The following is a 72,089-nucleotide window of genomic DNA, read 5'->3' as shown; positions in this document are numbered from 1 at the left end:
TCCATAAAATTAGTACTTTTACTTATTATTTATGGTTTTAATAGTCTGGGCAGCACTTTGGAAACAGTGTTTATAAAATGTGAGATATAAATAAAGTGGATTGGATTGGATAAACACAATTGGTGACAAGGGTTAGCCCTGGCGGAGTCCAACCGTCAGTGGAAACGAGTCCAAATTATTGCCGGTGATGCGGACCAAGCTCTGACACTGGTCATACAGAGAGAGGTTCAATAACGATTTGGCATAGTCTAGTCGCTTACAAAAACGTAAGTCAAGTTCATGGAAGACGACAGTACATTGTCTAACAAACAGTCCGGGATGTACTCTGCCTCTTGAGCTGGGGTAATTTCCATCGAGCCTGCATGGGATAAGCAGTACAGAAATGACAACATGTTTTCTGTCCATATGAGGACTGCAGGTCCTGCAGGCTGCTTCAGACACGTCCTTTAAGAGGAACCATCAAACCGGATTTCATCTCGTAGAGATTTGGGCTTGAGCTTTGTGCAGGACTGAGTGTTCCCATGGGAGAAATTGAGTCCCTTCACAAGTTTAGCCCAGGTGTTGTCATTCGCCTTCCTTGTCTCGCTGCCAAACGTTTGTCACATTAAAACCTCGGGAGCTGTGACAGTTGCGCTGCGGCGAGAAGTGGGCTAATTAAAATGTATCAATCACGCGTCGGGAGAACACGACTTCTCCTCACCGCTTGATCCGTCCGAGGCGGACGGACGAGGGTGACAAAACGGAACAATGAAAAGCGTCAAAGAAATAATCCACTTGAAGGTGCGCCACCGCAGGGGCGTTAGAAGTGAAAAATGGCGGTGGGTGTCCAAGGTCTAAATGTATTCCATGGCCAGAGAATGAACCTGCCGCCCATGTGACACATGATTTACACAGGGAAGATGCCTGTGACGCTCTACCATGATAGATCTGCGCCCAAGTCCGCCTGGGCTCACGCTATGACACATCATCCTTCTCTTTTAGCTGGCAAGATAGAGATGGATAACAAAATGCTGTATTGATTTCCCTGTCCACCGTGCGGCTGCCTTTTTAAGACTGCACATGTCGGAATCCCGACCGCGCTGACAAGTGTCTGGGCCGTCACCGTTGCTTACATTTGCATCATTAGATCCATTTGCTCTTTTTGACGCTGGGTGCGAGCCCTGCATTCTAATACGCTCCAACAGGAAAAACAGTACTTTGAGAAATGATAACAAGAGTGCAAGATAGCCACGTCATAGCCACTTGTAGCTCGCCCGTGGGACAAAAAGTAGGTAGCTAACTGTCGCCAGAGAGTCAGTGAGAGCCAGGCAAAATGTGTAAACAAAAAGTGGAATTAGATTGAAACGTGAGCGATCACCCACGTGTGACAAGCTGTCATCAATTGGCTCCACATTTTATGGACTATGTCAACACAAGAAGGGTCGCATTCTATCTGGTCACACATGCGCAAGCGCCAACAGAGCAGACAGGCGATTCCGATGCATGTTTACCCAAATAAAACGCAGTGGAATATTTTTATGATATTTTAATTTGTTTTCAAAGTAGCTGTGGTCAATATGTGCGTGAATAATAAGTTATATATGTATCTTTATAGCATATATATATATCCATTCATACAAAATATTAACATTGCGCTGCCGCTTGTCCATTGCTGAATCCTATTGAGATGCTGTGGCTCCAATGTGGCTGAATTGCAACAATTCTGCAAAGATGAGTGGGCCATAATTCCTCCACAGTGCTGTAAGAGACTCATTGCAAGTTATCACTAACGCTTGATTGCAGTTGTTGCTGCTAAGGGTGGCCCAACCAGTTATTAGGTTTAGTGGGCAATCACTTTTTCACACAGGGCCATGTAGGCTTGGATTTTTTTTCCTCCCTTTAATAAGAGGTTTCATTTAAAAACTTCATTTCGTGTTCAATTATGTTGTCACTGACTAGTGTTTCAAATTACTTTGACAATCATTTAAGTGTGACAAACATACAAAAAAATAAGAAATCAGGAAGGAGGCAAACACTTTTTCACACCACCGTATTCCCCTATGATCGCAAATGGGTTCTCGCCATTGCTGTCTTCACAGATTGGCTGGGAGAAATCGGGAGGATTAGCTCCGCTTCCTGTTTGTTGCTCAAATATGGAATTAGTACCCAAATTTGTACACAAAGGCAAATTAAGACGTGAAAAATGATTAAATGATTAATATTAAAGCAGTGGTTAAAGTTAGTGTTCGAGATCATTACGTCACGTTGATGAAAAAGTCACATTTGCCACCTGTCATGTCACATTACAGTACAACGCAGCTGCATGGCAAATAACAAGCTTTAACAACCTGCTGCACCTCTGTGGGGTCATGTAAATAGTTTTTAGGGTGTGCAGGGAAACATGGTCCTATGTGTCTGCTGGAGGCCCCTGCTGAGGACCCTCTGTGTGTGTTTACATGGTTTAAATGCGCTGGCGTCCACGCTGATTCATGTCACGTTGACTGACAGCTGACCTGAGAGCCGACAGGCAGACACTCAGAAGGATTACAACACGGCCGCTAAATGCACACAACCTCTGGCCTGCTGCGAGGCAGCATGATGACAGCAGCACGGTGGGGGGCAGGTGGTTTGGGGAGGGGGGGTCAAGAGGTGGAGACCCGACCCCCCGCCCCCTTCCGTTTAAGAAACTGTACATTTACCACACCACAACAGTCACAGAAGACAAATTCAATGTGAAAACAGACCTAATGTTATGAAAATAAAGCCATAGAATATGACAAAAAATATATTTTAGAATATAAAATATAATAGTTACAATAGTAATATTGTGGGGTAAAAGGACATTTTTTTTTGCAATAGTTGTATATTATGGCATAAAGGGTTGTTCTTCAGATGAAAGGTGTAATATAGGATAAAAATAATATTTTATTGAGAAAAAGACTGTAATAATATGAGAAAAAAGGTTATAAAATGGGGATAAAGTCATATTTTCTGATAAGAAAAATGTAATATTATGGGATAGAAGTCACATATTTATGGGAATTAACTCATTTGAATGTGGAAAGACAATATACTTAAAAAAAAGAAAACAGTTGTAGTTAATGGGATAGAAGTTAAAAGGATAAAAAGAAGTTATAATATAATAGAATTAAAGTCATTTTTTTTAAAGAAAAAAATTTATATTATTGGATAAAAGTCCAATTTCTTTTTGGGGGAAAAAAATGCAAATTTAAAATAAAAAAAAAATCATATTCCAGTATATCATCAAGTTTGGAATAGTACTTGTAATACTGTATAATGAAGAAAGTCATTTTTAGTTGAAAAAAATAGAGATGAAAGTAATACTTTTTGGAGAAAATATTTGTAGTATTAATGGATAAAAGTCATTTTTAAAATAAAAGTTAAAATATAATGGGAAAAAGTTTTAAAGTAAAACAAGGTGTAATATTCAGTAGATAAAGTCAAATGTTATTGGCAAAAGGGTTGGACTATTGTGGGAATAAAGTCATGATATTTTAAGAAAACAAAATATTTCATATTATTGGCCAAAGGTCTAAATTATTTTTGAAAAAAAATCAAATTTAAAATGTTTAAAAATCATATTACATTATATCATCATATTTATAATATAATTAGTCGTAATAAAATAAATAATGCATAGTCTTTTTTAGTAGAAAAAAATATCATTCTGAGATGAAAGTCAAACTTTTTGGAGAAAAGAGTTGTAGTATTACTGGATATAAGCTTTTAAAAAAAATAAAAGTTCAAATATAAGGGAAATAAATCCTTTTGTCAGAAAAAGCTGTCATCTCGGCATAATATTTGGTGAATAAAGTAATATTTTATTTGGAAAAGGATTGTACTATTGTGCTAATAAAGTCATAGTATTTTAAGAAAAAAAATGGTCATATTATTGGATACAAGTCTAATTTCGTTCTGAAAAGTACATATGTTCTCCAATAAAAAAATTTTTAAAAAAGTAATTTTTTTAGGAAAACACATTTTGGGGGAAATAAATGTGATCATATGGAATAATTAAATATTTTATAGTATGGAATAAAAAACATATTTTATTTAGAAAAAAGTTTTAATGGGATCAGTCATATTTTTATAATGATATATGGTAAAAGCCTTTTTTGGGGGAAAAATATATATATTATGGGAATTATGAAATAAAAGTTGTAATATATTTAAATAAGGTATTTTTTTTTCAATAAAAGAGACATATTTTTCTTGAAAAAAAACTTCACAATGTTATGAGAAAACATAGCATAATGGATAAAATGTAAATATTACTAGAATGAAGCTGTAATGTTCTGAGATGTGGTGTAATCTAACAATAAAATCACAATATTATTTCATAATTAAAAATAAACATTTCATATTATAAATATTTCAAAAAATAAATAAAAACTATGAAGTTGGCCAAATTTGAGCTTCATTTCATTGCTGCTGTTTGGATTTTTGTTCAACTATTGGGACATATTAGAGGTTGACCTCTGAGTTGTTTGACGGCGGAACCATTCCAAGGTGTCAGCGCAGTGAAAAGTGAGCATCGTCTTAGCGTAGGCAGGATGTTGGACACATCTCTGGTGCTTCTTTTGTCCTTGTCGCGTGCGAGCCAGCCAACAAAGCGAGAATCCTCCTGACGTGAGGTCCAAATCCAATCGCCTCGCCCAATTCCACTCGTCAGTTCACAGAAAGGACGACCTTGCTGCTCCACTCTGGCAGGCAAAAAAACAACTTTCATAATTGTTACAACTCCCTCTCTAAAATGTTTGCAGCGTCCAAGACGTGGAAGAAAAATGTCCCCCATCTTGGCCGTTTCACACAAAACCTCTCACTTTATTTTGAAATCTAATTTCCCCGCGGAGCAATAAGTGGAATTTGGAACGACGGCGGAATGAGTCCTTTTGGATGTTGTAACGCTTGTGTGAGGACATTTATCACCGTTTTGTCTCCAAGAAAAGACCACAATGTGAAGATGCTCTCCTCCTCTTCTCATTTCTAGCTTCGACGTGACTTTCTATTCACGATTGTTACGCTCTCTTCAAACTGACCAGTTCATTTATTTCATAACCAGTTTATTTATTTAACTACTGGTACAGATTCTTGATTTATTTTCCAGTGTATTTATTTATTTCATTGCGGCTTGCTTATGTATTTATTTCATGGCTTTATTTAATTGCCAGTTTATTTATTTATTGCAAGACCTGTTAATTCTTTTCATGAGCAGTTTATTTATTGCATAAGTAGTTCATTTGTTGAATTACCAGTTTACTGATTTATTGCACCACCACTTTTTTATGAGTTTATTTATATAATTACCAATTTATTTATGTCAAAGCCAGTTTATTTCGTAAGACCCGTTTATTTCATAACAATAAGTTTATTTATTTCATGACAGTTTATATATGTAATTGCCAATTTATTTCTTTATTTTAAAACCATTTTTATTTATTTCATGGCCTGTTTATTTATTTTATAAACAGTTTATTTATTTATTTATTGCATTACCAGTTTATTTGTTTCACAACAATTATTTATTTTATGACAGTTTATTGATTTGACTGCCAATTTATTTATTTACTTCATTTCCAGTTGATTGATTTATTTTATAATCATTTTATTTCTTTACTTCATGATCAGCTTATTTATTTGACAGCTGTATGACCTTGTGCCCCATCTCGCTATGTTATATTCAGGATTATTAAAAATAATTATAGCCAAAAAAGTTTGATTATCCAAAAAAGGAGGGTCTCCAACCTGCGGCCGTCCAGTGTCGAGCCAACATCACAAACTAGATGCAGTGTGTGTGTATGTGTGAGTGTTGACAAAAGCAGCCAGAACGTTAGCGTTGTTATTTTTATCTGATGAGTGCAATTGTGCTGATAGCATGATGTGTAAAAATTTAGGTCTAAAAGATATTTATATATATAAATATATACAGTAGATGCCAGCTTCATCAGTCAAGCATCCTTCATGTTTGTCCCTCAAGGCAGCACGCTAGCTAGCTAGCTCAAATTGGAGCTGACATCTCCCAAATATGAAAGAAGCAACAAATCACACTTTCTTCATCCCGCCCCCTCCTCTTCCTCCTCTTTGCAGACGTCAGCACAATCACAAACGCAACCCTCATTCCCCCCCCCCCAACTGGATGCCACGTGAACGCGCCTGTTAGCGAGCTGTAACGACACGGCACGGCGCGCGACACGGTGGAACAACGCTTGACACCGTGGCTCACTTTTTATATCATTCGTGTGTGCCTCCTTTCATCTCCTTGGCACTGGCAAAGGACCAAAAGCACAACAAAACCAATAGAATGCTCACATTTTCATTCTATTTTGTCAATATTATATTATTATTGTGTAAAAATCTGGCAACGCGAGTGAGCAGCAAGTGAATTGTGTCTTTCTTAGAGTCAAACATCATTTTCCAACATGTACTCTGACATTCTAAAGATTGGCTCTCTTCATGGTGGTAGTGTCACGGTTTGGGGCTGCACGAGTGCTGCTGGTACTGGGAATTTGCAGTTCATTGAGGAGAAACATGTACTGTAACATTCTGAAGATCCGCTTCCTTGGCGGTGGTAGTGTCACAGTCTGGGGCTGCATGAGTGTTGCCAGCAGTGGAAAGCTGTGGTTCACTGAGGAGAAACATGTACTGTGACATTCTGAAAATCTGCTCCCTTGGTGGTGTTAGGGTCATGGTCTTGGGTTGCATGAGTTCTGCCAGAACTGGGAGAGCTGTGGTTCATTGAAAAGAAACATGAATTCTGAATATAATGTAACATTATAAAGATTTGCTCCCTTGATGGCTGCACAAGTGCTGCCAGAAATGGGGGAGCTGTGGTTCATTCAAGAGAAATATGAATTCCGACATCTACTGTGACATTCTAAAGATCTGCTCCCTTGGCGGTCTGGAGCTGCTCAAGAGCTGTTGGACCTGAAGAGCTGTGGCTAATTAAGGGAAACCTAATTTTCCAACATGCACTGTGAAATTGAATTGAATCTTCCTTGGCAGTGGTAGCATCATGATCTGGGGCTGCATGAGTGCTGCTAGATCTGGGAGAGCTGTAGTTGATTAAGGGAAAGCTAATTTTCCAACATGTATTGTGATATTGTTATGATCTGCTCCCTTGGTGGTGGTAGCGTCACGATCTGGGGATCCATGAGTGCTGCAGGGGCCGGGGAGCTCTAGTTAATTAAGAGGTGGTGGTACCGTCACTGTCTCATGGTGCACGAGTGCTACCAGCACTGGGGAGCTGCGGTTAATTTAGGGGGAAAAATTAATTTCGACATGTACTGTGACAGTCTGAAGATCTGCTCCCTCGGCAGTGGTAGCGTCATGCTCTGGGGATGCACGAGTGTTGCCAGAACTGGAGGAGCTGTGCTTACTTCAGGGAAACCTAACTTTCCAACATGCACTTTGGCATTGTGACAATATGCTTCCTTGGTGGTGGTAGCGTCACTGTCTCAGGCTGCATGAGTGCTGCCAGAGGCACTGGGGAGCTACGGTTCATTAAGGGGGAAAGATGAATTCCAACGTGTCCTGCGACATTCCACAGATCTGCTCCTCTGGGGCTGCATGAGTGCTGGCAGAACTGGGGGAGCTGTGGTTCATTGAGGAGAAACATGTACTGTGACACTGCAAAGCAGGAACTCGGCTGCACGGCACAATAATGGCTGTGTGTCGACTCGTTTTCATGCGTCTAGTGCATCTATATTTCTATGTATGCCAAGACCACATCCTAAAAACAGCAAACACCTGAAAATAATTCACAATTTTTCTCTTGGAGACGTCCCAGAATGTAATGCGATGTCCACCATGGAGCGTGTAAACAAGAGCTAATAGTGATGAATATTGTAGATGAAGTAGGTTTGCCGGGAGGACATTATCAGGACACGATGGAGCTGCAGGAAGCGCCTTTATTCAATTGCGCGGACGAGAAGACATCTTAAAGCTGCAGCCGCGTGCGATAAGGGAGGACACTTCCTCTTAATGGCGCTGGGATATTTCCTGCCTTTATTGCTCTCCTGCAAGATGCTATCATAACAATTCAACATATTTCCTCCAGCTCTATTATTTCTCCAGCTATTAAAAAATAATTGCCTCCTAAATTCATAAACATTTTATGCAATCCATCTCTTCTTTTCTTTCTCCTCTCTCGGCAAGCGAGCCCTCAATTAGCGGGAGCCATCAAATGAGTCTTTTACACCAGGCCACGCTGACATTTGATGGCAAACGGCGGCGGCGGCTAGAAGCGAGCGTGACACCGCCGCGGCCTCCATTGTTGGAAATCACCTCGTTCATCAGATGAGTCCTAATGCACTTAAAGTATTCCGCTATCATTTCTGCACGCATTTATAATTACTGTCAAAGAGCCCACACCTCAGCGAGCAGATTAAAACCATCAATTATTTAAAGGCCTTTTTTTTCCTGGCTCGTCTGCGAGGCCATTATGTTGGAGAGCAAACGCCACTCCTTGGATGCACTCTGCAGGAAAACTACCAAAATATCTTGGGTGACAGAGTTCAGTATCATTTTCTCAGGTTGTAATCTGGAAGTCACATTTCTTTATTGTACGGCTTGGTTTTGATATCATTTGATATAATAAACATATGAATACAATGGCGCAAAAACAGATATACACAGTGTAAAAAAATGATTACATTAATTTCATTACATTAAATTTGTCAATTATGCAATTACCATTACCTTCCATGCGCAATAAAGAAGTAGATTACATTTTTAAAAATATATCTATTTTAATGTGTTTAAACGGACATTATTTACATTATTATACATTTTTTTTAAATGTTAATACAACAATTAAAAATAATTACATCTAATGAACTACATTAGTTAAATTAATTTACCTATTTATATCACCTTAAGTGCACAAAAAACATTTTATTTTTAAAATAAAATATCTACCTATATATAGATCTATCTATATATAAAAATAAATATATAAATACATACTGTATATATATAGAGAGAGAGAGAGAGATAGTAGGGATGTAAATTTGTGATAGACGATTCGATTCGAATCTTGATACACAGATACACAGGTAACGATACGATTAAAAAACGATATTCTTAAAAACAGAACGATTTGACACAATTCGATGAAGTTTATAAACGAAACGACTCGATTTAATTCTATGGTTAATGTAAAAATAAAGTCACCAGAATGACATGTGAAATGTATATATTGACACAGAAAGGCTCGTTGAATGAATGCATGGGATCAATATTTTACATTTTATATTTTATATCCATATTTTTATACCTGTTAAATTTGGATTTGGAACATTTAAGTTTGAACATGTTTTAATGTTGCTAGAAATGGAAGTGGAGCCACCAAAGTAAGTTTTGTTATATACTGTGTGCAATGACAATAAACTAACTAATATCTATCTAAATTATAGCAATGAAAAAACACACGTCTTAACCTTCAGTTCAATTAATAATACACAATAAATAAAATGATGCTACATACATACATACATAATGACACAACTCTTCCTAGCACAGACAAGGAAATAGAAGTATTTTTCACATGGGTGCAATGAAAATGCTGTTTTGGCTTAGAAAAGTAAACAATCCCATCCTCAAAATGTCATAACAACGGTAATAATCCAACATTTCAGACTGAGCATAGTGTGTTCAACACTACAGAGGCAACATTTCAAAGTAACCAACTTACAAAGCAGAAAAGTTACCATACTCGCCTCTGTTGATCTGGTTGGTCTAGTATGCATCTTTCTTGAAATTTATCCAAAAACAGTCCCAAAAGTCGGCGATATTAAACCGTCGTGAGACAGGTTAGTTTAGCTAGCTAGCCGGCCAGCGCGCTCATAGCTACCCCGCGCGCGCTCGCAGCTCGTCGGGGTTCGCTGTGCACTGCACCTGGTAGCTAGCTAGGTAGCCGACGGTTAGCATTCTCGTCTTAAGCCACGGCAAGCAATGGAGCATACACGACAATCCTCTCGCGCTGTTTAAAAGACACTAACAACCGATTGCTTCTCTCGCGATACCAGGTGCACGTCTCCACAATCGATTAATGTAAAGATTTATAGCTGATTTTTATCGACACAGGCGGTTTCCCCCGGGAATGGAAATCGTTCCCTGCTCAAACCGGATATTCGGTCGCATCAGTTTATCCCTAAGATACATTGATATATATATAAATATTTTGCAATTTTTAAATATTTAGCAAATATACTGCATAAATGGTATTTTCATTTAAAATAGATTTATTAAAAATAAATAATACATTATTTATTAAATTAATTACATTTCATCAGTCATGAATTCATTACAATAACATAAATTAATTCGGTAATCAATACTACGTTAAATGCACAGAAAATATTGTATATTTTTCAATAGCTTTAAAAATATATATATATACATATTTTTGCAAATGTATATACAAATTACATACGTTATATTTTTTGGTTCATTATTCATAATTCATAAAATAAATTACATTAAATCACATAAATTAATTCAGCAATCAACATTACCTTGAATGCGCAATAAATGAATATAACAAAATAATATATATTCTATTTTTTTATTTTATTTAAAAATTAAAAAATGTTGCAAATGAAATCATATATATATATATATATATATATATATATATATATATATATATATACTATGTACATATATATTTATATTATTATAATTGTTTCATTTTTGTCAAATAATGAATTAAAATAATTCAATTACATTAAATAAGCAATTAACATTACCTTTAACGGAAAAAAAAGTATTTTATTAAAAAAAACAATTATTTTTGTCTACATATTTATGCAGACCTGACATTACTGTATTATTAAAATTTTACATTCACATATTTTAGCGAGCAGGCTACTTCCTGGTTCCTGGGGAACAACGTAAGTCGTTAAATGAGATGAAATAAATAAATTCCGCTCTGTGCTTGCAATACGTCTCGACGCAGTTTCAGCGCAACCCTGCCAACTGACGAAGAAAACGATACATATGATCGTCTTAGGCACTGATATCGTTACCACTTTTCCCCTTCGCCTCGATGTGGTGATTTGTAGAGCGTCGTAGGAGACGAAGAAGGATGCCGGCTCATCTGCATACATACATCATATTTCCCAAATAGCCCAAAGTGGCGCTCTCTTAATGGTGTTGCCTGAAATATGCTAATTAAGCAGAAAATGTGTGATGAATGGAATACATTTGATCAATCAAGTATAGGCCAACGCTGCTGCTGCTGCTGCATATTCATTGGACATCATGAATATGAAAGCCCAGTCATTTATCAAGTATCCCTCGCTCATTTGTATCTTATTAATCATACGCGCCCAAACTACGGTCTGCTCCAAAAAAGCTTGACGGAGCGTCGGGAAAAAGGATTAAAAATCCACGCTTCACGCTCGCATCGTGTTGAATTCTCGCCGCATTTCTTTGATTAAGGTGGCATTTAAAGCACATTTGATGTTTTAGTGCAAAACAAGCCAATATATAGCCACTGTTTGTACAAATTTTGTGATAAAAACAGAAAAAATGGGCACACAGCAGCAATAAATGTAAACAAAAACACATTTTCACTAATTACTATTATATATGTAATATCATTATAAAGATTTAGCAGCCGTCATACAGACAGACCAGAGAGGTGACAGAGTTATTTTTAAAGTAAATAAAAAAAGTAATAATTCCAAAATAGAATGTTTTTCCTGCCTGCTGTCATGCGGTAGCACTTTATATTTTTATCTTTTGATACACGTGTAAAAAAAGATGTTAGGCTATTAGCGTGCTGTCATTCTCTGCTGTGATACCTCTGCCGCTATCAAAGCCAGGAAGTAAGACAACATGCGCTTGTTAAGTCTGTCATTTAAATGTGTAAAAAAAATAATAAAGGTAGCACATTATAGTATTTTTATACATTTGAAATGAGTGTCAGAGGTGACCGGTAGCGTATTGGAAGTGTGTTAGCCATGATGCTGGAATTGTGTGTGTGTTTGTAGCTTTAAGGCTAGCATTTCATGACTTTCATTTTATTTACGTGTGCACTTGATCCACTTTTGACATATACGCTGGAACTCTAGCGTGCGACTCAAGCGGGTGGTGAAACAGGCTTAGATATTGTATATATATTATATATATAGTAGTGATGAGTCAAGCATTACATATAATAAGTCCAGATTTCGGTATATCCCAAATATGTGCTTCTTACGAGAGTCAGATGGAACCAAATTGGTCCCGAGAGTCAAACGTGTGGGCAAATATGCAATATGCAAATCTCCCAGCTATTCTATACACCTTCCAAAAGAGGGGATCGTTTAAATTGCAAAAATAATAATAACAAAAAATCCATATACAGCTCCCACGTCAGTCGCTGACTGATGGAAAGCTGTCAGAGCTCCATTTTAAGATGTGTAGCGAAGCCCTTTTTTTTTTTTTGCCCTCCGTCAAGTGGTGGTTAGTAGTATTATATATTTGCAAGTCAAGCATTGTAGTATGTCAGGATTACGGAATATTAAAATATGTGCTTCTTATGGGAGTTAAATTTTTAGTATGAATTAGGTTTTACTAAAGACTTAAGTTTATTTATTTTATATTTATATTTTTGTCATATCTAAAACATATAAAGTATAGAATATTTATTTATTTATATTATATTTAATACAAATAAATAAATCTAATGAATATGTGTACAGTGTTCCCTCATTTATCGCGGGGATAGGTTCCCAAAATAGCCCGTGATAAGTAAAATCCGCTAAGTAGCTAACTTCATTTTTTTTTACAGTTATATATGTTCCAAGGCTGTAAACCCCTCACGGTACACATTTCTCTCTTGTTTAAACACCCCCCAAAATCAAACCTTCATTGGAATTTGAATGATCAACCTACAGGTCGGACAGCCGTTCCGCTGTACTCTGGCGGAAGATTCATTTACAAGCTAGCAAGCAAGCAAGCTAGCGATGACACAGGAGACATGGCAAGCCCGCATGAAGGAGATTGATTGACAATGGTCTACAGCCAATCAGGACGCAGAAAACAATGGGCGGTGCAGACCGACGAGCGAGGGAAGAGATAGACACTGAACTTCCCACAATGCAATTCTTCTTAAAGGGCCAGGTTTGGCCTGTAACAGCGTTCATACACTGTAAAAAAAAAAAATTAAAAGCACTAAAAACATCTGCAAAATGTGAACCGCAATAGAGCGAGGGAACACTGTACAGTATATTAGGGGTGTAACGGTACACTCAAATGTAATTTCGGTTCGGTTCAGTTTCTTGAAGTGCTCGGTTCGGTTCATTTTTGGGACAAACAAGGAAGAAAAAATGACTTAAAATGTTTAAAAAAAAAATGCAAACAGAACTTAAAAAACAATAAATAAAAGCAATAAAAGTGAGGACGTGATGGTATTTTGTAGCGAGGTTCAAGAACTTGAAAACATTTATTAGACCACCCTTGTTTCTTCAGTCTATTGATCCATTTTAATGCCTGGTACAACTAAAGGTACATTTGTTTGGACAAATATAATGATGATAACAAATGTAGCTGATAAGAGTTTAATTTAAAAGCTGATATTTTGCAACTTCCATGGTTTTCTTGATAATAAGCAAAATCACAAGCTCTTACATGAACAGCTATAGCATTGTACTGCCAAACCATTTAAGTCTTATGAGCTATTTTTGTTGTCATTGTTATATTTGTCCAAACAAAGGTACCTTTAGTTGTATCAGGCATTAAATGAACACGGTCTAACCATTTTTTCCATGACTGTACTTAAAGCCAGCGCTCTCAACAACTGAGTATGGACGTAATCTCTTGGCTATAAAAAGTCCAATACCATTTGTTACTGCTTTGGCCCGGTCAGAGTTGCTTGCTAGAGGTTGTTTATATGCTGAAGTTATCTGTGTTTGCGCTAAGCTGGTTTTATTTCTTGTAGATGTAACATTCACTGCCGGATGATGCCGCTTTAAGTGCGCTAACATGTTAGACGTGTTTCCTGCAGCATACCCGATATCCGTGGAACAACGTCGACACACAACTTTGGATTTATTCACTTGCCTTTGTCCATCCATACTTTTAACAGGGAAGCCGAAGTGCTCCCAAACAGGAGACCGCAGCGAGACGGGAGGGTCTTCCAGCTCAGACTTCTCAGGCCATGATGCCATTTGTCACGCCTGCGAGCTTCTAGCGTTCTTCCCCCTCAGTCAGTAGTGTCCGACACTCAGAGACGTCCGTGTGGGAACTCGCCCGCGTGAAGTGCTTAGATCACTCTAGTAATACATTTGATGAGAAAAATAGCACAAAATATAACCGAAACGGTACACAAGTGGACTGAACCGAACAGGCAGAACCGAAACTGTTCAATACAGTTACACCCCTACAGTATATTATTATATATGATACATATTTATGAATAATAATAATAATAATGATACTAATGCAATTTAACTATTTTATTTTATTAAGACTTATATTATTATATTATTAATATGTAATATTTATTATAATTATTTATTAATATTCTATCTATAATATCTGTATATATTGTATTTATATATATATATATAGTATTCATATATATTATAATATATACACGCATTATATATACTGTATATATATGTATAATTATAGTAGATAGATTATATTATACAATTATTAATTAATAATAATAACAATAACAATAATAATAAATATGTAATAAATAATAAAATGTAATTATATTTTAATTTAAGATTTATATCATTGACATATAATATATAAATATGTATTAATAGTTATTAATATATATTAATAATTTTCAAAAATACATAATATAAAAAATATTATATATAATATGTATATATAATATATTGTGCTGTATTTATATAATATTGTATTATACAATACATTTTTATATAATTGGTGTCTTATTTTTTATTGCTGTATAATATATATAATATAATATTTATTAGCAATAAAATAATAATAATAATAATAATAATAATAATAATAATAATAATAATACAATGTAATCTCATCTTATTTGATATATATTTTTTGAATTTATTAAGAAACATTTTAGTTGAATTTATATGGTCACACTTTTTACCCTCGGGACCAAAAGTGAGGCCTTAAAAAGCCATGTTTGCGTGATAGTGGGACTGGGAAGAAAGAAATGATCAATGAATAAAACACAAAGACAAGCGGTTATGAAATGTTAAGTCTTTATTTGAATATGTAAAAAAAGGTGCCGGTATCACAGGTTTGTTGCGTGTGTTTTCGTTTTTCCTTTTACGCGTGAAATTGTTTTGCTCCTTGTCGAGAATCCAAATTGCTGATTAAACATTTATTAAAGTGCTTTTTTTTTGTTTCTACGACGGCAACAGGAAACATCTCAGAAATGGGTCAGATGTACTCCAAATATATTTTTTTTTTACATGTATTCCAAATATTTACCATGATGTGGCCTTTGAAGTACCGTTGAAAGAGTATCATAGAAATAATAAATAGTAGTCATGGCGTGGCTACACATGCAAACATCAGCACTGAAGTTTCTTCAAGCAGGCGTGGAATTACCAGACGCCGTCTCCGAACCGGCATCTCCGAACCAGCGTCCCTCAAAAGTGGTGACAATGTGCACTACACAACGCTAACTGGGGGGAAAAAAAAGTTCAAAATGTCCGACCCGTGTTTGTGTTTCCTAAATAGGAAATGTGACCGCGACTAGTCCTTGTCCATCTCCACGTACTGCGAGTGGTTGTCGGGGGACTTGCTGTGTGTCTTACTCAAATGGAGCTTGACGGCGTGATTGCTGGCAAATGTCCGACAGCACAGCTTACATTTGAACTTGGAGTCGCCGTCCTCGTCGGGGAGCGGCGTCTCGGATGGACGGACGAGTCCCAGCACCTTGGGGAGCTGGGCCTCCTCTGCCTTGGAGTGGTGCTCCACGGGCATCTTGCACATGTCTTTGATCTGGAAGCCCAGGTGGGACTCCAGGTGGGAGATGAAGGCGGCCGGCGACCTGAACTGCGAAGCACAGTCGTTGCAGTAGAAGACGGGGTGGCCCGTGTCCATGTTCTTTAGGAATTTGGTGCCGCCGGTTTTCCGCAGCTGGTACTTGACATTGGCCAGCCAATGGCTTATGGTGGTCATGGAGAGTCCGGTGAACTTGGAGATGTGCATGCGCTCCTGAGGGCCGAGGTCAGACAGCAGGTACTTGCCCTCCGAGGTGAGGAAGAGGCTGGAGGCGAACTGCGCCTGCAGGATGAGAAGGTGGCGAGGGTTCCAGTTGGACTGGCGGCCCTTGCGCTTGTGGACCGAGTAGACTTCGGCGGACACATCCTCGAAGCGCCTGACGTCGGATTCGAGTTTCATGGTGGGGAGCCTGGAGGCTACGGGGGGTTTGGGCGTGGTGGCTTTGGGGAGAACTTTGACCATGTCGGCGATGTCGGACAGAGCGTACTTGTGCGGCACGGCGGGCAGCGAGGACCTGGGCTTGCTGTGTTTGGATTTCGTCAAGTCTATCGGCTGGTCGTCACTCGCAAAGAGAAAGCTATTCTTCGGCTTATTCCTCGCAGGATTAGCGAGTATTAGTGCTGGCTTTTGATTCATGTTAGCAAAAATAGACTGGGCGTGAGAAGATAGTTTGTCTAATCGTGAGTTTTTGGGTTTATTGGCTTTGCCGAGGTGATTGTTCAGGACTGACTGCAGTGCACTGAGAGGGTTTACAGCAAGGATATCCGGAGCATCACTGTCGCCGGCGGAGGGGCTCGGAGTCTTGCCTCTGTCAGAGAAATCTGGGCTCATCTTCGCTTTGATCGCCTCGCCGCCATCATTCCCAGTGTTGGCATCAGGCTTTGAAGAGAAGGAGCAATCATCCTGACAGTCGCTGTCATCCGTCTCCATCAGATCAAACTTCGCACTCTCGCCGTCTTTACCGTCACTGATCACGTCCTGTTTGATGTCGCTGTCATTATGCAACACCGGGGGACCCTCCGGGCCCGTGGCATCGTGGTTCCTCCCCTTAGGGGCGATCGGCCGCAGCCTTTGGTTGAATGTCTGCTTCACCTGAGCGGGAGGCGACGCAGCGGTAGAAATAGGGACACTTTTGATGATGCCGGAGAGCTGATAGGCGGCGTGGATGCTCGGATAGGCGCTCCAGCTCGGCGTTCCTGTTTGAGCTTTATTGATGGCCGAAGCAACTGTGTTGGCTAAAGACTTAAGGATGTCCCCGCCTCCGGCCGAGTCCTGCTCCAGATCCTCCTCACGGAGATAAGGGTACTTGAAGTTTCCTGCCTTTTGATCTTCACTCTCTAGCTTTTCATCCTTCCCTTCACTTTCGTCCCCTTTGGAAGAACCGTCCTCCCCATCCCTCTCGCTGCCTCCAGGGGAAACATTCTTAGGAGACATCTTGTCTCCGTCTGCTTCAGAGGGGGCCTCGACTAAGCCTTGGATCTTCTCCACCGCCAAGGGGTCGAGAGCTAACTGTTTCCCCTTCTTGGAAGCGGAGTTGGTGACCTTGATAAAATGTCCCGTCACCATCATGTGCGTGGTGAGCTGCTGCAGGGTGTCGTGGGAGCTGCCGCACTCCATGCACTTCAGAATCTGAGACTTGCACGTCTCAAACTGCCAAGTGTAACTGGCGCCATTCTGATAGCCATAGCGGTTATTGTTGGGGTTCGACGCGACACCGGCTCGCTGGGTGTCACCGTACCCGGATGCCCCGGTAGTGGAGTCCGGGGAGCACGGCCTGGCGCTTTCGAAGGCCCGCTTCTTTGCTGGTGGAAGTAGTTTTGGGGTGATGACTGGGATTGGCTCCTTTAAAGGCACTTTTTGGTAATGCTTCGTTTTGATCATGTGGACGCTCAAATCCTGGAGCGAGTCAAAGGAATGACCACAGAACATGCACTTTAAGACCTTCTGTGCATCCTCCTTCCCTTCCAGATCCTGCAAGCTACGTTTCCTCGATTTTGAGGACGAGGCAGATGAACTATTTTCCTTGCTGAGGTTGTTGTCCTGGTAGTGTCCACTCTTGTTCATGTGGACCGTCAGCTCCACCAAGGTGTCGTAAGCGGCACTGCAGTCCTTACAGCGGAAGCGGCTGGCACCCGTGAACACTGAGCCGCAGGGTTTGCTGCTCTGCCGGTACAGATGCACGGAACTGAAGAGGTTGGGTTTGGACGGAGGCTTCGGGGACAGCGTCTGCTGCAGGGTCTTGGACAGCGCGTCCTGGTGCCAGTCGAAGTCACTCTTGGTGCTGCCGTTGGTGCTGTCGCAGTTGGCTTTGCTGGTGGTTTTGCCCGCTTTCAAGTCCGTCCCAACTGCCGTCCAGTAGGAGTCCGAAAGAAAGTTTGCATACGCCGCACGCATTTTCTGCAAGCTGCTCCCTGTCTCGTCCTTGCGTTTACAACCCTCGTCGTCTGGCGGTGCGTCTGAGTTCTTAAAGTCGGCAAGCCTGTCGCAGGTGTCGCTCAGGTGCGACTCTAGCTCTGCCTCCTGGTTAGACAGGAGGCTGGCGGGAGAGTTCTGGTTGCTGTAACTGTTACTGCTCCTGTTGTCCAGCTCGCGGTCCTCGGACACTTTGGGGCTGGTCTTCTCTGAGCATTCCTCTTCCGTCAGAGCGTCGGTCTCTCCGTCTTCCTCCATGACGCCGTCTTGAGGAGCCGCATCTTCATCGTCGGGCATGTACACTGGAAGGAAAAACGACATTGACACGTTAATGACGTTCATATTCGGATTGCGGTTATTTGTTTATGTCTAGGTAGCTACTTTGTGAAGCCATGGCGTGAAATGACATGCAATACTCGGAAGCAACAACAGAGAGAGACACCCGTTGTTTGCAAATATTTTACTTTTCTTTGGCTTGTACATTTACTATGAAAAAATTATAATATTGTACCTATTTGTCCACTGATCTGACTTTAATGAACATACTATTACTACTACTACTACAAAGAATAATAATAATAATACATTTATTTGATGGAATAAAAAATGTATATATTTATACATATGTATGGAAAAAAATGTTTTAACTTTTTTATTATTACAAATAAAATTAAAATAAATACATATAAATTAATTAAAAATAAATACAAATAAAATAAATTAAAATGATTATTATTAATACATGTATGGTACATTTACGTTTCTGTTAAGTGTCATACAGTAAAATAAAATATTCAAAAGTGTTATTAAGTACAAATAAAATAATAAAAAAACAATGGAATCTTTAAAAGTGCTATAAAGTACCCAAAAAATATAATTATTATTAAAATAACTACAATGAAAATGTTAATTTACATTTAGATTTCTACAATCAAATCAAATCATATCTGGGGAAACAATTTATTATTATTAACAATTTTTATAAGATAAATTGACCAAATACAATTAAATCATGAAAAAATAAATACAAGAAAGAAAATAAATGACAAAAGTAAATAACAGAAAAAAATATCGAGGCAATCATCCAAAGTGCTATAAAGTACCAAAAAATTCAGATTAAAATAAATAACATTTGTATTTTAATTTACATATAGATTAATAAAATCAAATCTGTATGTCATGATAAATCATAATCAGTGCTGTAAGGCACAAAACAAATTATTATTATTATAATAAATACATCTTGAATTTACCTTTAAATAAAATAAAATACAATTAAATTAAACACTTTGGTATCTTGAAAAGCGCTATAAAACACAAAACCAGTGCTGGGTGCAAAACAAAACTGTTATTATTATGCAAAGGAATATAATTTAAATGAAATTTACATTAAAATGTATGCAAAAATAAAAAATATAGCTTACTGTGTGTACGATCATGTGAAACGTGAAAACTGTGAGGTCAGACAATGCAAATTCAATTAATTAATTTGAAAAAAGTAAGGAAATCATGAGAATTAAGTGCAAGCTGAGCCTCGTCACATTTGGGATCATACAGCAGCAAAGCCCATCTCTCATTAAGATACCAAAACAAAAACAATAAATTCAATCCAGCCTTTGTTGTTGGTGTGCGAGCGGCACCGGACAAAACGTCTTACGCTGCCTGTGATTGACGACAGGCCATCGACTTAGTGCTGCGTTCAAGGCTTTTCTGGCCTCGACGTGATGTGTTTACAACCATCACTGGCCGCAGAGTGACAAAAGCAAATTGATTCTTCTGCAGGCCTGTTAACTGTGAGTGCAAATGACCTATTCCACGGTGATTAAGGGCCGCGCCTGCAATCCGCCAAGACAAAAAGTCCCAGCTTTGGCTTGCCGCAAACTTGTGAGGGCACTTCAGCATGTGGTTTGCGCGTGACTGGAGGAAGTGATCTTGTTGACGGAAAAACGCAATGATGATGACAAGTGCACATGCATTAGTGTTGCCCTCTATGGGTGGTGCCACATGCTACTGTAAGTCCTGCCCACATTTTGCTTGATGGCGGCCATGTTTTTCAACTCATCTTGCTCAAATTTGACACACACGTGCTTGGCACTTCCCTAAAAATGTGTACCAAATTTCAGGCTGATTCAACGAAACACCTTCAAGTTACAGTGGCTGTTGTGTAGAGCTGTGTGACAAATTTCAAGTCAATCCGACCATGTGGTGTATTTGTCCAAAAATAATAACACAGTCCAGAAGTTCTATAGACTGTATTTAAGACAAAAACTTCATCTCAGCTTTGTCATAAAGATGACAAAAGCACCATATCAGGATCAACTTCACTTTTTGCTCTTTTTTCCCATTTTTTTTTCCCAAATTTTTTTTTTATTTTCCCAAATATTTCAAATTTCTTTTTAAATCGTAAAAATCTCCATACAATTTCTTCCTGTAATATTACGAGTTTATTCCCATAATATTTCGACTTTTTCGCCAACCTGATTTTCCAAAAATTACATTATTTAGTTTTGTTTCTCATAATGTTACAACTTTTAAAAAACATCACATTTATTCAATTATTTTTCCTCGTAATATTACGAGTTTATTCTCGTAAAAATGTAGACTTTTTTCTCTTAATATTTTCACTTTATTGTCACAAAATTACAGCTGCTTTTCCATTTCTGATGTTGTTCTTTTTATGTTCCAAATATTTAAACTTACTTCTTAAATAAAATTTCAAAATTTTCTTCTTTAATATTATGACTTTATTCCCATAATATTATAACTTTTTCCACAACCTAATTTTCCAAAAATGCCAATTTTGTTCAGTTTCTTATAATATTCTCATAATTTTATGTCTTTAAAAAATATTACATATTTTTTCTTCAAAATATTATAAATATTATGAGATTATTCTCGTAAAATTGCAACATTTTTTCTCTTAATATGTTGACATTATTCTCGTAAAATTACATCTGTTTTTTTCCATTTCTGCTGTTGTTGTTTTTTTTTTTAGTATTTTGCAACTACTTCAACTTTCTTCTTGTAAATTTTGTTCTTGTAATTCTGACTTTATTTAAAAATTTTGACTTTATTCTAGTAACATTATAACTTTGATCGCAACCAAATTTAGCAAAAATGACAACTTTATTATATTTGTTTTCAATATATATATTTCTTTTGTTTATTTCTCATAAAGTCTAGCCTTTAAAAAAAAAATTCTTTAATTTTTCAACTCTATGCTACTAAAATGATTTGAGGAATGAAGAATTATTTTTCCTCATAATATTATGAGTTTATTCTCGTAAAATTGCGACATTTTTACCGGTAGAATACGACTTTTTTCTCGTAATATTTTGACTTTATTCTCGTAAATTACAGATAATTTTTTTCCATTTCTGCTGTTGTTGTTTTTTTGTAATTTTCCAACTATATCAACTTTCTTCTTGTAAATTTTCCTCTCATTATTATGACTTCAGGATGAGCGGCATAGAGGATGGATGGATTATTATGACTTTATTCCCATAATATTTTGACTTTATTCTTGTAACGTTTTCCCCAACTTCATTTTCAAAAAAAAGACACCTTTAATTGTAGTTTTGTTTGTTTCTCATAAAAAATAAGATTTTTTTTTAAATATTTCAACTTTATGCTACTAAAATGACATTATTTAGCATAATAATATTACATTATTCTCATAAAAAAGGACTTTTTCTCTTAATATTTGCCTTTACTCTCGTAAAATGACTGCTGATTTTTACATTTTTTTCGTTTTCTTGTTAGATGATATTTTTTGAGTATTAAAAACAACTTTGGACAGCCCTGCGTTCCACAAACAGTCATGCCTGTAAATAAAAACTTAGTGTCAGCTGTGTGCATCGTCCCCGACAGTCTCGTAAAGAGTAATTACATCTTTCATTATTCACCTGTTCCGACTCCCAGCTGGTAGCGGGAGTGCAAACATGATGGCTTTCATTAGCAGATAATTAAACAACACCGTTACTGACTGTCTGAGGGCACCACAAGAAGAAAACGGTGTATTTTCAACGGCGGCGCAAATCTGAGATGCCCCTCGTGGAGAAGCGTGCATTTGCGGAGAGGCGTTTAAAAAATGAATGGGACATAACCGACGGGGTCCGGGTGCACTTCTGGGTGTCCTCGTGCTTTTTCTCTCGTCTTTTTTCGTCAATATTTCACAAGAGACTCCAGAGGAAGCCTGCAGGTGCTCGCCCCGCTAATGGACGCGTGAAGATGGAGGTTTGGAGAACAAACATCACAACCAGGAACCCCCCCATCCCCTCCCGCGTCAGAGCCGCCTCCTGATTGGCCCAGAGACACCAGTGATGGCCTCTAAAACAGGCGGGATGCTGAGGGAGGAATGTTTTATTTAAGACGCTCGGATTTTTATAGAAATACAGAGAACACCAGCAGCTCCAGCAAGCAAAGTGGACATATTAGCGGGGGGAATTGGGGGGCGGGTTTGGGGGTGGGGGGGTTACTTATGGCACTGACCAAGTGGGGTCAGAATTCCAACGAAGATCCCTCCAAAAGTGAGCCGATTTTCTATCCAAAGGCTCGCTCCGCCATGTCACATCAGAGGGGTTAGCAGTGAGACAAAGCGTGACAATAACCATAGAACAGGAAATGAAACTTATTGCGACACAAGTCAGGCGAGGATGGCCACAGGTTGATGCTGGAACAGACTCTTTCTGTTTTGATTATAAATAACAGAGCTTAACCTTAAAAATGTTCAAAAGTGTCTTAAAACATTGCCAGTTTGACCCTGTAACAGAGTATTCCCATTTGACGTGGTTATTGGGCGTGATCAACTTCTTTTTCCACCTGAATTAGAGTTAAGAATGTGAACAAGTTGGACGTGGACCGGCACACTTCCTAGCAAAAATGCCGTTGACCCCTCTGGCCCGGAGGGAACCTGAACGCACCGTGCTTGTTTGAAATTCACAAAATGCACTTTATCTTTGCCGCCTTTTTCGGGGGAAAAAAATATGAATAATTGCACCGCATTCCGCCGGGCGAGCCGCCACGCTTCCACCTCATGTGAATCTGAAAGCGGAGGTGGGCGTTATCGTTATCGCGCTGGGAGGAATTGTGGGAGATTAACTTCTTCTTCCTCATCATCTGATGGCCTCACCAGCAAACTTCCAGCGGCACCAATTAACCTTCCTACAGCCTCCACACTCACCCGGACTACTTCATTTCCTGCAAATGAAGCTTCAAGGGAAAGACAGCACCACCGTACTCACCTACGCACACAACTATTAGGCTAGCTTACTGACATACTTTAGTGAGCCAACAAGCAATTCTCCAATTAATGCAAACATTTAGCTGGTATATTTGATGTGTTATTTATTTCTTTCCAAATAAATAATAATAACTCGGAATACTTAATTGAAAGGCAATTATTTAATTAATACAAACACTTAGGTTAGCTAACATATATACACAAATACGAGTGTTTTATTTTTAATTAAAGTCCGTTCTTTAATTAATACAAACAGTTCGGTTAGCTAGCATATATACAAAAATACTAGTAATTTATTATATTGATTATTTATTTGAAATATTTTATGAAATTTGTAAAAAAAAGAAAGAATTTATAAGATTTAATAATATTTAAATAAATATAAATTCTAGAATTAATACAAACATTTACGCTAGCTAGGGTAATTACTCAAATACAGACAATTTATTTATTATTTATCTAATATGTTTTTTTTAAATAAATAATGATACTTAACTGAAATTCATTTTTAAGTGAACACTTAATCATTAGTAATACTTAATTGAAAGTTTCTTTAATTGAAAGTTAACTCTTGAATTAACACAAACGTTTCGGCTAGCTAGCACATATACACAAATACTGGTAATTTTACATATTTATTTATTTTTTTTTTACAAAGAAATAAAAATAATAAATCATACTTGAAAAAATGAAAAGCAATCCTCTAATACAAACATTTGCGTTGGCCAGGGTAATCGCTCAAATACAGACAATTTATTTAATTTATTATTTATTAATACTAAAATATTAATATATTTCAATATTAATATACTTTAATAAATAAATAATAATACTTTATTAAAACTATTTTTAAAATGAATACTAACGTTTAGGTCAGCTATTTTTATGATTATTTATATGGCAGTTGCTCTCACACCACCGGACAGGACAGTAGATCAAGGACAGGGAGAGATGGCAGGAACACAAGAACACACTGAACTAAAACGGGAGAAAAAAAGAGTAAAGCAGTAAACATTTCCTCTCCCAAAATGGTCCCAGGGTGTCGGGCGGAAGGCAGCCTCCCTCCCTGAGCTAGCACAACCAGCGTCCGGTGCGGTTAGGTTGGGTTTAACATGTCATAAAGCGCTCTTAAAGCCTCCAATCTGTGTCAGCGCTAATTTATGCCTTCAGTGGGAGATATGCAAAGGTCAGAAAAGCCGAGGCGTGCGGCCGTAAATCAGCCGGCTGAAGCGCGGGGAGAAGCTTTATCCGAGAAAGCAGAGTCTTGGCATCGCCGGGCTCGGGATTTACGGGGGCAGCCGCCTGTTTGTCAGCACACACGTCCACAGAAGGCGGGCTAAGTGCTCCCGCTTTTACGGCTAACGTCGCACAGGAGAGGCCCTGCAGGACGTGTCAATCGTTGACTTTCTTCAAAGAAATCAGCGGCGAGGAATGCTCGCAAAGACGCGGCCGCTCCACCGCCATCTGCTGGCCTGGAGTGGAAGACAACTGACTGCAGCTTTTGGACTTTTGTTCAAAAGCGCGACATTTTGTTCCTGCTGAGCGTTACACCGATGATACGAGGTGGCCAACCCGCGTCGTGTGCACGCCAGGACAGATTTGAGAAAAAAAAACAGGCTTCACTACACATCTTTAAAAATTGTTTCAACGCTAATTGTATGAAACTTCTCCTGGATTTTTTTTCTTTACTTTCTTTTTAACTCATTAAATCCCAACCATCCCATTTTTAACAATTCAACCCCTTCAGTAGCGGCCATTTTAGATGATTTTGACTGATTTTACAAGCATAACTTTCACTTTGACACAAATTTTTTGCTTTTGTGGCACTCAAATACCTAAACATCTGCACCACAACATAAGCAACACAAAAAAGGGTTGTTTTACATCAAAATAACAATTTATTTACAAATATAACACCATGAACTATTTACCATTTCCCACATTCGGAACTAAACTGTGTCTGTGCGCGCGTGTGCGAGCGCGTGTGCGCATGCGTTAATATTTCCCTACCATGCGTAACCTTCTGCACGCTACACTCCTCCACGCTCTCTCCCTTCCTCCTTCCTGTCGAGTGTGTTTATACATGCAAATGATCCACGCCGAGCTCTTATCAAATGCACTTCTGGCACCTTGTGGCCGTTTTTATGGAAAACGGCCACATAACTGGCCGTTATGTGGCCGTTAAAACTGCTTGAAAAGTCACCTCTTTTATTGTGCACTGGCGTCATCACCTCTTTCTGACTCTTGCGCAAAGAAACCGTAAAAGACGTATTAACACGTCTTTGGGAGCGAGTTTAAAAAATACGGATAAATACGTCTTCGGTATGAGTTAAAATGCAAGGATATCCGCAATTGCAAGGTGTATAGAGTACAAATTTGTCATATATGCCCACTCTTTTTACCCGTGGGACCAATTTGGTCCCTTTTGAGTACCATAGAACGCACATATTTTTTATGTACTATAATCCTGACATATTACCTCAAAGGCCTCAAATGAATGCTCACCACTTGGAGGAAACAGTTTTGTAAAAAACAAAACAAAACAAAAAAAAACAGGCTTTGCTACACATCCTAAAAAAGGTTGAAACTTGTTGTGGCTTTTTTTTTCTCCATTATTTTCTTTTGAAAATGCAAGGACACCCGCTATTGCAAGGTGTACAGAATAGGACATTTGCAAATATGCCCATTAAAAAGCACATATTTTTAATGGACTAGAATGCTTTACTCGTGAATACCTCATACAATATGCATTGTAAAAAAAAAAAAAGGGCTTCACTACAGATCTTAAAAAATGTTTTAGGGGCTAATTGGCTAATTTGGTCCCATTTGACTCCCATAAGAAGCACATATTTTTAATATAGTGTAATCTTGACATATTACAATACTGTACTCATGAGTACCTCAGATGCATTGTTAAAAAAAAAGGTTTCACTACACATCTTAAAAAAAGTTTTAAAGCTAATTGTATGACACTTTTTCCTGGATGATTTCTTTTTTATTATTTTATGTTTTTAATTCAACAACAGCCGCTAATGCAAGGGGTATAGAATAAGAAATTTGCACATATGCTCACACTTTTTACCCTCGGGACCAACTTGGTCCCGTTGGACTCCCGCAGGGCAGCTTTGCAAAACAGCAGGCTTCACTACACGTCTTGAAATGCAGCTCAAGCTACCGACGTGGGAGCTGTAAGTTTGATCGCTTAGTTTTTTCCCCCAGCGAACGTGCTAGCCTAGCATGATGTTAAAATGTAACGTTGGCGCTTTAGCGTCACATAGCTATGCTAGTGTTCCTAACGTTTGCGTGCTGCGCTGTCCCGCTCCTTCACGTTACGACGTTGCATGTGATATATGGCGTCTGTTAGCTCAAATAAGCAAAAAGCTTAAATGCTAAATAATCTCAGAGGTTTATTTATCATGTACAAGTATAAAAATATGAAAACATGGGAGCTTTAAGGTGGATTACAGAGAAAGAAATGTTTTCCTTGCGCCTTCTTGACTGTGCTAACAGCGTCTGCTAACACCCGTCTCCACTCTCAGGCTTCCGTTTGGCCAATCGATATCTCTTTTTACTTCTCATTGATCGCTCGACGGCGGGAGTGACCTAAGCGGGACTGTTATGACGCGTCCACGTTTCCCACCGCCGTCAACGACACGCGTGGCAATCCGAGCTGCCCCGTGACATTTCTGCCGTGGAGAGTGGCGTTGCCGCGGTAACCATCAGCCTCACCTGAAAGCGCCAATTAAAGCCTTGCGGGCGCGCGCGCACGTCAGCGAGCATCGGTGCAGAGGTGTCAGTCAAATCAGGAAAGTTGCATTCCCAACAAAGTTTTGTTCCTGCGACAGTGCCAACAAGCAGGAATAAAAGCGCCGTCCTCGCTGAGCTATGATTAGAAGGCGGCGCCACGAGGTGCGATGGCTGACATCTCCACATCTGACGACGCCTCGCGATCAAGCGGCGACGCTGCTCCACGTGTCTGAGTCTCTCATTCAATCTCAAAAAAATCAGAAGCGTTAATTCTGAGCCCCGCAGCCATCTGGAAAAATCCGCTGCGTGTCTTTCCTGTCAGCGAGCGGCGGCGACGCGACACAACTTGACACAACAGCCCTTCTTTTGACACCGCACAGATGAAACACTATTTGACTTGCCGTTTAAACACGCCTTTAGCTCACGTTTGACTCGTCGTCTGGAGTCCGGGGGTCGAGCGACACCGCCCTGCCGGGACTTCAACCAACGCTAACGCTAACGCTAACGCTAACGCTAAACACCCGTTTCCTGGAAAATGAATCAACAATTAGCTAGTCCTTCTTTCAACCAAGACTCAACCAAGCGTTCTTATGCTGACTTTCTGGAGGATCTTTGACTAGCATGTTTGCAGTGGAGACCTAAAAGCAGCAGCAGAGCCCTCCTGTCCTATAAAAGATCTTTGGCTAGTGTATTTGCAGTGGATTCCCCAAAACAGCACAGCACTCCTGTCATTTACAGGATCTTTGACTAGTGTTGTTGCCGTAGATTCCTAAAAACAGCAGAAGTTTCCTGTCATATAAAAGATCTTTCACTAGCGTTTTGCAGTAGGTTCCCAAAAACAGCAGGACACTCCTACTATACTGTATACAGGATCTGTGACAAGCATTTTTAAGTAAATTCCTAAACACAGCAACGCGCTCTTGTTTGATAAAAGAGCTTTGACTAGCGTTTTGCCGTACATTCCCAAAAACAGCAGAACACTGTTTTTATATACAGGATCTTTGACTAGCGTTTTTCCACTAGATTCCTAAAAACAGAAGAGCGCTCTTGTCGTATAAAAAAATCTTTGACTAGTGTTTTTGTAGCTAAGAACAGCAGAACACTCCTGTTATATTCAGGATCTTTGACTGGCATTTTTTTAAATAGGTTCCTAAAAAAATATCATAGCACTCCTGTCATATAGAGGCTCTACGACTAGCTTTTTTACAACACATTCCTAAAAACAGCAGAGCATTCCTGTTTGGTAAAAGAGCTTTGACTAGTATTTTGCCGTACATTCCCAAAAACAGCGTAACGTTCTTGTTATATACAGGATTTATGACTACAATTTTTGAAGAAGATTCCTAAAAACCAGCAGAGCACTCCTGTTTGATAAAAATCTTTGACTAGCGTTTTGCAGTAGATTCCCAGAAACAGCAGAACACTCCTGTTATATGCCGGATCTTTGGCTAGCATTTTTGAAGTAGATTCCTAAAAACGGCATAGCACTCCTGTTTGATAAAAGAGCTTTGACTAGAGTTTTGCCGTACATTCCCCAAAATAGCAGAACACTCCTGTTATATACAGGATCTTTGACTAGCATTCTTGCAGCAGATTCCAAAAGACAGCAAAGCACTCTTGTCATATTAAAGATCTTTGAGTGGTGTTTTGCAGTAGATTCCCCAAAACAGCAGAATACTTGTGTTATATACAGAATCTTTGATTCGCATTAATTCCCCAAAACAGCAGAACACTCCTGTTATATACAGGATCTTTGACTAGCATTTTTTAAATAGATTCCTAAAAACAGCAGAGCACTCCTGTCATATAGAGGCTTCACGACGAGCTTTTTTACAACACATTCCTAAAATGAGCAGAGCATTCCTGTTTGATAAAAGAGCTTTGACTAGTATTTTGCCGTACATTCCCAAAAACAGCGTAACGTTCATGTTATATACAGGATTTATGACTACAATTTTTTAAGTAGATTCCTAAAAAACAGCAGAGAACTCCTATCCTATAAAAATCTTTGACTAGCGTTTTGCAGTAGATTCCCCAAAACAGCAGAACACTCCTGTTATATGCCGGATCTTTGGCTAGCATTTTTGAAGTAGATTCCTAAAAACGGCAGAGCACTCCTGTTTGATAAAAGAGCTTTGACTAGAGTTTTGCCGTACATTCCCCAAAATAGCAGAACACTCTTGTTATATACAGGATCTTTGACTAGCATTTCTGAAATAGATTCCTAAAAACAGCAGAGCGCTCCTGTCATATAGAGGCTTTACGACGAGCTTTTTAAAACGCATTCCTAAAAACAGCAGAGCGTTCCTGTTTGACAAAAGAGCTTTGACTGGCATTTTGCCGTAAATTCCCAAAAACAGCAGAGCACTCCTGTCATATAAGAGATCTTTGACCAGCGTTGACAGCAGAGCAGTCCAGTCATAAAAAGGATCTTTAATGACTGTTTTTGCCGTAGGTCCTTACAAGGACGTTGATTCAAAGTACCCACCTTGTTTTGATATATATAAGAATAAAATAGTCAAGAAATGGTGTTTTCCAACTGTGCATCTCCGAGCAAAGAACCGAATCTGCGCTTGAGCATCTCAGTGTGGAGTTAGCATGTTTGCGTGGTAGCGTGAGTGTACAGTATACATTGTAATACTTCCAACAAACTCAGCTATTCATGTTGTTGGAACCGCAACAGAACGTCACAAGCTTTCTTCCTCTTGCCATTATTTTTGCAGCCCGGTTTGACAGCAAACCAGTTGGGTGTGGAAATTAAGTTAAAATTGTCATTAAATATCGTGGCTGTCCAATGAAAAACATTCATGTTCTCTAATTATTATTTAAATTATAGTTTATGTATTAATATATTATTTCATATATTTATGTATTTAACTTCTGTATTATTCAGTTTTATTTCACTATTATTAGATTTTATTATATTACTATTATGCCTTATTGTTTAGTTTTTTATCTGAAAAACAAAGACTTTATTGACAGATTTTTATTTTTTATTAATAGATTGACTTATTTTATTGTATTTATTATTTATTATTAAATTATTACTATTATTTGTGATTTTATTAAATTGTTTTAATCTGAAAATGAAAGACTGTATTGAGTCATTTTTATTTTGTATTATTATATCATTTTTATTATTTGTATTTATTTCTGATTATGTTTTATTATATTATTGTTATTATTTGTGATTTCTTTTAACAAAATGTTTTAATCTAAAAATTCTGATTTGACCAATTTTTTGTTTTTATGTATTTTGGTATTTTATTGTTTTATGTATTATATTATTATTATTATTATTATTATTATTATTATTATTATTATTATTATTATTATTATTATTATTATTATTATTATTATTATGTATTTTATTATTATTTAATATATTATTATTGTATGTGATTTTTTAAATCTAAAAAACCAAGACATTATTGAGTCATTTTTATTTTGCATTATTATATGTATTTAATTATTTTTATTTATTTATTATTATTTGTGAATTTCAAAAATTGTTTTAGTCTGAAAAACAAGAATGTATTGACTATTTTTTTTATTAATATATTCATGTATTTTATTGTTTTATTCTTTGATGAGGTTTTACTATATTAATTTTATAAAATTATGTAATTTGGGATTTTAAAAAATTTGAAACCAAAGATTGTACAGTGTTCCCTCGTTTATCGCGGCGGATAGGTTCCCAAAATACCCGTAACTTCTGCCTTCATTCAGCATGTATGATCGCTCGCAGCAGGAAACAGGCAGTCCTGCACGAAGGAGATTGATTGACAACGGTCTACAGCCAATCAGAACACAGAACACAATGGGCGGGCTCTCCCTTAGCCAATCAGGACTGTTGTTTCTTTATATTTACTGAGAAGAACCGGTCAGTCTGGACACATCTTCAGTTCTCACATGAGTATACAACACCCTCTACTGGTGGCAGTAGTAAATACAATAACAGACACATGCAACAGAGCACCGATAGATCTCTCTAATACACCACAAGGACACAGAACACAATGCGCGTTATACGAAAAAGAGCACCTTGCCCGCTGATGGAGTGTCAATCAGGCATGTTTCTGCATGGAGCCATCGCCGCTTCAAAAAAAAAAGTACCCGGCAACACACCAGGCCTCTGTTCTGCTTTAAAAATAAATAAATTGCGCAGCGAACGAGCGAATCCGCTAAAGGTGAACCGCGATGTAGCGAGGGAACACTGTATTGACATTTTTATTTATTTTTTATTAATCTATTTATGTAATTGTTTTTATTTACAGTACATGTTATTAAATTACTGTTATTGTTTGTGAATTTTTTTTTAAATGGTTTTGATCTGAAAACAAAGACTACAAAGACTAAAAACAAAGATTTATTTTATTTTGTATTATTATATGTTTTATTATTTGTATTATGTTTCATGATATTATTATTATTATTTGTGATTTTTTTGTAATCTAAAAAACAAAAACAAATTTTTATTTTTTAGTCATTTTTTATTAAAGTTATTGCTTTATTTATTTATTTATTATTATGTTTTATGTTAGTATTAGTTTTAGTATTTGACTAAAAACAAAGACTAGTGGCTAATATGAGTTGATTTTAGTATCGAATGTAAAATAAAAATAAAAAATTGCATTTAAATACAAATGAAATTAATCCGTTTTGACAGATATGAAATGATATCTGTTCTATGAGTACAATATAAAAAAAAGACATATCTTGAAGTATGTGAGGTTTTTTTGGCGCTTTTTAAAAAATCTCTGCATGCAAGGATTGAGTAAAATGCTTTAAAAAAATGCACAAAAAAAAGAAACTACTACTAATAAAATCATAATTGCCAGCCATGTTTTTTTGTTTATTTGCCTTTGAGGTCACATCTTGTGAGCGTTCTAATTTCCCAGCGGTCCTGAACGTACCATGATCAACCAAATCAAAGATGGATGAACGCCTTCCCAAGGAGCCTGTCGCTGCCAAAAAGCAGCGGAGCTTAAAAAGCGTCTGTTGCACGCCTGACGGAGACGCTACGTTAGCACGTTAAGCTAAACGGCAGCCATCCAGGCACGTAAACGCCTCGCTCTCACTCCGCCTGAATATTTGATGGCCTAATATCAGTGCGGGAAAACATGAAGATGAAAAGAGGACAACAGATTGCTGTATGGCCTCATATGGAACGGATGCCAGCCGGTGCAGCTGCGCAAGTGCAAGTCGGTAAACCTCCCTCCCTCTGCTTTAAGAGTTGCGCTGAACGCTAGGTCGACAGTCTGGGCTTTTAGCCCAACGGTCAGCGCTCTTGTCTCCCAGTCCTGTGTCGGAGCCCCAGCGCGGGCAGTGTGGAAAACGGAAGTTTTTCACTACATTCCTAAAAACAGGAGAGCACTATCGTTAAATAGAGGATCTTTGACTACCATTTTTGCAGTGCAAAAAAGCAAAGTGCTCCTGTCATATGAAAAATCTTTGAGTAGCATTTTTGCAGTAGATTCCCAAAAAACAGCACAGCACTGCTGTGATATAGAGGATATTTGCCGAGCTTTTTAAAACACATTCCTAAAAACAGCTGAGCGCTCCTGTTTTACAAATCTTTGACAAGCATTCTTGCAGTAGATTTAAAAAAAAAATCAACAAAGTGCTCCTGTCATATGAAAGATCTTTGACTGGTGTATCTGCAGCAGATTCCCAAAAACACTCCGGTTAAATATAAGATCTTGGGCTGGCATTTTTGCAATAGTCCTAAAAACAGCAGAGTGCTCCTGTCGTATAAAAGATCTTTGTGTTTTTGCCGTAAAGTCCCAAAAACAGCAGAGCACTCCTGTCACATAAAGGATGTTTGACTAGCGTTTTTGGAGTAGATTCCTAAAAACAGAAGAAGTTTCCTGTCATATAAAAGATCTTTTACTAGCGTTTTTCAGTAGATTCCCAAAAACAGCAGGACACTCCTACTATATATGGGATCTGTGACAAGCATTTTTTAAAAGTAGATTCCTCCAAACGGCAGAGTGCTCCTGTCATATAAAGGATGTTTGACTAGCGTTTTTGGAGTAGATTCCTAAAAACAGAAGAAGTTTCCTGTCATATAAAAGATCTTTTACTAGCGTTTTTCAGTAGATTCCCAAAAACAGCAGGACACTCCTACTATATATGGGATCTGTGACAAGCATTTTTTAAAAGTAGATTCCTCCAAACGGCAGAGTGCTCCTGTCATATAAAAGATCTTTGATTATCGTTTTTAAAGCACATTCCTAAAAAGAGCACAACAGTCCTATATAAAGAATCTTTTACTGCCGTTTTTGCATTAGATTTTCAAAAACCAAAGAGAACTCCTGTTGTATAAAAGATCTTTGTCTAGTATTTCTGCAGTTGATTACAGCAGAGCACTCCTGTCACATACAGGATCTTTGACTAGCGTTTTTAAAGCGCTCCTGTTTTTATAAAAGATCATAGACTAGCAATTTTGCGGTTGATATCTAAAAACAGCAGAACACTGTTGCTATATAGATGATTTTTGACTGCCATTTTTGCAGTAGATTCAATTCCCCAAAACAGCAGAGTGCTCCCATTTTTATAAAAGATCTTTGACTAGCATATTTGCAGTAGATTCCAAAAACAGCAGAACACTCCTGTTATATACAGGATCTTTGATGAGTGTTTTTGCAGCATATCCACATAAAAAAAACAGCAGAGCGCTGCTGTAATAGATCTTTAACTCCTGTTTTTGCTGTAGATCCTTACAAAAGAGCAGAGGGCTTCTGTTGTGCTGACAATCATTGACTAGCATTTTGGCAGTAGCTTCCAAAAACGGCAGAGCAGAGTCTTCGCCTAACACTTTTGAGGTAGGTCAATAAATTAAGTAAATTCCTAAAAACAAAAAAGCGCTCCTGTCTAACCGAGGATCTTTGATTAGCATATTTGCAGCCAGTCATTAAAAGCACCAGAGTGCTTCTCTCGTATCGAGGATCTTTGAAGTAGCTTCCTCGAATTTTTATTGATCTTCGTCGAGCGTTTTTGCGATAGATTCCTAAAAACAAAAAACGCTCCTGTCAAATAGAGGATCTTTGACAGCCGTTTTTGCAGTCTGTCATTAAAAGCAGCAGAGCGCTTCTGTCGTATCGAGGATCTTTGAAGTCGCTTCCAGACATCTTTGTTAATCTTTGCCTAGCATTTTTTAGGTAGATTCCTAAAAACAGCAGTGCACTCCTGTTATGATATATAGAAGATCGTTGACTCACATTTTTGCCGTAAATTCCTAAAAACCAAAATAATAGAGGATCTTAATAGAGGATCTTTGACTATTATTTTTACAGCCGGTCATTAAAAACAGCAGTGTGCTACTGTCATATCGAGGATCCTTGAAGTAGCTTCCTCGACTTTTTATGGATCTTTGAAGTGCATTTTTGCGATGGATTCTTAAAAACAAAAATGCGCTCCAGCCAAATAGAGGATCTTTGACGGGCGTTTTTGCAGTCCGTCATTAAAAGCAGCAGAGCGCTTCTGTCGTATCGAGGATCTTTGAAGTCGCTTTCGGAAATGTTTGTTGATCTTTGTCGAGCATTTTTGCTGTAGATTCCTACAAACAGCACCGCACTCCTGTTATGATATATAGAAGGTCTTTGACTCGCATTTGTGCTGTAAATTCTTAAAAACAAAAAAGTCCTCCTGTCTAATAGAGGATCTTTGACTAGCATTTTTGCAGTAGATCCCTAAAAGCAGCAGAGCGCTCCTGTCTCATAGATAATCTTTGACTGTGTATCGTCAGGCCTTGGTGGAGATTTGTTATCAGCGCACAACATTGTGCTTTTTAAATTGGGGGGGGGGAGTCTGCTAACAGGCCAAAGGTAAACGGTGGCAGCCATCTTGCCTGGACAAGCGAGGAGGCTTAAATTCTCCATGTGTTTGTCACATGACAGATGATCCTTCCTCTCCTGCAGAGACACACTTCCTGCGCGTGACACGGTTCTCGGGCAGCGACGTGATGAGGTCTGATGCTTCCTTTCTGCAGAGCAGCAGTTTACCCCTCGTTCACCCTCATCAGAGCACGGGGGTGGGGGTGGGCATCATCTCGCCGTACGCCACTCACGGAGCGCGGCGCATATTGGAGCTGACCGCTCCAGCAAACGGGGCAGCGCGAAGAGAAAAAGAGCATCCTGCTCGGCTTCACATCCCGCTGATGGAGTGTCAGTCAGGAATGTTTCTGCATGAAGCCAACGCTGCTTCTACAAAAAAAAAAAAAAAGTACCCGGCAAGACACCAGGCCTTTGTTTTGCTTTATGAGACCCTGAACGCCTCGTTGCACTCACAGATGCCGTTCACACACAAAGTGTTGTCTTCTAATAAAAACACACATAATAAGATACTGGTGTCTTGCCTGCAGTCAAACATGGTGTACGAGCGCTGCCGACGCTGAGGTGAGCTGCGGTTCATTGAGAGAAAACATGAGAAACCATTCTGAGTGGCCGCTAGTGGTGGCGCGTCATGCTCTGGGGGCTGCATGAGTGCTGATGACACACATTGGCGCTGTGGTTCATTGCACTGTACCACTTTTTTTCACAGCCATAGACAAATAATATCACATTATATTTTTCTAATTTATCAAATAATGTATTATATTTTATATATATTCGTATTATAATATTTAATAATAATAACTATAACACTACTATTAGTGTATATTAGTGTATAACTATTATTACAGGAATATTACAGGACTATTACAGGAGTAATAATTATTATATATAACAATTATTCTTATATTCTCTCCATCCATTTTCTATGCCGATTCTCCTCATTGGGGGGCATGCTGGAGCCTATCCCAGCTGACTTCGGGCGACAGGCGGGGTACACCCTGGACTGGTGGCCAGCCAATTGCAGGGCACATATAGACAAACAACCATTCACACTCACATTCATACCTATGGACAATTTAGAGTTGCTAGTTAACCTAACATGCATGTTTTTGGAATGTGGGAGGAAACCGGAGTACCTGGAAAAAGCCCACGCACGCACACACCGAAATGCCCAACGGAGATCCGAACCCAGGTCTTCCCGATCTCCTGACTGTGACTGTGTGGCCAACATGCTAACCACTAGACCACCGTGCGGCCCAGCAATAATAATAATAAATATGGTTGTTGTTGTTATTATTATAGAATAATAATATCAGTTCCTATATGGCATTGTGACATTGCCTTGTTATTCAGTTATTATGACAATATAATCATAATAATGATAATAATAATAATAATAATAATAATAATAATAATAATAATAATAATAGGGCCGCACGGTGGTCTAGTGGTTAGCATGTTGGCCACACAGTCCCAGGAAAGAGCTGGGTTTGAATTTCCGTTGGGAATTTCTGCCATTTCTATATATAATAATAATAATAATGTTTGTTGTAATAATAATAAAACTATTATTCTGTTATAATAGAATCATAATAATCACTTGTTAGTCCATTATTATAACAATCGAGTAATAATAACAATGTAATAAGTATTACAAAGTAATAATAACACAATAGTAATAATAACATTTGTTATAATAACAATAGCAATTGTGACATCACCTTGTTATTCTGTTATTATGACAATAAATAATAATAATGATCAGTCTTTGTAAGGCTTGTGTCGTCACCTTTTAATTCCATTATTAAAATAATCTAATAGTAATTATTATAAAAGTAATAATTATTATTCATGTATAAAGGTAATAATAATTAGGGTGATATACTGTTATTGTAATGCTAACAATGAGTGGTGGCAAAGTAGGGTATTGTTGTTGCATGAAAGCATGCGTCCTTCAGGCAGACGTAGCGGTTCCCATGCATGCATGCATGCATGCAGCATCACCTTCATGTGAACCCAAAACAAGCACGGCCCCTCCTCAAGGTCGGGCGTGATGAATGTGACGGTGCAGCTGTGTGTATCCTATTAAAAACAATCTGCATGTCACTAACTCCTTTTTTTTGGTATTTTTACGAGGCTGCTGGATGAGCTCCAGCCGTACAAGCACTTTTAAGTTTTCAGCACAGGGAGGCACTTTTTCAACATTCCCACTTCATTAATAGTCCATTGCCACTTTTTCCCTTCATTAAATACAAGCCGGGAAAGGGGGGGCGGGTGGGGGGGTGGGCTGCAGCCCATCCTTTCAGGCGGGGCTTCAAGGCACAGAAGACAAGGAGATCATGAAAACACTTTGACAGCCCGTTGCGGCGACAATGGCCGCCCTAACGCCGCCACGCGGGACTTATCGACACAATGTTCACAATTAACGTTAATTACGTAACACGTGCTAACATAAACACACTTGCTGTACACTTTACGCTACACTTTACAGCAATACCTACAAAAGGCCACTAGGGGGCCTTCCTGTTCCTTCTTTGTCACGCATCCCCAAAGAGCAAGTACTTTTACTTTATTGTACTTTTACTTTCCAGCAATTAGCTTCATGTTAGCACTTGACCATATGTTACCATACTTGTTACTAACACCGCCTGTGTTCTTACTTCAACAGTGGTTAGTTTCTTTTTACACTTGTATGACAGTTAAAATGGGACTTAAGGCATTGCCTGTACACTTAATAAAGCTTTTATGACGGGCACAGTTTGACCCTAGAACAGACTATTTATATTTACATTATTATTGACAGTGCTTAACTTCTTTTTACACTTGTATGGCCATTAAGAATGTTAAAAAGTGACTTAAAACATTGCCTTTATACTTAATAAAGCTCTTATGATGGCCACAGTTTGACCCTGGAACAGACTTCTTCCGTTTACATTATTATCAAGAGTGTTTAACTTCTTTTTACACTTGTATGTCAGTTATAAACGTTAAAAAGTGACTTGAAACATTGCCTGTATACTTAATAAATTCTTTATGTTGGCCACAGTTTGACCCTGGAACAGACTTCTTCCATTTACATTATTATCAAGAGTGTTTAACTTCTTTTTACACTTGTATGTCAGTTATAAATGTTAAAAAAGGGACTTGAAACACTGCCTGTACACTTAATAAAGTCTTTATGTTGGCCACAGTTTGACCCTGGAACAGACTATTAGATTCCAGTAGAATTGGAGAAGATTGTGGTGCATAAAAGTATTTTCCCTGCGTGACATTTGCGAGGAGGAGAAGGAGGAAGGAGGAGGAGGTCGCCGACTTTTCCTTTCCTTGGCGACAAGAGGAGCGGTTCATTTATTGAAAAGGGGGGTAGACGGACGAAGCAGCGGCACGGAACTGATCCCTGCACGGCTGTAAAGGAGGAGGAGGGGGTAAGGTAGGGGGGTTGGGGGGCCGCCGGTAACGACAGAGGAACGCTTAATGGAAATGAGTGACAGGCTTTCCGAATGATTTACAACGGGTGGCGCTGCGGCAAAGGCGGCGCTTGATGGATGACGGCGAAAGACGGAGAGCAACCATAAATCATGTCTGAGGATCATTGACAGAGATAAAGGAGGGCGAGGAAAAAGCCGCTCATTCTTCCAATAATGTACATTGACGACTTACACTACGCAGCCTTAATTAAAAAGTGAACGCGGCTCCCTCCTCCTCCCCTTCTCCTCCTCCTCCAGGGCTCTGCGTTGTCTTATTCATGCTAATTAATGATGCCCCCACCCCCTCCAACAACACCTGACACCTTTGTGTCTACACAACTGCAACAATGATCAACATGCAAGCGTATGCTAACATGTTAGCATGCAGCGTTCCCTTCATCAATAAGGCCTGACAATGGATAGCTCTAGCTAATTAGCCTCCCTATTCCCCATTCCCAGCTCCCAATAAAAAGCACTAGACAAGGGGCTGTACAAAGTCACATTTAACAAGAAAACAAAATACAAACAGCTGTAATTTTACAAGAATAAATTCAAAATATGAAGAGAAACAATGTTGCAATTTGACAAGAATAAACTAGTAATATTATGAGGAAAAATAATGTAATTTTAGTAGCATAGAGTTGAAATATTAAAGAACAAATATGCTCTTTAATTTTAAAAGTCATAGTACTATGAGAAACTAAGTTGTCATTTTTGGAAGATGAGGTTGGGGGAAAAGTCAAAATATTACAGAAACAAAGTCAAAATATGGGAATAAAGTGATATTATTACAAGAGAAAATTGACAAAAAAAAAGTTTAAATAGTTGGAAAATAAATTTAAAAAACAGCAGAAATACAAAAACAGCTGTAATTTTACGAGAACAAAGTGAGAATATTACAAAAAAAAGTAGTAATTTTAGTTGAAATATTTGAAAGTATTTTTTTTTCTTAAAGTCATCATATTGTTTTTTATTGCTGTTTTTAATTTCACACACATTTAAATTTTAAAGTATAATCATATCATCATTTTTAGATTATTTTTTTATTTTAATTTTTTTTAATTAAACAATTTTTTTATTTAAAGTATTTTTTTATTAAATGTGTTTTTTTATTTTTTATTATTTTTTTAAATAGCTTCTTACTTTTTAAATTTATTATTATTATCTTTTTTTTTTAATTACACACATTTTTTATTTCAATTTAAAAAAACAAAAGCGACATTTCATTAAAAAGAAAACACTTGAAGTGTTCTTTCTTTTTAATGAAATCTCTTGTTTTTTTCCCAACTCATTTGAACATTTTCACTTTAAAGTAGTTATCTTAATTCATTTACAATTTGTACTTTTTTATGACAAACACACTACTGTACAGCAGCAGTCAAAGATGGTGTATAAGACAGAGGTGTGGGCATGATGAGGGTCTACCAGACGTGTTGGCAGGCTGCAATGAAAGACGAGACAATGACCATCCAGCGTTGAGAAGCTGTGGCGATACCATCAGTCCTGCGTGAGTGTGCGTGTGCGTGCGTGTGTGTGCGTGTGTGTGTGTGTGTGTGTGAAAAATCATTTCCACGTGACGGCTAGGAGTTGTTCGCATCATGTTTGATCGCATCCCTGCATCAAAACACTCTTTGATAGACAAGGCAAATAATTAGCTGTCACTCAAACGTCTGACTTCCTTCTCCTCGCCTTCTTGTTCTTCTTTTTTTTTCTTCTTCTTTGTGTTTCTTTTCATGCGCCCGCCAAAATAAAAGTCCCTCCCATCAGCCGTTGAGTCAAAAAGGTGGGCAAGAATGGCTCCTTAACGTCTCCTCAACGCTCTTAAAAGAAGGTCCGTGCTTACTGCTGCTGGACCCCAAATAGTCTCAGATACGCAACGTGATACAAGCTAACACCTTCCATGTAGTGTCCAAACTCTCACATCCTCAACGCTTTTTACTATTAACACGACTTAATAGCTTCTTTTTACACTTGTGCCTAATAAAGCTTTTATGACGGCCACTGTTTGACACTGGAACGGACCATTTCTATTGCCATCATTGATAACAAGGGTAAACTTCTTTTTTACACTTGTATGACAGTTAAAAACGTTAAAATGTGACTTAAAACACTGCCTTTACACTTAATAAAGCTTTTATGACCGCCCCAGTTTGACCCTGGAACAGACTATTTCTATTTACGTTCTCTTTAAGGAGGGTTAACTTCTTTTTACACTTGTATGACATTTAAAAATGCTTAAAATGTGAATTAAAAGACTGCTTGGACACTTCATAAAGCTTTTAGGACGGCCACAGTTTGACCCAGGAACAGACTGTTTCTATTTACGTTCTCATTAAGGATAGGTTAACTTCTTTTTACACTTGTATGACAGTTAAAAACGTTAAAATGTGACTTAAAACACTGCCTGTACACTTAATAAAGCTTTTATGACCGCCCCAGTTTGACCCTGGAACAGACTATTTCTATTTACGTTCTCATTAAGGAGGGTTAACTTCTTTTTACACTTGTATGACATTTAAAAATGCTTAAAATGTGAATTAAAAGACTGCTTGGACACTTCATAAAGCTTTTAGGACGGCCGCAGTTTGACCCTGGAACAGACTGTTTCTATTTACGTTCTCATTAAGGAGGGTTCACTTTTTTTTACACTTGTATGACAGTTAAAAACGTTAAAATGTGACTTAAAACACTGCCTGTACACTTAATAAAGCTTTTATGACCGCCCCAGTTTGACCCTGGAACAGACTATTTCTATTTACGTTCTCATTAAGGAGGGTTAACTTCTTTTTACACTTGTATGACATTTAAAAATGCTTAAAATGTGAATTAAAAGACTGCTTGGACACTTCATAAAGCTTTTAGGACGGCCACAGTTTGACCCTGGAACAGACTATTTCTATTTACGCTCTTATTAAGGAGGGTTCACTTCTTTTTACACTTGTATGACAGTTAAGAATGCTTAAGATGTGGCTTAAAACATTAGCTGTAGACTTTGTAAAGCTTTGAGGATGGCCATAGTGGGGCACTTTTATTATTTTTGTTTCAATATTGACAGTTTAACTTCTTTTTACGCTGGCGCGACAGTTCAAAACCTTAAAATGCGACCTAAAACATGACCTGTACGCTTAATAAAGGTTTTATGACGGCCACAGTTTGACCCTGGATCAGACTATTTCAATTTACATTACTATTAGCAGTGGTTAACTTCTCTTTACACTTGTACGACAGTTAAGAATGCTTAAAACGTGACTTAAAACATCGCCTGTACACTCGATAAAGCTTTTGTGGTAGCCACGGTTTGACCCTGGAACAGACTATTTCCATTGCTGTATTGAAATTCACAGCAGGTTTGTGGTGGTTCCCAGGCAGCGGTAGCAGCAGCAGGACGTCTTACAATCTCCAGCAGCATGTCATGTCTAAAAAGCGTCTGCCGGGACCACCCTGCTGCAGGCTGGGCTGCGCCGCATGACAGGATGCTGGCGCTCGTGTCGTCGCCTTGTTTTCTTGGAGCGCACTTAAACGGCCAGGCAGTGGCGCTCACAGTAAGAAAAAAAATAAAAGAAGTGAACCCCGTGCAGTCATTCATCAAAGTCCAAAAACACCCCCCCCCCGCCCCACCACCACACACACACACACACACACACACACCCACACACACACACACACACACGCAAACTCCCTCCCCCTCTGATCTTTAAGTAGGACTCCAAACAATCCCAGCAATGACAAAACATACTTCATCGATACATGCATAACAAACATCCATCTTGGCTCATATCGACATATGCAACACCAGTGGGCGGGGCCATGTTAGCCAAAAAAAAAAAAAAGACGTCTGATAAAAGCAGGATCACCTTGAAAGCCACGCCCCCAGCACAGGAGCAGCTGACAGATCGCACTTGAGAGCAGCTTTAGCTTCAACTCCCCTTGAGGGCCTGTGATGGATGACCCCCCCCTCCCCGGAGCACCCCCACCCCCACCCCCACCCCACCAATCCATTCTCCAATCTGACTCCTCTTCTACTTTGACTTTTACTCTGCAAACCAACAGCACACTTTTTTTTTGTTTTTTTTATTTTTTTTATCCCCAAGGCGAGTTGTTGTTGTTGTTCGGCGGGTCATTAGAGGAGGGGGTGCGGTGTTCAGACCTCCTGCTGGTCATTGAAGAACAGTTAGCTTAGCCATCTGCTAGACAATTACGGCGGAACAAACGCACCGCCTCAGCAAATAAAGCCCGCCTCATCAATCACCGCGATGGCCGCGCGTCGGCCTCATACCGGCTCTGATTTAATAACCTCGTCGACTGCGGGCGTGTAGGCGGCGTCATCTGCTGAAACATACCACCACCCGCCATCTGCAATAGTTAATCCTACCATATTCTACTATTTTTACACATTTTTAATACGGAATTTAGCACTTTCACTTAGCCACAGTGTGTCTGTAGCTTTAAAGCTGTCTCTGACAATGTAGCACTTTGGCACTTTATGTTTGTGGGACCCATTTTGGACATATGCGCTCTAACTCTGCCCTTGCCACACATCGCATGGAGCAGAACAGCAGGATACAAACGTTAGCATAGCTATGTGATGCTAAAGTGCTAACATTCCACACACATTTTAACAACAACATCATGCTAGGTTGGCATATCCTCTGAAGACAAACTAGATTAGCAAATGTACAGCTCCCACGTCAGAGCTTTGTTTTAAGATGTGTAGCAAAGCCTCTTTTTTTTTCCACAAAACTGTCAATTGGTGGGCGTAGTAGGCTTAGATTTATAAGGTATTCATGAGCAAAACATTATAGTATGTTCAAAATATGTGCTTCTTATGGGAGTCAAATGGGACCAAATTGGTCCCGAGGGTAAAAAATGAGGGCAAATTTCCTATTCTGTACAATTTAAATAATAATATTAATAATAAAAAAATAATCTGGTACCAGTTTCATACTGTTAGCCTACTATCATTCATACTATCAGCTTTGAAACATTTTTTCAGTATGCGTAGTGAAGCCTGCTTTTTTTGTTGTTGTTGTTTTTTGACCGAGCTGTCCTCCATGAAGTGGTGGGCGTATGCACAGGGCAGACTCGTCTAGCTCGGGTCGGGTCAGAGGCGGCATCATGCCCATGAGGAAGGACAGGATGTTTTTTTTAGCAATATTAGCATAGCTATGTAAGCTAAAGTGCTAACTTTACATGCACTTTTTGTTTAAAGTCATTTTTTAGTAATTTTATTTATCTTTATTTTGTATTTTTTTTACACACAGACTTTCAAAATTTAAAGTATAGCCTTTTCCATAATTACTTTCATTAATTATTTTAATTTAAAAAATAGTTGTTGTTTTTTAATTACAAACACATTTTACATTTTTTTTAAAGTATATTGTTTTTAATTAAATGTCTTTTTTGTTTTTATTTTAATTTTTGTTGTTGTTTTTTTAATTATATACACATTTTTCATTTTACAGTATAAATATTTTAATTATTTTATTTATTTATTTATTTTTTTACACACAAATGTTTTAATTGAAAGTATATATATATTTTTAAATATTTGTTTATTATTATTATTATTATTATTTATTAATTTTTTTATCGTTGTTTTTTAATTACACACACTTTTTTATTTTACAGTGTATTCTATTTAATTACATGTATTTTATTTTGTAATTGTTTTTGTAATTGTATACACTTTTTTACTTTAAAGTACAGCCTTTTGAAATATTTTTTTATTATTTTTATTTATTTTTTTTATAAGTTTTTAAAATTACCCACACATTGTTAATTGAAATGTTTGTTTTGTTTTTTAAATAGTTTTTTTTAAATTACAAACACAATTGTTTCTTAATTGGAAGTATATTTGCTTTTATTAAATGTATTTTAATTTGTATTTATTTACATTTTATATTTATTTTTAAAGTATATTCTTTTAAATTAAATATTTTGGGGATTTTTTTCCCATTGTTTTTTTAAAATTAGACATTGTAATAGCATCATTATGCTAGGTTTGCATAGAGAAGCTAAATGACCAAACTCACCGCTCCCGACCATCTGAAACATGAATGTAATCGATCAAGCGTTTCACCCCAAGCTAACAACTTTTGACCGCACGTCGTACTCTCAGACGCTAGTCACGGTAAACATGCTAACTACATTTGGGACCCCAGTGGACCTTGAATGGTTGTTGTTATGAGACGATGGCATCAAAGTGAGCGGCGCAACTTCCAAAAGGAGGACGAGGCTGCATTTGACCCGAAAGGAGGTTAGTCCTTGTCAGGAACAAAGTGAGTCGTGTTTCTGGGTTGCAGTCCGTGCGCTACAAGAAAAGAAGTAGGCCACCTCCGCGCCGGGCTTGTGCTCGCTACACGCGTCACCTGCCAGCTCGCCTGGCCCGCGCTAACCCGGACGTGAGCGACTCTGGCAACCAGCAAATGTCCTCGTTTACCTCGGGGGCGTCCGCCGCTCCAAAGGGTCACGCACCGCACGCTTTGGGAAACCACAGCCGACAAAGACACTTCTCATGCTAACACCGCATTTACTGCTTATAAACTACCATGCTAATATTATGCTATATATATAAATACATATACTTTTAGGCATACATACTATTTACCATTGCAATACAGCATTTACAGAGGGAGAACTTAGACCGATGAGTGTTCTGTACCAAACTTCCCTTTCATTTCTACCCCAGCCCATTTATGCAGAAAGATAGCAGGGCCTGAAGTTAATCGTGTCATTTTAAGCATATATATTGCAATACTCATGGTAGAAGAACTCACTCAAACAAATGACCTTTAAAAGTGTTTGATGCCGAGCCGTCAATTTCATTTTTATTGCAGCCCATTTATGCAGAAAAATAGTAGGGCCTGAAATCACTTGTATAATTTTAGGCATTTATACGATTTACTATTGAGGATAAGTGGCATAGAAAATGGATGGATGGATGGATATTGCAATATTTACAGTGAGAGAACTTTTAAACAAATTAGTTTAAAAAGTATTTTTTATGCCAAATGTCCCTTTCCTTTTTACCGCAGCCCATTTATGCAGAAAAATAGTAGTGCCTGAATTCACTTGTGTAATTTTAGGCATAAATACCATTTACTATTGCAATACTTACAGTGAAAGACCTTTTAGACAAATTTGTTTCAAAAGTGTTTTATGCCAAACGTCACTTTCCTTTTTACCGCAGCACATTTATGCAGAAAAATAGTAGGGCCTGAATTCACTTGTGTAATTTTAGGCATATATACTATTTACAATTGTAATATTCACAGCGAGAGACCTTTTCAGCAAATTACTTTCAAAAGTATTTTATGCCAAACGTCCCTTTCCTTTTTACCGCAGCCCATTTATGCAGAAAAATAGTAGGGCCTGAAATCACTTGTATAATTTTAGGCATATATACTATTTATAATTGCAATATTTAGAGTGACAGACCTTTTAAACAAATTTATTTAAAAAGTGTTTTATGGAAAACGTCCCTTTCCTTTTTACCGCAGCCCATTTATGCCGAAAAATAGTAGGGCCTGAAATCACTTGTATAATTTTAGGCATATATACTATTTATAATTGCAATATTTACAGTGATAGACCTTTTAAACAAATTAATTTAAAAAGTGTTTTATGCCAAACGTCACTTTCCTTTTTACGGCAGCCCATTTATGCCAAAAAATAGTAGGGCCTGAAATCACTTGTATAATTTTAGGCATATATACTATTTATAATTGCAATATTTACAGTGATAGACCTTTTAAACAAATTAATTTAAAAAGTGTTTTATGCCAAATGTCACTTTTTTTTTTACCGCAGCCCATTTATGCAGAAAAATAGTAGTGCCTGAATTCACTTGTGTAATTTTAGGCATAGATACCATTTACTATTGCAATATTTACAGCGAAAGACCTTTTAAAGAAATTAGTTTCAAAAGTGTTTTATGCCAAACTTCACTTTCCTTTTTGCCGCAGCCCATTTAGGCAGAAAAATAGTAGGGCCTGAATTTAACCATGTAATTTTAGGTATATCTAGTACTTACTATTGAAATATTTACATTGAGAGAACTTTCAAACACATTAGTTTCAAAAGTGTTCTGTACCAAACTTCACTTTCCTTCCTACCGCAGCCCATTTATGCAGAAAAATAGTAGGGCCTGACTTCAATCGTGTAATTTTAGGCATATTTGCTGTTTATTATTGCAATATTTATGGTAGAAGAACCTTCAAACACATTAGTTTCAAAAGTATTCTGTACCAAACTTCACTTTCCTTCCTGCCGCAGCCCATTTAGGCAGCATCCAGGTGTCAGCTATACGGATGCAATTGACACATTTCTGGAAGTTTGACTCAATTAGAGCGGCGGGGGAGAGAAGGATGTCTTTTCAGAGGACACGTTAAAGCTCCATGCTGGGGGGTTTTAAAGAGAAAAAAAAAGAGATTTTTGCGCTGCTGCGGCGGCGACAGCCCGTCACCAGTCGACGTCTTTGATCAGTCGCTGGCAAAAAGCATCCCTGACAGGCCGAAAGAGGATCCCGAAAGGTAGACAAAATGTTTATGAAGCACAATTTGACGCGGCAAAGACGGACAAGGACAAGACAAAATCCCACAATTCAGTCTTTAGCAAAAAAAAAAAAAACCCTGCATCTTTGCGGCCGCATCCCGCCCCGGCGACTCGAGCCCCCGAGTCCCACAGCCTCTTTCGGTCGGCATGATAAACGACAGCCGTCACTCCGCCGCCGCCGAGGAGCACGGCGGGGAATTGTCCTGATGTATGATTCACAAGAACAGGAAATAAACTCGGCCTTTTCTGACGCTCGCCAAGTAGGACGGACCTGGACAGCGTCAAGGGCTCCCGGGGACGGGAAGCGCCGGGGTGGGGGCGGGGTGTTCGCTGCCCCGGCCCAAAAAGGGAAATCTTGTCCGCGCGACTGATGAAAGACACACTGCAATAAAACAAGAGGAGCCAGCTCGGGACGGAGACTCGTCCATCTTAGGTTTGTGCAATCATCAAACGGGACTGTGCGACCTCCCCGTGCCCCCAATTACACCGCAACGAGTCGGGATAATTAGTGCGTCTCTAACATGAGCTAACGTGGGCTCTTTGAGGGAAACAGTCGGCCCTTTTTAGGCTAAAAGGACAGAAGAGTCACACGAATGATGTGAGCTTTAGCACACATAAATAAAACAACAACAGCTAACGTCTCGAGAGAAAAAGTAACACGTAGCGCAGAATGTTTCACGGCACACGCACTGCAACCCCTGCATGCGCAGTTTCAACTTGATTCAAGCAAGCTAACACAGCACAGCAAGCTAACATCATCAGCCTCTAATCAGTCTTTGTGCGCTAACAGTGTAGACAAACCGATTTCGAGCACAACTATACGTCATAGGGCATGTTTTAAGTCAACACACACACATTTACGAATAACACTTGATTTAAGCATGATAAACATGGTAAAAGAGCACAGCAGGCTAATATTAGCTGCTAATTACTGCTAGCAAACTACTCTTGGTGAGCTAACATTTTAGACAAACCAATTTCGAGAACAATTACACATCATATAGCATGTTTTATTCTACTGTTACTATTAAAACTTGAATTAAACGGACTAGAAGAGCATAAGATGCTAACATTAGTTACTAATCATTGACAACAAACTAGTCTTAGTGAGCTAACATTTTAGACAAACCAACGTAGAGAACAATTATACGTCATATAGCATGTTTTATTCTACTGTTACTATTAAAACTTGAATTAAACGGACTAGAAGAGCGTAAGATGCTAACATTAGCTACTAATCATCGACAACAAACTAGTCTTAGTGAGCTAACATTTTAGACAAACCAACGTAGAGAACAATTATACATCATATAGCATGTTTTATTTTACTTTTACAATTAAGCGTCATATAACAGACTATAAGAGAACAACAAGCTAACGTTAGCTGCCAATCATCACCAGAAAACCAGCCTTTGTCAGCTAATATTTTAGGCAAACCAATTTAGAGAACAATTATGCATCGTATAGCATGTTTTTATTTTACTTTTACTGTTAAAACTTGATTTAAACAGACTAGAAAAGCATAAGATGCTAACAGCTACTAATCCTCACCAGTAAACTAGTTTTGGTGAGCTAACATTTTAGACAAAACAATTTACTGACCAATTATACATCATATTGCATGTTTTATTTTACTGTTACAATTCAAACTTGATGTAAGCATACTAGAAGAGCACAACATGCGAACATTAGCTACTAATCATCGCTAGCAAACTAGTCTTTGTAAGCTAACATTTTAGACACATCAGGCAAGCTAACATTAGCTGCTAGTCATCGCGAGAAAACTGGTCTTGGTAAGCTAACATTTTAGACAATCCCAATTTAGAGAACATTTTATACATCATGTAGCATGTTATATTTTACTTCTACTATTAAAACTTGATTTAAACGGACTAGAAGAGCTTAACATGCTAACATTAGCTACTAATGATCAGTAACAAACTAGTCTTAGTGAGCAAAAATTTTAGACAAACCAACGTAGAGAACAATTATACGTCATATAGCATATTTTATTTTACTTTTACAATTAAAGCTTCATATAACAGACTATAAGAGAACAACAAGCTAACGTTAGCTGCCAATCATCACCAGAAAACCAGTCTTTGTCAGCTAATATTTTAGACAAATCAATTTAGAGAACAAATATGCATCATGTAGCATGTTATATTTTACTTCTACTATTAAAACTTGATTTAAACGGGCTAGAAGAGCATAAGATGCTAACATGAGCTACTAATCATCGATAGCAAACGAGTCTTAGTGAGACTAGTGAGCTACACAACAATGTAGAGAACAATTATACATCATATATCATGTTTTAAATCAACACACACACACATTTACGACTAAAATTGAATTTAAACATACTGAAAGAGCTTAGTGCCGCAAATGTTAGCCACTAATAATCGCTAGCGAGCTAGCTTGCGTGTGCTAACATTTTGGACAACAACACGTTTTAAATATGCCACTAAACCACTGGATTGTGTTATGAAATTGTCAAAAAAAGGGTTTATGGGGGAAGGTTTGTTTAATTTTTGTTTATTCGCCGCGTGTATGGAAGGAGTCAATCAAAACGGGCTCATGCAAGCCCTTCATGAACTACCCCAAAAAGCCTCCCCACCCCCGGGGCCAGCGATCAGCAATCAGCGGTGGGACGCCCACTCATGCTTAGAGCAGTAGGATGCGCCCACGGCCAAGACCAGCAGCGCTCAATCACTCGGACAGCGACATTCTCTCGCCATCACTATCAGAGATGTCCCCCTTTTGTGGGGGGTGGGCGGCGTACTGGGAAGGGGCGGGATATTTATGAATCGAGTGCTCTCTCGCTCCCTCACACACACACACACACAATCTGGCTGACATTGTGTGTAGTGGAGCTGCACCGTTCATTCTCGGCCTTGAGGCACATCCTTGTTTGTGGGCCTCTCAACTTCCCAAGATCCGAAATGAATCGCAGCTGCCCAGTGCTGGCAGCACTTGTGCGACCCGCAACCGTAACACTCGGGAGCCGTGCGACCGCCACCATGTAGGCAAGACACGATGATCTTGCTACTCTCGCAGCCACCACCAAGGGAGCGGATCTTCACAATGTCACGGTGCGTGCTGGAACACGGTTTTCCCAAAATGAAGCCGGCAGCACTCATGGAGCCCGTGACCATGACGCTACCACCGCCAAGGGAGCGGATCTCCAGAATGTCACATTACACGTTGGAATTCATCTTTCCCAAATATGAACCGTATCTCTCCTGGTGCCGGCAGCACTCGTGCATCCCCGGACCGTGACACCGCCATCGCCGAGGGAACGGATCTTCACAATGTCATGGTGCGTGCTGGAACACAGTTTTCCCAAAATGAACCCAGTCTCTCCCTGCGCCGGCAGCACTCATGGAGCCCGTGACCGTGACGCTACCACCGCCAAGGGAGCGAATCTCCAGAATGTCACATTACACGTTGGAATTCATCTTTCCCAAATATGAACCGTATCTCTCCTGGTGCCGGCAGCACTCGTGCATCCCCGGACCGTGACACCGCCACCGCCGAGGGAGCGGATCTTCACAATGTCATGGTGCCAGTTAGAATTCACGTTTGACCCCAATGAACCGCAGCTCCCCAAGTGCCAGCAGCACTCCTGCAGGCTACCGCCACCATGCTTGACTGTGGGCAAAGACACGATGATCTTGCTACTCGTGTTGCCAGATGTTTTGACATTAATGGCTGTGTGTTGACTCATTTTCCGTGTATACTGCATCGATACGGCAATACATGCTGTACACTGTACACCGAGTGCAAAGGATGACATTAAGATGATACCAGGGTGATATCACCTGCAGATGTATACTATGAGGTGTATGGCGGCGCTTCAAGTTTTACTAACTGCTCTGAAAGATGTGTATTTTCCACATAAAACCCGAAGAAGCGTCCATGTTTCCTACATATCGTGAACATCAGGTCACAGTTGAAGTGGGTGGGGGAAAAAAAAGCACACGCTCTCTTTTTGTTGAACATTTGTCATGCCTCCTGTCGACAGCCGCAGACGCTACGCGCTTCCAGCACAAAAGCATAATTCCGTTATCGCACGTGGTCCAGATTCCCAGCGCAACAAAAGACACGCCGTAAATCCCACGCTAAACCCGCCCAGCGCTCCCTGCTCTCGTCCCGTATTGTTGCAGGAAAGACGCCTTTTGTTGTTGTTTTCATTCTATTCCTGTTCCTGTCACGCGGGAGTGACCACTCCCTCCACCAATCAGTGCACTGTAGTGTAGAGCTCCGCCCCTTGTGGTACCGTGCCACTGCGGGCGCCAATAGCGGGTACGGATCAGGTACTTTCATCATGGAGTTGTAAATACAACATAAACACCACATTTCACCCAACAGACATCTTAGTCCAGCCAATCAACATCAACTTCCTGTCTTCTGCGTCATTGAAATGCAAACTGGTGTACAACACAGTATATAAAAACATGAAAACAAGAAATATGTATGGAAGTCATTCTTATTATTACGTTGTCCCAAAGAAAATTGCAAAAACAATCATACGTTGTAGGTAACAATGTGAAAATTGAAAAATGCAGAGAAAAAGAACAAGATTAAATTTGGTTTTTCTTTAAAAGATAAAATTCAAAAATGTTCTACAGCAAAAATTACAACAATTACAAATAAATTGCCATTAAAAAATAGAAAACTAAAAAATGTTCGGGCAAAAATGACGAATACATTCTCATTAAAAAATATGAAATTTAAACAGATCATCCACAGCAAAAAAAAAAAATAATACAAAAAGAAATCTCATGAAAAAATGTTCCAGCAAAAAATTAAGAATACATTCTCATTAAAATTTATGAAACTCTTAAAAAATGATCTAGCAAAAATTTGAAAAAAATTCTCATTAAAAAAATATGAAACTTAAATAAATGTGAGAGCAAAAATTACGAATATATTTACATTAAAAAATATGAAAATTTTAAAAAACATTCTATGGCAAACAAAAATAATTCTAATTCAGAAATATATGAAAATTGAAAACGCTTGACAGCAAAAACTAAGAATATATTCCCATTACAAAAATTTGAAAGTTTAAAAAATTTTCTACAGCAAAAATGTAAAATGAATTCTCATTTAAAAATATGAACCTTATAAAATGTTCGACCAAAAATGATAAATACATATAAAAAAATTATTCTGATTAAAAAATATATGAAAATTAAAAATGTTCAACAGCACAAAAAAACACATTAAATTAAAAGACCTATGAAAACTTGTGTGCGACTATTATTGTAATTATTATTATTTTAGACATGATTATTAGTGACATGCTTGTATTTGTAATCTATTATTATTTTACACCTACGATTTTTGTGTACATCTGATGACACTTTGAGAAATTGAAACAAACGACAAATTCAAGTCCTTTAAAACTCATCCTGTGCTGGGAAAGCGTAGACTGGTCAGTTGTTTTTTGATGTGTAGCAAAGCCTGCTTTTCTTCTGGGCGTCTCTTTTCTCCAAAGCGGAGCACACAAGCGAGGGAGATGATAGAGTTTGATCACGTTTGGTGTTCGTAAACACATTATACTCTCGCAAGGCCATTAAAAAGTACCTTTTGCAGCTTACAAGCGATGAGTCATGAAAAGCTAGCGGGATGCTAAGCAAAGGTGAACACCTGCCGTACAGCTAGCGGTTACATTCCAATTGTTTGGGGCAGCCCGGAGGTGGAGATGATCCACTCCCTCCCCCTCCGTGTGCACTGGTGTGTGTAGCGTTGCCACAGTGACGGCCGGGGCCCGAGAACTCTACGCCCTGACTGACGGAGTGACTGCAGGACTTGTGCTAGAGTAGCTCGCAGGCTAACATGCGCTACTTGGAGAGCTGAGTCATGACTGTGCGTTATTTCCACTTCCTGCTTGCCAGCCCGCAGTTTAACGACAGCTTTATTTGCCAGCAGTGCAGTTATCTGTCCGTGCGATTACCTCCCCGCCTCGCCCTCGTGACTTGAATGTTTATTTTACGGCCTGCGAGCAGACAGAGGCCGTGTTCATGTGCACAAGACAATGACATGATCTCCAAAGTAACCGTTTCAATCGGATAAATTCCCTCGTAGGACTCCCTTGTAGCTCAGGTACAGCCCTCTGAAAAGTCTCTAAAAAATGGTACTGCAAGCCAAAATGGCCGACTACTTCTATGTTTCTTTGATGAAGTTTGCGCAACCTCTCGTGACGAATATACCGGCTTTGGTGTCACTCCGATGCGCTGGCGGCGGGTGCTTATACTTTAAAACTCTCCACGGGGGCGCTTCCAGATTCATGCCAAATCAGCAATTTTCACAAACAAGCTCCACTCGTGGCCGACGGCAAAAGCTCACCATTTTCGAACTTATCGTCGCCCATCCGTCTGGCATAGGGTCAATTTTGGTGACAATCGGATAAATTCCCTAGGATTAGTTAGCTCAGGTACGACCCCCCGCCCCCGGAAATGGCGACAAATCTCTGAAAAATGGCACCTGCAAGCCAAAATGTCCGAGGATTTCAACGTTTCTATGACGAATTCTGCGCAACCTCTCATGACGAACATGCATGCCGGCTTTTGCGTCACTCTGACGCACTGCTGGCGGGTGCTAATACTTGACAACTATCCAGGGGGGGGCTTCCAGTTTCAAGACCAATCAGCCATTTTCACTGACAAGCTCCACTCACACCGTACGCCATCAAAAGTTCACAACTTATCGTCGCCCATCCGTCTGGCAACCAAGGTTTAATTTTGGTGACAATTGGATAAATTCCCCAAGAGGATGCAGCTCAGGTACAACACCCTGAAAATTGCAACAAATCTAAAAAAAAATCGAACCTGCACGCCAAAACGGTCGACTATTTCGATGCTTCTTTGATGAATTTTGTGCGACCTCTCAAAACAAGCATGCATACCGGCTTTTGTGCCAATCTGATGCACTTGTGGCGGGTGCTGAAACTTTCAAACTCTCCAGGGGCACTCCCAGTTTCAAGCCGAATCAGCATTTTTCACTGACACCGACTTATCGTCGCCCTTCTATCTGGCATACCAGGTTCCATTTCAGTGATACACTTGACCATGAAAATTCACAATTTTCAGAATTTATGGCCATCCGTCTGTCTGGCATGCATGGTTCAATTTTGCTGGCGACCTAGGAGGAGTTACGACCCCTGGAAAAGTTTCAAAAAGGGGGACCACCTGTTTCACAGCAAATCCTCAAACTTTGCCACCAAGCTCCACTCACTTGCTGTGAAAAGTCACAATTTTCGCAGTTTATCGTCAGCCATCGGTTCAACTTTGGTGGCAATTGGATGAATTACCTCGGAGGAGTTACGACCCCCGGAAACGGTACTTTTTTCACAGCAAATCCGCAAGTTATGACCTCTGGAAAAGGTCAGAAATCCCCAAAAATTGGTACCTGCAAACCAAAATGGCCGAGGACCTGCGCGTCTCACAGCATAGGTTCTTCGGTGACTTCCATGCGCCCTGTCATGACGAACATGCGCACTGAATTTGGCGTCAATCAGCTGCACTGGCGGGGGGTGCTAATTAGGGACCATATGGCACATGCAGTACGGTACAGAGGTGTAGCGATTCAGTCACACGCCAACCCTCCATGTCCTGACTGCTAAAATTGAAACAAAAGGAAGAGGCACGTCCTTTCGTGAGCTTTTGTTTTCGCCGTGCTCTGCAGGCCGCTTCCAGAAAGCTCTGCCAGCTGGAAAAGACCTCCGTCGTTGCTCATTCGCGGGCACCCACACCAAACGTGCGTGTGACGTGTCAGCACATTTCCCCACCGGCGGCGGCCGTAACGAGACGAGCAAGCTGCTTCCTGTGCAAAGACCTGGCGCTGTTGTCATGATAGAAGCTGTCACTCGGTGGGGGAGGCGGGGCTTTAATGCCACGGCGTTTTATGCTCGACATGACAACCCAGAGGTAGAATTGATGCGCTGTTTTATCAACGGAATATTCCAGAGACAGCACATTCATGTTTTGTGAAGTTCATTTGGTGTGTTTTCTCCTTCAAACCGCCTCATTCGTCACAGACTCATTAAAGAAGACGCTCGATTCCAAATAAGTCACATCACGCCGGAAGCACATTTGTCTTCCAGACGCAAAGTTTGATATTCAAGATGAATATCGCTAAAGTAAAAGCACACTTTTACTTACTTTTCCACGCGCAGTGAAGTCCAATAAGCAACACCGTGAGGTGTCCTCATTGTGGACACCACTGGCACCCCCCATGGGCCGTGTTGAAAATGCTTTGCATGGCACGCTGGCATCCATGGAATACATGAACACATGTCATACAGACTTACCATCATTAGACAAACGCTCAATGACTTGCGGGCATTTAGTCCCGCCCACATTTTGCTTGATGGCGGCCATGTTTTTCTTTCTTTTTCCCCATTTTTGCTGTTTTTTATTGTCCAAATATTTCAACTGTCTTCTTAGATAAACTAAATTTTCTTTTCTTAACATTTTGACTTTATGACTTTATTCCCATAATATATCATTTTCCCCAACCTAATTTTTTGAAAATGTATTTTCGAAGTGTATTTTCTTTTCCTTGTTTCTAATATTATTACGACTTAAAAACAAAAAACAACGTATTCTTTTCTTTAAAAATTCAACTCTGTTCTAACAAAATGCCATTATTTTTGCTCATAATATTATGTGTTTATTCTCATAAAATTTTGACTTTTTCTTTTTAGAATACAACTTTTTTCTCTTAATATTTTCATTTAGTTCTTGTAAAATTGCTGCAGTTTTTTTCCATTTTTGTGGTGGTTTTTTTAATTTTATTGTTATTTTTTTCTTGTAATATTTTGACTTTATTCTCCTGAAATTACAGATTTTTTTTTTATTTTTGCTGCAGTTTTTTTTATTTTCCATCAATTTCAACTTTTTTCTTGTACATGTTTTTCTTTTAATATTTTAGTAATATTTAGTAATATTTAAGTAATATTTTTACTTCATTTCCATAATAATATATAACTTTTTCACCCAACCTAATTTTCCAAAAATTACAATTTTATTTGTTTTGTTTGTTTCTCATAATATTATGACTTAAAAAATAATGTTTTTTTTCTTTCAACGACCAAAATGTCATTATTTTTCCTCATAATATTACGTTATTCTTGTAAAATTACGACTTTTTCTCGTTAGGTTTCAACTTCTTTTGATTTTTCAATTTTTGCATTTTTTTTAAATTATTGTTGAATTATATTTTTTAATTATTAAAAAAACACTTTGGAAACCCCTGATGTACAGTCATTTGAAAAATGAGGGCATCCCGTGACATAAATGACATGTGTGGCGCCCCCTATTGAAAAAGCTTTGTAAAACATGCTAGCATAAATGTCATACATTTTGCTAGACGGCGGCCATGTCTTTCAACCAATATTGCTCAAATTCCACAGATACGTGCTTGCCAGTCCCCTAAAGGCGCGTACCAAATTTCATGCTGATTGGGCGAAACAACCAAAAGTTACAGTGGCTGACGTTCCGCGGGTACAACGCCCCAGCGAGCGCGAGTCTCATCCGTTGTTGTTCCTCTTAATCAAGATGTGAGCGCAACACAATTATTCCGCATCCATCACGGACGCCGAAGCTGTCAGCGCCGTTTAATGAGGATCAATTAAGTCGTTTGGAGCAACTCGCCGAAGACACGAGCAGGCGGACGACCTCCAAATGCAAAAAGACCTTCAGGCGCCGCCAGCTTGAAGCAACAATATGTCACAATTGGAGCCTCAGATAACAACTTTATTGGGACTGACTGTGAATACAAAGTACTGCATTTACTACTTCTACTTAAGTATTCTCCATATACAGTAACACTGCTGGACCAGCCGGGACACCTCTCCTCTGGTGTTAGCACTACCATGGACATACCACTGACATTTCTGGGTTCTTATAACACTCACAACGTCTGTTAGCGTTTATTAAATACACAACATGTCTCTCCATTCACATACACTCCATGTAAACATCTGTCTGTCCATTCGCATGCACACAATGTAAACGTATGTATGCCAGAGTGAAGAGGAGAAGGTACTGAAGCACTGCCGGTATTTTTTTTATTGTCATTTATACAGAGGTACCTTGGCGTATGAAGTGTCCCAACTAACGAGTGTGTATTTTACATGCGACGGCTGATTTTTTGCTTTGAACTGTGAGCTAAAATTTGGGTTGAAGCTGCTAGTTGACAGCAGGCATAGCCGAGGGCAGCTATTTGGGGGCTTATGTCAATGTGACCGTGGCTGAAGAGCTAGAAGCGCTAGCATTAGCAGCACACTAGGTAGTCATCAGTAAAAGATATGTACATTATAGCGATGTAATTTGTCTTATTGTGTAAAACTATGACAGGAGCGACATCACAAAATGAATACAGACCCGCCATCCACCAGTACGGGCCTGGACTTGTTTCTCAGAGAGATTGTGTACCAAACAAATATGCACATTAGCGCTCAGTAAGGTCAGCAGATGTTACCTTCATGCATTCCCACATAGTATCAGCATTTGGGACCAAATATGAGGTGAAAGAAAAATTGGGAAAATACAGTATAGTAGTCCATCTGTGCAGCGTGGGACAAAGTTAGAAGGTGCGTTCAAGGACCGTCAAACAAAGTGGAACGAAACGCCCTCTCACTAAACATGCAAAAACTGGGGATTTGTAAATGTATACACTTTTTAAATAAAATAATGGCCCATAATTCCAAAATTGATATCCATTTACATAAAATTTGATGTAGTTCTCGTAGTTGTGTATGAAATCGTTTACCACAAAGAGAGTTACATCCCTACTTATTATAGATAGAAACTTATTTCCATCTGCGATTAAGTGTGATTAATTATGAGTTAACTATGGACAAAATGTGATTAATCGCACTTAAATATTTTAATCGATTGACAGCTCGAATGTGTTCTGCATGTCCAATCACACACTACAAATAACGTAAATATATGTATGTCCAATCACATACTACAGTACATATAAACATATGTATTGTATGTCCAATCACACACTATATGTAATGCAAATATATGTACAGTATGTCTAGTCACACACTAAAGTACATATAATATAAACATATGTATGTCCAATCCCACACTATATGTAATGTACAGTAAATGTATATACTGTATGTCAGATCACATGCAATAATAAATATTATTATATCATTTAATAAGTATATGTCCAATCACACACTATACATAATGTAAAAATATGTATGTCCAGTCACACACTAAAGTACATATAATATAAATATATGGATATCCATTCACGCTCTATACATAATGTAAAAATATGTATGTCCAGTCACACACTAAAGTACATATAATATAAATATATGGATATCCATTCACGCTCTATACATAATGTAAAAATATGTATGTCCATTCACACGCTACAGTACCTATAAAATCATAATAATAATTATTATATAGAATATAAATATGTGTATGTCCACGCAACGCCACGTCAGCTCACGCGACAACGGCGGGCTAGCTTGCAGAGCTCGCTGGCTGCACCTGCCAGCTGCAGCTCACCTGACGTGATGTTTGTCTTTTTGCAGCAAAAGTCGCTGATGAGGAGGAAGTTATTATAGGAACCCTCTAAGGGGATTTTTTTGGGGGGGGGGACTTGCAAACGCGGCAGCAAAGTGGAGAGGCTGCACTTGATCACGGCATTTGTTGACGTCAACCGCCAAGCTGAGAAACACGAGAGCGATTTCACGCATGCAAAGATTGCATCACTTTGGGAATTCTGCCTGCAGTACTTCCTTCATGCGCATCATTTATCAGCATAGCTTGTGGCGCTCCAAATGTATTTGTGGCTGGCCACCACAAACACATGAACATGAGGGAAACACTAAATTGATGATTAGGCCGATCCATAACGGAAACATTTTAGTGGCTATAGCAAAGAAAGTTAAAATAAAAATAAAAAATCACCTTTTTACGGTGAAATGTGTCATATTTCTCACCTCGAAGCCACAACTTGACTTTTTCCTAAAGATCCAAAGTTCTAGTCCTAAAAAAACCCAAAAAAACAACAGCAAAAATGAAAAAAAATCAGCACCAATTTCACAAGAATAAAGTCAAAATATTAAAAGACAAAAGTTGGAAATATTTATTAATTAAATAATTACAAAATTGATGAAATAATAAAACAAAAAAAATAATTGGACAAGAATAAAATCAAACCCTGGCGAGAAAAAGGTAAAGTGAAATATTTAAAAAATAATCATTTCAAAAGTAATCATAAAAATATTACAAGAATAATATAATTTTAATAAATAATATAATAATAATAATAATAATAATGATAATAATAATAATAATAATAATAAATGATAGTAATAATATAATAATAATAACAATAATAATCATCATCATAAATAAAGTGATACAATTATTATTAAATAAATAATATAATAATAAAACAAAGTCACAATATTACGAGGATAAACTCTTAATATTACGAGGAAAAAGTTGTAAAGATTTTTTATTAATCAAATATTTATTTAATTAATTTAATAATTTTACAAATAATCATAAATAAAGTAACAATAATAACAATAAAATCCCAATATGAAGAGAAAAAAGTAGTAATCTAACGAGAAAAAGTTGAAATTTTACAAGAATAATGCAGTAATATTATGAGGAAAACTAACATCATTTTAGTACCATAAACTTGAAATATTACAGAAAAAAAAGACTTTTTTTAAAGTCATAAAATTTACAAGAAAATTGAAGTAGTTGAAAAAATAAATCAACAGCAGAAATGAAAAAAACAGCTGTGATTTTATGAGAATAAAGTCAAAATATTAAGAGAAAAAAAATTGTATTCTAAGGAGAAGAGAAGTTACAATTTTAAGAGAATGCACAAAATGTAAATATTATTTATTAATTAAACAACTATTAAATAAATTAAATAATTAAACGATAAGCCTAAAATCATTTTACAAGAATAAAATCTAAATGTGAAGAGAAAAAAGTAATGTAACGAGAAAAAGTCATCATTTTATGAGAATAAAGTTGTAATATTATGAAAAAAAACAATGTCATTTTAGCTGCGTAACATTTAAATACTGTATAACAAAAAGATAGGTTATATTTTTAAAAGTTGTAATATTATGGGGAAAAAAAGACAAAAAAGTGTCATTTAAAGGAAGACCATATAAATATTATAGGAATAAAGTCATGATATTACAAGAAAAGAAATTACAAGAAAAAAGTTGGAATAGTTTAAACTAAAAAAATAGTAGAAATGGAAAAAACAGTTATAATTTTACAAAAAAAAATGATAACCAAACAAAACAAAATGAAGTTGGAATTTTTGGAAAATGAGGTTGGGGAAAAAGTTATAATATTATGGGAATAAAGTCTAAATATTCGGAGAAGAAAATTTACCAAAACAAAGTTGGAAAATAAAAAAAAAAACAGCAGAAATGGAAAAAAACAGCTGTCATTTTGCAAAAATAAAGTCAAAATATTAAGAGAAAAACAAGAAGAAAAGTCACGATTTTACGAGAATAAACTTGTAATATGAGGGGGAAAAAAATAATTTTAATGCTAAAATATTAAAGAAAAAATATGTAATTTTTTAAAAGCTGTTTTTAAAGTTTTTTTAAACAAACAAAAGAAAATGTGGTAATAATTTAAGACGGGGAAAAGGTTAAAATATTAAGGGAATAAAGCCATAATTAGGAGAAGAAAATTTACAAGAAGAAAGTTAAACTAGTGTGATGTTATTTTTTGAAGTCATTTTGACAGGCTTTTTAAACAAACAAAACAAAATGGACTTGTAATATTTGGAAAATTAAGATGGGGGAAAAGTCCAAATATTCTAGGAATAAAGTCATATTTACAAGAAGACGAAAAAACCCAACAGAAATGAAAAAAAAATGTAATTTTACGAGAATAAAGTCTAAATTTTACGAAGAAAACGAGCAAAAAGTTTCTTTTTTTTTTTTAGAATAAACTCGCAATATTATGAGGAAAAATAATGTCATTTTTGTAGCATAGAGCTGAAATATTAAAGAAAAAGTCTGTTTGTTTTTTTAAAGTTGTAATATTATGAGAAACAAAACAAAATGATGTTGTCATTTTTGGAAAATGAGGTTGGGGCAAAAGTGTAAATATTGTGGGAGTTAAGTCATGATATTACGAGAAATCAATTTTGGAAGTCAAATGGGAGCTAATTGGTGCGGAGGTTAAAAACTGCGGGGATACAGAATATGCAAATCTACCGTTCCATAAACATAAGAAGAAAATTCACAAGAAGAAAGTTAAACCAGTTGAAAAAAACAACAAAAACAGCAGATGGAAAAAACAGCTGTAATTTTATGAAAATAAACTCAGAATATTCAGAGAAAAAAGTCGTATTCTAACGAGAAAAAAAGTCACAATTTTACGAGAATAAAGTAGTAATATTATGGGGGAAAATAATGTCAGTTTGGTAGCATAGAGTTGAAATATTAAAGAAAAAAAAAGAAAATAATAATAATAATAATAAAAGTCACAATATTATAAGAAAAAAAATGTAATCTGAAAAAATGGGAAAAAACCCAGCAATGTTGATATTAATAAATTTTTAAATTAGCTTTTCCACCTACGTGACAAAGCTGAGATGAAATTCATAGAACTTCCTAGCATATCTGCATGTGTTGCTATACAAAAGTGGCCCTCGCTGAAGGAAACGTTTGGACACCCCCCTTCTAGTCCAAATAAAGCTCAACAACAGGCAAAAAAGGAGGAGAAATAACTCATTAGAAGCCCCTCCCTTTTCAAAGCGAAGTCTATTTTTCCCACCTCAAGCCGGTCAACAACATCTGCGTCGATGCGGGGATGTTTTCAGACGGGAGGAATTTGCGCGAGGCCGTTTCCCACACGCCGCCCCTGTCGGTCCGTCAGGAGTCTTCATGCCTTTGTCTGCTCCCGCAATTCATCTCGTTAACAGCAAATTGGGTTACAGGCGCGCAGCTATTGTCAAAATTAAAACAACAACAAGAGAGAGAGGAAAAAAAACAACAACAGGGGGAGGAATCCTCCCACGGGCTGCACGAGCAGAAGGCATGAAAGATGGGGAAGGACACTACATTAGGTACCCCTCCCACGACTACATCATCATTTTATTGATACGTTTCCTTAACAGTACGTGTATTACTGCATCACCAGTATACATACTAGATAGGTACTATAACTATGAAATACTATTTATATACGATCCTGCAGCATACATGGTGTGAAAAAGTGTTTTCCCGCTTCCTGATTTCTTATTTTTTTGCACATTTGCCACATTTAAATGTTTCAGGCCATCATAAAAATGTAAATATTAGTCAGTGACAACACAACTGAACAAAACATGCAGATTTTAAATGAAACTTTTCATTATTAAGGGAGAAAAAAATGCAAACCTACACGGCCCTGTGTGCTGTATGATTGCCCCCATCCATGTTAAAAAATAACTTAACTGAGGTTAGATGAGATCTATCAGTCTGGAAAAGGTTCTAAAGCCATTTCCAAAGCATTGGGACTCCAGCAAACCACAGTGAGAGCCATTATCCATAAATGGCAAAAACATGAAACAGTGGTGAACTTTCCCAGGAGTGGCCGGCCAACCGAAATGACCCCAAGATCACAGCGACGACTCATCCAAGAGGTCACAAAAGACCCCACAACAACATCCAAAGACTTGCCTCAGTTAAGGTCAGTGTTCATGACTCCACCATAAGAAAGACGCTGTGCAAAAACGGCCTGCATGGCGGAGCTCCAAGACCAAAACCACTGCTGAACAAAAACAAACATTAAGGCTCATCTTAATTTTGCCAGAAAACATCTTGTTGATCCCCAAGACCTTTGGAAAAACACTCTGTGGTCTGACGAGACAAAAGTTGAACTTTTTGGAAGGTGTGTGTCCAATTATAACGAAATAACCTACATTCTAACTTTCTGACTACAGTTAACAAAATGACTTGATAGATAACAGCGGTGTCCTAATTTTTTCGCCAGTCGTGAAAAATTAAAAGATGCGGGGCCCACTTTTACATTTTTTGAAACCAAATAACCAAATATTTTAATATTTAAAGAAATAAAAACAGCCTGCATGTCAGCATTGTGTTATCAATAACAAAGCCTGTTATGATTACTATCAACCTTTCTTCTTCCATTACACTTTGTTTTGCCCATTTTTATTTTTCATTTCATATTTCACCTTTTTCTTGTACATTTTTTTTCTTGCTAAGATTTTATTCTCATAATATTTTGAGATGATTATTGTTACATTATAACTGTTTCCCAACCTCATTTTCCAAAAATTGCTGCTTTGTTTTTATATAACGTGTGCAGGACTAAAAAAAATAAAACCGCAGAGAAAAAACACCCCCATAAAATCTGAATTCATATATTAATATTAATATATCTAAAAATACAATTCAACAAAAAATAAAAACAGCAGTCATTTTAGAAGAATAATGATGAAATATTAGGGTGGAAAAGTCAAACTTTTACGAGAATTAAGTGAAAATATGGCAATAAAGTCGAAACATTACAAGAAAAAAACAGTAAAAATGGGAGGGGAATGCAGTAATTTTGATAGAATAAAGTCAAAATTTTAGGAGAAAAAAGTCATAATTTTACGAGAATAAAGCTAGCATTTTAAATTGATGAGGAAAAACATGTCATTTGTAGAAGCATAAATTTGAAATTTTTAAAAATAATTTTCTAAAAGTGTAATATTATGAGAAAGAAAACGAAACATAGAATAAAGTTGCAAATTTTGGAAAATTAGGTTGGTGGAAAATGTGATAACAATACGAGAATAAAGTCAAAATATTAAGGCAATAAAGTCATAACATTACAAGAAAAAAACTGCAAAAATGGGGGGAAAAAAAACTGCAGTAATTTTGCAAGACTGAAGTCAAGATTTTAGGAGAAAAAAGTCATAATTGTATGAGAATAAACTTACCATTTTATATTTATGGAAAAAAAAACATGTCATTTGTAGAAGCATAAATTTAAAATTTGAAAAAATAATTTTCTAAAAGTGTAATATTATCAGAAAGAAAACAAAACAAAGGATGAAGTTGCAAATTCTGGAAAATTAGGTTGGGGGAAAATGTGACAATATTATGAGAATAAAGTCAAAATATTAAGGCAATAAAGTCATAACATCACAAGAAAAAAACTGCAAAAATGGGGGAAAAAAAACTGCAGTAATTTTGCAAGACTGAAGCCAAGATTTTAGGAGAAAAAAGTCATAATTGTACGAGAATAAACTTACCATTTTAAATTTATGAAAAAAAACCATGTCATTTGTAGAAGCATAAATTTGAAGTTTTAAAAAATGATTTTCGAAAGTTGGACTATCATGAGAAAGAAAACACAACAAAGGATGAAGTTGCACATTTTGGAAAATCGGGGATGGGGAAAAAAGTTATAATATTACAAAGTCAAAATATTATGGCAATAAAGTCCAAATGAAAAAAATAAAAAATACATTTAAAAATATACGTATCATATTTTTTTTATTACATAACTTTTAAACATTTTTTCACATTTTTACTACGGTTCCCAGTAGCAAGCAAGTGTAATATTAATGGATTAACATGAACGAGGTGTACCTAATGAAGCGTCCAGCGAGTCAACCTACAAAGAGTGCATCCAGGCTGCTTTTCAACCCCCCCCCCACCACCACCACTAAAAAAAAGGGGGGGGGGAGGACACATGTAAGAATAAAAGCACTTTTCCTTTGCGTCTCCTTGTTATCCGTCTACTAAAGCTACCATTCCAACACTTCTCGCTCTGCCGGGTAGTCAATTTGTCGTCACTCTGTGGAACCTTGCTAAAGTCATCAAGCGGGGAAAAAATGACTTACAGCTGCAAAGGGAGGAGGAAGGAAGGAAGGAAGGAAGGAAGGAAGGAAAAATGACAAGGAGGGTTGGGGAATATTGTGTTTGCAGGTCTGGAAGATGAAATATGAATGCACAATGTGTTTATCTGCACGAGGGGAGCTGTTCATTTTCAAGCAGGATGGCAGGATGGGGGGTTTCGGGGGGTGGGATGGGGACGCAGACAAGGGATCAGTCAGTCATGAACTCTTCACAGCCATTAGCCGCCGACATTTTGATGAAGTATTCCTAATGTAGTGGAGAGCAAAGAATGAAAACACTCTGCCTGCCAACTTTTGATTGACCATTAAGCCACTGATGAATGCGCCTGTCAGCCGCCACACAATTACCTCAACAATGAACAAACTCTTCTTATTTCACACACACACACACACACACACACACTTAGTAGGGAGCGTGTAAAAGGATCACTTAGGCACCGTCTACAAAACCCACAAACAATAAAAGCAGGGATGTTGTTGGGGTTTTTTTCATTCTTTTCAAGAGGGAACACTTTGGAGGCCGAAATGTGGGAAAGATATTTCGTATTGCAAGCAAAGGCGAAACAAAGAATCAGCATGCCAATTTTGGTTGGGAAAAAAGTTAGAATATTACGTGAATAAAGTGTAAATATTATGGCAATAAAGTCATAACATTACAAGAAAAAAAACAGCAAAAATGGGGGGGAAATGAAAAATAAAATTCAAAATATTAGGAGAAAAAAAGTCATAATTTTACAAGAATATAAAAACACGTCATTTTTAGAAGCATGAATTTGAAATTTTAAAGAAATATTTTGAAAGTCGGAATATTATGAGCTAGAAATCAAAACAAAGAATGAAGTTGCAAATTTTGGAAAATTAGGTGGGGAAAAAGTGATAATATTACGATAATAAAGTCAAAATATTAGGGCAATAAAGTCATAACATTACAAGAAAAAAAACAGCAAAACTGGGGGGAGGAATGAAGAATAAAATTCAAAATATTAGGAGAAAAAAAGTCATAATTTTTACGAGAATATAAAAACACGTCATTTTTAGAAGCATAAATTTGAAATTTTAAAGAAATATTTTGAAAGTCGGAATATTATGAGATAGAAATCAAAACAAAGAATGAAGTTGCAAATTTTGGAAAATTAGGTGGGGAAAAAGTGATAATATTACGATAATAAAGTCAAAATATTAGGGCAATAAAGTCATAACATTACAAGAAAAAAATGGGGAAAATTGGAAAAAAACTGTGGTAACTTTACAGAAATAATGTCAAAATGTTAGAGGAAAAAATACTCATATTATTAGTTATAATATTTTTAAGAAAAACATGTCATTTTTAGAAGCATAACTTTTAAATTTTAAAGAAATATTTTCTAAAGTCTTAATATTTTGAGAAAGAAATCAAAACAAAAAATGAAGTAGCAAATTTGGGAAAATTAGGTTGGGAAAAAAAGTTATAATATTATGAGAATAAAGTCAATTTATTATGGGAATAAAGTCATAACATTACAAGAAAAAAAAAGAGGAAAAATGGGAAAAAACTGAAGAATAAAGTCAAACTGTTAGGTGAAAAAAAGTAATAATTTTAGGACAATAAAGCCATAATATTTTCAGGAAAAAAACTTAATTGAAACATGGAAAATGAGGTTGGGCAAAAAGTTATAATATTACGAGAATAAAGTCAAAATATTATGGGAGTAAGGTATGTTACAAATTTGCTGATTTTACAAAAATAACGTCAAAATATTACAAGAAGAACATTATAATTTTACGAGAAGAAAGTTATAATATTATCAGGAAAAGCATGTCATTTTTAGAAGCACAAATGTAAAAAAATTTAAAATAAATATTTACTAAAGTTGTAATATTATGAGCAAAAAAACAAAACATAGAATAAAGTTGCAAATTTTGGAAGATTAGGTTGGGGGAAAAAGTAATAATATTATGACAATAAAGTCAAAATATGGCAATAAAGTCAACATGACATGAAAAAAAGAAAACATAAATGTTGAAATATTTGGACAAAAAACAACAACAGAAATGCAAGAAAAAGTCAACATTAATGACAGACTTTTCCACCTATATGACAACGCATATGGCTCCATTTTAGCATCCTTAATGTGCAACTTGTACCAAAGTGGCCTTCATTTAAGTATGTGTTGATACGTGAACGACAAAAAGGCATCCTCCGAAAGCAACAACTAAGACGGCTCGCGGTCAAAGGTCACTCGCGGACCACACGCTCAGCATCGTGGCAGGCTAACGCGATTATTAAGAAGAAACTCCAAACAAATATGTCCATATGATGATGGAGAGTGCGTAGAGAGTTGACGTGCACACACACACACACACACACAAGTGTATTCTCCGTTTATCTTCTGACATCATCAAATCGATTCGTACCTTTATCGTCCATGCCAGGCGCACTATTCAGCTGTGACCAGCAGAGGCGCTGTGATTCCACTACTTTGTTGAAGAATGTTATTTATTTATTTACGCTTGCTACCGTGTACTTTTTAATGATTAAGGACATTTTTTGCACGTGATCAGCCCTCACTGTGAAGCAATCATGGAAAACTACAACCGTATTGATGAAAAGGGAGCATTATTATACAGAGCGTGCACTACCTGCCTGCAACCAGCAGGGGCGTAAATAGTACATAAATAATATGTGAAAAATGTGGCGTTTTTTTCTTAAGAAGTATTTTTTTTAATAAATATTGCAATATAAAATAATTTTCTAAGAATATACTTATTTTCTGACATTTAATGGTAATATAAAAACATTCTAAAGTACAAAATTAAATAAAGATACATTTTAAAATGACCAAATTCCTCTATTTTTTAATCCCAGCCCCTTTTATTGAGTGACATGATCAGCTTGACCAAAATATTAGGAACAGCCCTCAATGTGACGCAATCAGTGAAAACTACAACCATATTAATTAAACCTCAAAAGCAAGTACTATTATACAGAGTGTGCACTACCTGCTGTAACCAGCAGGGGCGCTGTGGCTGTAAGTAGTTTGTGAACAATGTGTTTTTTTCTCAAGAAGTATTTCTTTAAAAATAAATTTTGCAAAAGGAAATAATTCTGTAGCAATATACTTATTTTCTGAAATTGTACTGTAATATAAAAAACATTATAAAGTATAGAATTAAATAAAGATACATTTTAAAATGACCAACTTCCTCTATTTTTTAATCCTCGCCCCCTTTTCTGGAGTCACATGACTAGCCTTGACCAAAAATATTAGGAACAGCCCTCACTGTGACGCAAGCAGTGAAAACTTGAACTGTACTGATAGAAGAATACCTCAAGAATAAGCGTTATTATACAGAGTGCACTACTTGTTGCAACCAGCAGGGGCGCTGTGGATGTAAATAGTTTGCGAATAATGTGAGGAGGGTTTTTCGCTGAAGAGTATTTATTTAAAATATTATTCAAATAGAAAATAATTATGTAGAAATATACTTATTTTTCTTACATTTAATGTTAATATAAAAAGCATTCTAAAGTATAAAATTAAATCAAGGTACATTTCAAAATAACCAAATTCCTCTATTTTTATTGCCCTCCCACTCTTAATTGAGTCACATGATCAGCCATGACCAAAATATTAGGACGCAACCAATGAATACCTCAAAAGTGAGCATTATTATATAAAAAGTGCAGTACCGGGCTACAACCAGCAGAGGCGCTGCTGATTGAACTAGTTTGTAAACAATGGTTTGTTTTGTTTTAAAATAGTTCTGTTACAGTGTTAAAAAAAAGTTTAAATAGAACATAATTATGAAGAAACATACAAAATGTTCAGTCATTTAATGGTAATAAAAATAAAAACACTCGAAAATATAAAATAAAGATACAGTGCATCTATTTCTAATTAAATCCCCCCACTTCACTGAGTGACATGACCGACCCGCCCTGAACAAATTAATGGAAACCACAAAGGTAAGCATGATGTTACTTTTCGTGTTGTGTTAGGTGTACCTAACAAAGTGATTTAAAGTACTTCCTGTTAGCTGAAGGACTAAACGACACGTGAAAAAAAACCCAAAAAGTTGGCAGTCGCGGGTGTCGGTGACTATGGCAACAAAGGCAAAACAAGCAGGGTGTCCCTAATAAAAGGAGCAAAGGTGTGTTGCGTCTTACCTGCAGCCCGTCGAGGCGCCTGCTGCTTCCTGCGTGGCATGCTGCCGAGGAGGGGGCGGGGGGGGCGTTCACGCGCGTGCCCAGGTGCAACCACGATGCGGGGCCACGCTCGTGCGCGCGCATAAAGAGAGGTGCGCGATCCTTTCCTCCTGTTTTTTTGTTTTCTTCTTTCTTTTTGTCAGGACGTTGCTCTCCAATCCAACACCGAGAACGGAAATTCTTCTTCTTCTTCTTCCTCTTCTTCTTCCTCTTCTTCTTCTTCTACGCGGGACGGAGCGTCCTCCTCGCCGTGTCCATCAGCTCGCTGATTCCCGCGCCCGCACGCGCGTGTGTGTACGTGTGTGTGCGCGCGTGTGTGTGTGTGTGTGTGTGTAGATGTGGACACAGCAGACAAAAAAAGAGCAGCGGTACCGTGGGCTGGCACCGTGGACCGGTACCGTGGACTGGCGCTGCCGAGCAGAGAGACGATGTCAGCGCGGCAGAGATCCACAAGAAACTGAAGATTGCAAACTCCTCCCTCCCGCGTCTTTCCCTCCTTCCTCGGACCTGACGATGACGATCATGAGGATGATGATGATGATGGTAGGGAGAGAAGATGAGCGGCAGTTTATTAAAGGAACACAAACGTTCATATCTTTTTTTTTTTTTCAATCAAACATGAATTTTTTCTTTGCTAAAAACAACTGATTGAACAACAATTTGTAGTCTACACTGCACTTACAGTATTTCACCCCCCAAAAAACACAAGTTCTAAGGTCGAACACAATCAATATGAGCTCTTTTTCCCCAGAGGAAAATACGGCGATGGAAATAGTCTGTCCCAGGGTCAAACTGTGGCCATCGTAAAAGCTTTATTAAGCGTACAGGCAATTTTTAAGTTACATTTGAGCATTTTGAACTGTCATACAAGTGTAAAAGAAGTTAGGCACTGTTAATAATAGTAAAAGATAAGTTGTGGTGCAAGTGTAAAAAGAAGTGACCTCACACACTCTTTTGTGTAGCACATGGCGATGTTGTGTTGTGTTTGTGTGTTCACAGAAGGCGTGGGAAGCGTGTGTCTCTCGTCAGGAAGGAGAAAGCTCTCATGACTTCATCCGCGCTGATGGATGACTTGATTCCAAGGAGACACCCCCCGCCCCCACAAGACAGGCGGGGGTCCACGTTACAAATGTCTTCCTGATAATATTCCATCAGCCTCTTTTCTGTCTGTCACTCACTCAGCACCGCCGCCGATACCAGAACTCGCAGTGAACTCCACCTGAACCCGAGCCATCAATCACACCTCAGTCCTACCTGCCTGGCGGTGTTTACACAACACACACACGCACACACACACCCACACACACACACACACACACACACACACACACACGCCATCACTGCATGCCTGTCCGCAATATTAGCAACTTACACTTGACTATTAGTCCATGTCCTGTATCCTATCTCCTATGGACACGTTACTGTTACACTTATAGGAAGTCAACATGGAGTTGTGCTGCATTCAAGGAAGCTAGGAAATTGCAGTTTTCCAGGAAGGATGCAACTCAGAGTCCCGCAGTGGCACGAACATTTCACAATGTGATGTCGTGTAGCCGCCCTGTCCAGCGTCACAGGTGAGCTGACTGTGAGCAAGGGGGCGGGACACGGCCTGCACGGGTGACGTGTCAATCATAAACTCTCTCCATATTAAAAGGCGGGAATCATGTGCATTGAACGTGGCATCGTTCACCAGCGTTGGAGGCAGCGCCAGCGCCGTAACAGAGGCAGGATGACGCTCAACGTCTCCCTCCCTGTTGTGTTGAAAGCGATTGTCCACGTCCAAATTGTTCTTTTTTCTTTTTTGAAACCACATGGAGTGCTCCTGCGGCACAAATCTTTCAAGCTGACTTTATTGTTAACGCTACATTACATTATTATAATTGTTCATATATTCATAATTATATTATTACATTACATATATATATATATATATATATATATATATATATATATATAATATAATAATAATATAAAATACATTTAAAAAATACAAATACAAATAAAGTAAATATATCTAATTATTATATATGAATACTATATTATTTATCATTATTATATTTATATATTACTATTAAGTAAATTAAATTTATTACATTATTTGTGTATATATGTATTTTTATATTATTATTTATATATCTATTATATTATATGTAATACAAATATTAATTAAATTAAATATTATTAAATATACATAAAATATAATTATTATATATTAATAATTATTGACAAATAATATTATTACGATATAACGCATTAATTGTTCACTTCTTTTTACACTTCTATTAACTACATATGTAGATATATAGTTAAAATACATATTTTTTATTTTATCATTATTATTATGTTTAATTAATTATTACATATATAATAATATTATAAATTATGATTATTATTATTATTCTATTTTGTTATTATACAGAATTTACTATATGTATACTGTATATTATTATTATATTTAATTAATTAATTATATATATAATACTAAATACAAAATAAAATATAACAATAAAATACAATAATTGTGTTTATTTAATCTGTATGTATTATTATTGTTATTATGTTCAACAAATTAATTATTATATATAATATAAATTAGTATATTATTATATTTAATAAAGTAATTATATATAATACTAAATAATAAATAAAATATAGTAATAAAGTACAATAATTCATTATTTTAATTAATTATTTTTTTAATTTTATTTCTATATATTATAATATATTTATTATAAATTATTTTCTGATGACCACAGTTTTAATAATTCATGTTTTTTTGTCGTCGTGGTGACAAACAG

General features: G+C 37.6%; 1 protein-coding gene across 2 annotated transcripts; it reads right to left on the bottom strand.

Moving 5' to 3' along the window:
- Positions 1–14,876: 14,876 nt before the first annotated feature.
- Positions 14,877–69,798, bottom strand: LOC129184336 (teashirt homolog 2). Of its 2 annotated transcripts, none has more exons than XM_054780618.1 (2): positions 69,664–69,798; positions 14,877–18,659 (listed from the first exon to the last, which is right to left on the bottom strand). In XM_054780618.1, the coding sequence occupies exon 2, from the start codon at positions 18,652–18,654 to the stop codon at positions 15,694–15,696; it is 2,961 nt and encodes a 986-aa protein (XP_054636593.1). In that variant the 5' UTR covers positions 18,655–18,659; positions 69,664–69,798; the 3' UTR covers positions 14,877–15,693. The 2 variants fall into 2 exon arrangements, with proteins under 2 accessions (XP_054636593.1, XP_054636592.1); XM_054780617.1 differs by having other exon boundaries at positions 14,878–18,659; positions 69,253–69,781.
- Positions 69,799–72,089: the final 2,291 nt, after the last annotated feature.

Source organism: Dunckerocampus dactyliophorus, chromosome 1 (assembly GCF_027744805.1).
Source record: "Dunckerocampus dactyliophorus isolate RoL2022-P2 chromosome 1, RoL_Ddac_1.1, whole genome shotgun sequence".
In the NCBI taxonomy this organism is placed as follows: Eukaryota; Metazoa; Chordata; class Actinopteri; order Syngnathiformes; family Syngnathidae; genus Dunckerocampus; species Dunckerocampus dactyliophorus.
The sequence above is the reverse complement of the archived record's forward strand: the minus strand, read 5'-3'. Positions and strand labels throughout refer to the sequence as shown.

Coding starts and splice junctions, on each gene's coding strand:
- LOC129184336 (XM_054780617.1), bottom strand. CDS start 69,292: ATGCCACGCAGGAAGCAGCAGGCGCCTCGACGGGCTGCAG. Junction 18,660..69,252: donor GGCGCCTCGACGGGCTGCAG/GTAAGACGCAAC, acceptor TTTTCCTTCCAG/TGTACATGCCCGACGATGAA.